Source organism: Arachis hypogaea, chromosome 15 (assembly GCF_003086295.3).
Source record: "Arachis hypogaea cultivar Tifrunner chromosome 15, arahy.Tifrunner.gnm2.J5K5, whole genome shotgun sequence".
Lineage (NCBI taxonomy): Eukaryota > Viridiplantae > Streptophyta > Magnoliopsida > Fabales > Fabaceae > Arachis > Arachis hypogaea.
Genome location: NC_092050.1, coordinates 86,382,166 through 86,454,254, shown reverse-complemented (window position 1 = coordinate 86,454,254; position 72,089 = coordinate 86,382,166). Strand labels below are relative to the sequence as shown.

Genomic DNA, 72,089 nt, shown 5'->3' with positions numbered 1-72,089 from the left:
CCATTGGCAGCATCCTTGAGAATCCGAAAAGTCTAAACCTTGTCTGTGGTATTCCGAGTAGGATTCTTGGATTGGATGACTGTGACGAGCTTCAAACTCGCGAGTACTGGGCGTAGTGACAGACGTAAAAGGATAGTAAATCCTATTCCGGTATGATCGAGAACCTACAGATGATTAGCCGTACAGTGACAGCGCACCTGGACCATTTTCACTGAGAGGAAGGATGGTAGCCATTGACAACGGTGATCCACCTACACACAGCTTGCCATAGGAGGGACGTGCGTGCGTGAAGAAGAAGACAGGGGGAAAGCAGAGATTCAGAAGACAAAGCATCTCCAAAACTCCAACATATTCTCCATCATTGCACAATAAGTATTTATATTTATGCCCTCTCACTTTTTACAATTGAACTTGAAAAACACTGTTGTTGGCATCTTGACTAAGAATAATAAGATAACCATAGCTTGCTTCAAACCAACAATCTCCGTGGGATTTGACCCTTACTCATGTAAGGTATTACTTGGACGACCCAGTGCACTTGCTGGTTAGTGGTACTAGTTGTGAAAAGTGTGATTCACAATTCGTGCACCAAGTTTTTGGCGCCGTTGCTGGGGATTGTTCGAGTTTGAACAACTGACGGTTTATTTTGTTGCTTAGATTAGGAAAAATTTTTCTTTTTGGTTTAGAGTCTTCTAATATTGTTTTTGGTTAAAATTTTCTTTTTAAAATCCTTTTTTTTTTAATTTTTCAAAAATTTTATTCTTAGTTATTAAAAATACTTTTTCAAAACACGTGTTACATTTACTGCCCAATTAGCTAGAGCGTTGGTCTGTGTTCTTGGTAATTGGGTACCATCTTTTTAAAAATTCTTTTTCAAAAATAGTTTTTACATTAAATCTTGTGCCAAACTTTAAGTTTGGTGTTTTCTTGTTGATTTTTCTCTGGTTTTCGAAAATCTTATTTTGGTTTTCTAAAAATTTTAAGTTTGGTGTTCCTTCTTCATGTTCTTGTTGTTCTTGTGAGTCTTCAAGGCGTTCTTAAGTTTTCCTTGTGTCTTGATCTTCAAATTTTTAAGTTTGGTGTTCCTTGGTGTTTTCCCTCCAAAATTTTCGAAAACAAGGAGCATTAGATCTAAAAATTTTAGATCTTGTGTTATTTTATTGTTTTTCTCTTTCCTCATTAAATTCAAAAATATATTTTCCCTCTATTTTAAAGCAATTTTTCGAAAATCAATTTTAAAATTCAGATTTTTTTATTTCAAAATTTAAAACCCTTTTCAAAAAAACAATCATATCTTTTTCAAAACTTCCTAACCACTTTCTCTCTCCTCATTTTTTCGAAAATCTTCACCCATTTTTATTTATTTTATTTTAATTTATTTTATTTTTGAAATAAATAAATAAATAAATAAAATAATTTTTTTATTTTACATCATCTCCCTTTCTCCATCATGGATCTAAGTGGAAATGAACAGTCCAGAAGGACTCTGGGGTCATATTCTAACCCTTCTACTGCTTCATATGGGAGTAGTATCTGCATACCCTCCATCGGAGTCAGTAGCTTTGAGTTGAATCCTCAGCTCATTATCATGGTGCAGCAAAGCTGCCAGTATCCCGGTCTTCCACAGGAAGAATCTACAGAGTTTCTGGCACAGTTTTTACAAATTGCTGACATAGTACATGATAAGGAAGTAGATCAGGATGTTTACAGATTATTACTGTTTCCATTTGCTGTAAAAGACCAAGCCAAAAAGTGGTTAAATAACCAACCTAAGGCTAACATAAGGACATGGAAACAGCTGACAGAAAATTCCTGAATCAATACTTTCCTCCAAAAAGGATGACACAGCTAAGGCTGGACATCCAAGGCTTTAAACAAGGAGATAATGAATCTCTTTATGATGCCTGGGAGAGATACAGAGAGATGCTACGAAAATGCCCCTCTGAAATGTTTTCAGAGTGGGTTCAGTTAGACATCTTCTATTATGGGCTTGCAGAAAGAGCTCAGATGTCTCTAGATTACTCAGCTGGTGGATCTATCCACATGAGAAAGACAATTGAAGAAGCTCAAGATCTCGTTGATACAGTTGCCAGAAATCAGCATCTGTACCTAAACAGTGACCCTTCCATGAAAGAAGAGGCCAAAACAGTGATTGCTGAATTCAGTTCTGTAGAACAAGCTGCTGAATTCAATCAGCAATTGGATTTTCTAACACAGCAGTTAGCCGAATTCAAAAATAGACTACAAGAGACAAGGATGGCTAATATAAATATGGAAGAACAATTGAAGCAAACAAAGCAGCAGCTGTCAAAACAAATAACAGAAGAATGCCAAGCAGTTCAATTAAGAAGTAGAAAAACATTAAATATCCCATCTCAAGGCAGCAGGAAGCCAAGAAATGAGCAAACCACCCAAAATCCATCTGAGGACAGTAAGAGCCCGGGGAAAAATAATTCTGGCGTTAAAACGCCAGAAATTGGGTGGAAGACTGGCGCTGAACGCCCAGACCATGCTCAAGACTGGCCTTCAACGCCAGAAACAAGCAAGGAACTGGCGTTGAACGCCCAAATAAAGCACAGTTCTGGCGTTCAGACGCCAGGAACAAATGAGGAGTTGGCGTCTAACGTCACTCCAGCTTCTAACTCTGGCACTCAAATGCAAGTGAGGGATCAGACACACACAAGTGCTGATGACAACCCCTCTAAAAAGGCTTCTTCAACCATTTCTGTAGGAAATACACCTGCAGCAACCAAGGTTGAGGAATATAAAGCCAAGATACCTTATCCTCAAAAACTTCGCCAAGAGGAGCAGGATAAGCAATTCGCTCGCTTTGCAGATTATCTCAGGACTTTTGAAATAAAGATTCCGTTTGCAGAAGCACTTGAGCAAATACCTTCTTACGCCAAGTTCATGAAAGAGATCTTGAGTCATAAGAAGGATTGGAGAGAAACTGAAAGAGTTCTCCTCACTGAAGAATGCAGTGCAGTCATTCTGAAAAGCTTTCCTGAAAAGCTTAAAGATCCCGGAAGCTTTCTGATACCATGCACATTAGAGGGAAATTGCACTAGGACAGCTTTATGCGATCTTGGGGCAAGCATCAACCTAATACCTGCATCCACTATCAGAAAGCTTGGTTTAACTGAAGAAGTTAAACCAACCCGGATATGTCTCCAACTTGCTGATGGCTCCATTAAATACCCATCAGGCGTGATTGAAGACATGATTGTCAGGGTTGGGCCATTCGCCTTTCCCACTGATGGACGAACTCTCATTGATGTCCAGAAGGGGGAAGTCACCCTGAGAGTCAATGAAGATGAGTTTAAGTTAAATGCTGTCAATGCCATGCAGCACCCAGACACACCAAAAGACTACATGAAAGTTGATCTTATCGACTCTCTGGTGGAGGAGGTCAACATGGCTGAGAGTCTCGAATCAGAGCTGGAAAACATCTTTAAAGATGTTCTGCTTGATCTAGAGGATTCAGAGGAATTGAAAGAGCCTCTGAAATTTCCTCAGGAAGAGGAAAAACCTCCTAAACCAGAGCTCAAACCATTACCACCATCCCTGAAATATGTATTTCTGGGAGAAGGTGATACTTTTCCAGTGATCATAAGCTCTGCTTTAAATCCACAGGAAGAGGAAGCACTAATCCAAGTGCTAAGGACACACAAGACAGCTCTTGGGTGGTCCATAAGTGACCTTAGGGGCATAAGCCCAGCTAGATGCATGCACAAAATCCTATTGGAGGATGATGCTAAGCCAGTGGTTCAACCACAGAGGCGGCTAAATCCAGCCATGAAGGAAGTGGTGCAGAAAGAGGTCACCAAATTACTGGAGGCTGGGATTATTTATCCTATTTCTGATAACCCCTGGGTGAGCCCTGTTCAAGTTGTCCCTAAAAAGGGCGGCATGACAGTGGTTCATAATGAAAAAAATGAACTGGTTCCTACAAGAACAGTTACAGGGTGGCGCATGTGTATTGATTACAGAAGGCTCAATACAACCACCAGAAAGGATCATTTTCCTTTACCATTCATAGACCAGATACTAGAAAGACTGGCAGGTCATAATTATTACTATTTTTTGGATGGCTATTCAGGCTACAAAAAAATTGTAGTAGATCCACAAGATCAAGAGAAAACAGCATTCACATGTCCATCTGGAGTATTTGCTTACAGAAGGATGCCCATCTGGAGTATTTGCTTACAGAAGGATGCCCTTTGGGCTGTGTAATGCGCCTGCAACCTTTCAGAGATGCATGCTCTCTATTTTCTCTAATATGGTGGAAAAATTTATGGAAGTCTTCATGGATGACTTCTCAGTATATGGAGACTCATTCAGCTCCTGTCTTGATCACCTGACACTGGTTTTGAAAAGATGCTAAGAGACCAACCTGGTTTTAAACTGGGAAAAATGTCACTTTATGGTGACTGAAGGGATTGTCCTTGGGCATAAATTTTCAAACAAGGGAATAGAGGTGGATCAAGCTAAAATAGAGGTAATTAAAAAATTACCACCACCTGCCAATGTTAAGGCAATCAAAAGCTTTCTGGGGCATGCAGGATTCTATAGGAGGTTTATAAAGGATTTTTCAAAAATTGCAAAACCTCTAAGTAACCTGCTAGCTGCTGACATGCCATTTGTGTTTGACACAAAGTGCCTGCAAGCGTTTGAAACTCTGAAAGCTAAACTGGTCACAGCACCAGTTATCTCTGCACCAGATTGGACATTACCATTTGAATTAATGTGTGATGCCAGTGATCACGCCATTGGTGCAGTACTGGGGTATAGGCATGACAAGCTTCTACATGTCATTTATTATGCTAGCCGTGTTTTGAATGATGCCCAGAAAAATTACACAACCACAGAAAAAGAATTGCTTGCAGTGGTTTATGCCATTGACAAGTTTAGATCATACTTAGTAGGATCAAAAGTGATTGTGTACACAGATCATGCTGCTCTTAAATATCTACTCACAAAGCAGGATTCAAAACCCAGACTCATAAGATGGGTGTTGCTTCTGCAAGAGTTTGATATAGAAATAAGAGACAGAAAAGGGACAGAGAACCAAGTGGCCGACCATCTGTCCCGGATAGAACCAGTGGAAGGGGCGTCCTCCTCCTCTATTGAGATCTCTGAAACCTTTCCGGATGAGCATTTGTTTGCCATTTAGGAATTACCGTGGTTTGCAGACATTGCAAACTACAAAGCTGCAAAGTTCATTCCCAAGGAGTACAGCAGGCAACAAAAGAAAAAATTAATTACTGATGCAAAGTATTACTTGTGGGATGAACCCTATCTCTTTAAGAGATGTGCAGACGGCATAATCCGTAGGTGTGTGCCTAAGGAAGAAGCACAAAGGATCTTATGGCATTGCCATGGGTCACAATATGGAGGTCATTTCGGAGGTGAGCGAACAGCCACCAAGGTCCTCCAATGTGGTTTCTACTGGCCTACACTTTACAGAGATTCCTAAGAGTTTATACGTAACTGTGACAGTTGCCAGAGAGCTGGTAATTTGCCTCACAGTTACGCCATGCCTCAACAAGGAATCTTGGAGATTGAGTTGTTTGATGTATGGGGTATTGATTTCATGGGCCCTTTTCCACCATCATACTCAAACACTTATATTCTGGTGGCAGTTGACTATGTATCAAAATGGGTAGAGGCCATTGCCACACCCACCAATGATACTAAAACAGTACTAAAGTTCCTCCAGAAACATATATTCAGCAGATTTGGTGTCCTGGTGGACGAAATTATGATTACACCTTGAATATGTAAAATTCATTGCTCTTTCTTTCCCTGGTAATGGCGCCAAAAACATGATGCCAATACCATGGTTCACAACTTTGCACAACTAACCAGCAAGTGCACAGGGTCGTCCAAGTAATACCTTACGTGAGTAAGGGTTGAATCCCACGGAGATTGTTGGTATGAAGCAAGCTATAGTCACCTTGTAAATCTCAGTCAGGCAGATATAAAATAGTAATGGGGTTTTCGAAAATAACTAATAGAATAAGGATAGAAATACTTATGTAAATCATTGGTGAGAATTTCAGATAAGCGTATGGAGACGCATTCGTTCCTCTGAACCTCCGCTTTCCTGCTGTCTTCATCCAATCAATCGTACTCTTATCTATGGCTAGCTTTATGTAAGGATGTCACCGGTGTCAATGGCTACATTCGATCTCTCTCGGGAAAATGATCCAAATGCTCTGTCACAGCATGGCTAATCGTCTGGAGGCATCACCTTTGTCGTCGGTTGCATCCTATTCCTCCTTGTGAAAATGGTCCGATGCGCTGTCACTGCATGGCTAATCATCTGGAGGTTCTCGATCATACTGGAATAGGATTTACTATCCTTTTGCGTCTGTCACTACGCCCAGCACTCGCGAGTTTGAAGCTCGTCACAGTCATTCAATCCCAGAATCCTACTCGGAATACCACAGACAAGGTTTAGACTTTCTGGATTCTCATGAATGTCGCCATCAATCTAGCTTATACCACGAAGATCCCAATATCTCGGACTCGGTCCCCTATATTAGTAATCTAAGAGATATTCGTTCAATCGGAGGTAGAACGGGAGTGGTTGTCAGGTACGCGTTCATAGGGAATGATGATGATTGTCACGTTCATCACATTCAGGTTGAAGTGCGAATGAATATCTTAGAAGTGGAATAAGTTGAATTGAATGGAAAACAGTAGTACTTTGCATTAATCTTTGAGGAACAGCAGAGCTCCACACCTAAATCTATGGAGTGTAGAAGCTCTACCGTTAAAAATACATAAGTGAAAGGTCCAGGCATGGCCGAATGGCCAGCCCCTCTGATCTAAGAACCAGGCGTCCAAAGATTTCTAATACAATAGTAAAAGGTCCTATTTATAATGGACTAGCTACTAGGGTTTATAGAAGTAAGTAATTGATGCATAAATCCATTTCCGGGGCCCACTTGGTGTGTGCTTGGGCTGAGCTTGAGTGTTACACGTGTAGAGGTCATTCCTGGAGTTGAACGCCAGTTTTGGTGCCAGTTTAGGCGTTGAACTCCACTTTGCAACTTGTTTCTGGCGCTGGACGCCAGAATTGGGCAGAGAACTGGCCTTGAACGCCAGTTTGCGTCATCTAAACTTGGGCAAAGTATGAACTATTATACATTCCTGGAAAGCCCTGGATGTCTACTTTCCAATGCAATTGGAAGGGCGCAATGTCGAGTTCTGTAGCTCCAGAAAATCCACTTTGAGTGCAGGGAGGCCAGAATCCAACAGCATCAACAGTCCTTCTTCAACCTCTGAATCTGATTTTTGCTCAAGTCCCTCAATTTCAGCTAGAAATTACCTGAAATCATAGAAAAACACACAAACTCATAGTAAAGTCCAGAAATGTGAATTTAACATAAAAACTAATGAAAACATCCCTAAAAGTAACTAGATTCTACTAAAAACATACTAAAAACAATGCCAAAAAGCGTATAAATTATCCGCTCATCACAACACCAAACTTAAATTGTTGCTTGTCCCCAAGCAACTGAAAATCAAATAGGATAAAAAGAAGAGAATATACTATAAATTCCAAACTATCAATGAAACATAGCTCCAATCAAATGAGCGGGACTTATAGCTTTTTGCCTCTTGAATAGTTTTGGCATCTCACTTTATCCATTGAGGTTCAGAATGATTGGCATCTATAGGAACTCAGAGTTCAGATAGTGTTATTGATTCTCCTAGTTCAGTATGATGATTCTTGAACACAGCTTCTTTATGAGTCTTGGCCGTGGCCCTAAGCACTTTTTTTTCCAGTATTACCACCGGATACATAAATGCCACAGACACATAATTGGGTGAACCTTCTCAGATTGTGACTCAGCTTTGCTAAAGTCCCCAATTAGAGGTGTCCAGGGTTCTTAAGCACACTCTTTTTTTTCTTTGGACCTTGACTTTAACCGCTCAGTCTCAAGTTTTCACTTGACACCCACACGCCACAAGCACATGGTTAGGGACAGCTTGGTTTAGCCGCTTAGACCAGGATTTTATTCCTTTAGGCCCTCCTATCCACTGATGCTCAAAGCCTTGGGATCCTTTTTATTTGCCCTTGCCTTTTGGTTTTAAGGGTTATTGGCTTTTTGCTCTTGCCTCTTGGTTTTAAGAGCTTTTGGCTTTTTCTGCTTGCTTTTTCTTTTTCTTTCTATTTTTTTTCGCCTATTTTTTTTTCTGCAAGCTTTGTTCTTTGCTACTTTTTCTTGCTTCAAGAATCATTTTTATGATTTTTCAGATTATCAAATAACATGTCTCCTTGTCATCATTCTTTCAAGAGCCAACAGTATTTAACTTTCTTAAACAACAACTTCAAAAGACATATGCACTATTCAAGCATTCATTTAGAAAACAAGAAGCATTGTCACCACATCAATATAATTAAGCTATGTTCAAGGATAAATTCAAAACTCATGTACTTCTTGTTCTTTTGAATTAAAACATTTTTCATTTAAGAGAGGTGATGGATTCATAGGACATTCATAACTTTAAGGCAAAGTTACTAACTACTAATGATCATGTAATGAAGACACAAACATGGATAAGCACTTAACATAGAGAAAACGAAAAACAGAAGAAATAAGAACAAAGAATGAATCCACCTTAGTGATGGTGGCGTTTCCTTCTTGAGGAACCAATGATGTCCTTGAGCTCTTCTATGTCTCTTCCTTGTCTTTGTTGCTCCTCCTTCATTGCTTTTTGATCTTCTCTTATTTCATGAAGGATGATGGAGTGCTCTTGATGTTCCACCCTTAGTTGTCCCATGTTGGAGCTTAATTCTCCCAGGGAAGTGTTGATTTGCTCCCAAAAATTCTGTGGAGGAAAGTGCATCCCTTGAGGTATCTCAGGGGTTTCTTGATGATGAGCTTCTTCATGTGACTGTTGAGATCCATGAATGTGCTCTCTTGTTTGCTCCATCCTTTTCTTAGTGATGGGCTTGTGAGAAGAATCTTTCCATCTCCCATGGCTCAGAGGTGGAAGCAATTGTATTTCCTTTCCTCTTCTTGAGGTTTCTCTGGCCTTAGGTGCCATTAATGGTAATGGAAAAACAAAAAGCTTATGCTTTTACCACACCAAACTTAGCATGTTGCTCGCCCTCGAGCAAAAGAAGAAAGAATAGAAGAAGAAGAAGAAGAAGAAGAGATGGAGGAGATGGAGGGATGTGTGTATTCGGCCATATGGGTGGGATTGGGTGGGAAAGAGATGTTGAATTTTGAAGGTAGGGGGTGTATGGATGTGAGTGGTAAATGGAAAACAGAAGGGATGATCATGAATGGAGAGAGAGGGGGTGAGAAGAAGTGAGTGGAGGTAGGTGGGGATCCTGTGGGGTCCACAGATTCTAAGGTGATCCTGTGGGGTCCACAGATCCTGAGGTATTCAAAGAGTTACAACCTTGCACCAAATTAGGCATGCAAAATGCCCTTGCACACAACTCTGGGCGTTCAGCGCCAGATTGGTGCTTGTTCTGGGCGTTGAACGCCCGTTTGTAGCCTATTTCTGGCGTTGAACGCCAGAACCATGCTTGTTCTGGGCGTTCAGTACCAGCTCTTCTCCAGGGTGCATTTCTGGCATTTAAAAGCCCAGATGCTGCCCATTCTAGCGTTCAGCGCCAGAACCATGCTCTGTTCTGGCATTGAACGCCCAAAACATGCTTCTTACTGGCGTTTAAACGCCAGTAAGGTCTTCCTCCAGGGTGTGATTTTTCTTCTGCTGTTTTTGATTCTGTTTTCAATTTTTATATTTATTTTGTGACTCCACATGATCATGAACCTATAAAGACATATAACCAATAAAAATATAATTAGATAAAAATTGGGTTGCCTCCCAACAGGCGCTTCTTTAATGTCAATAGCTTGACAGTGGGCTCTCATGGAGCCTCACAGATGTGCAGAGCATTGTTGAGACTCCCCAACACCAAACTTAGAGTTTGGATATGGGAGTTCAACACCAAACTTAGAGTTTGGTTGTGGCCTCCCAACACCAAACTTAGAGTTTGGCTGTGGGGGCTTTGGTTGACTATGCTTTGAGAGAAGCTTTTTCTGCTTCCTCTCCATGGATGCAGAGAGAGATCCTTGAGTTGTAAACACAAGGTTGTCCTTATTTAATTGAAGGATCAATTCTCCTCTGTCCACATCAATCACAGCTCTTGCTGTGGCTAGGAAAGGTCTTCCTAGGATGATGGTTTCATCCTCTTCCTTTCCAGTATCCAGGACTATGAAATCAGCAGGGATGTAAAGGCGTTCAACCTTTACTAACACGTCCTCTACTTGTCCATAAGCTTGTTTTCTTGAATTGTCTGCCATCTCTAATGAGATTTTAGCAGCTTGCACCCCATAGATTCCCAGTTTCTCTATTACAGAGAGGGGCATGAGGTTTATTCCTGAACCAAGGTCACACAGAGCCTTAAAGATCATGGTGTCTATGGTACAAGGTATTATGAACTTTCCAGGATCCTGTCTCTTCTGAGGCAATGTCAGTTGATCCAGATCACTTAGTTCATTGGTGAACAAGGGAAGCTCATCTTCCCAAGTTTCAATTCCAAATAATTTGGCATTCAGCTTCATGATTGCACCAAGAAACTTGGCAGTTTGCTCTTCAGTAACATCCTCATTTTCTTCAGAAGAGGAATACTCATCAGAGCTCATGAATGGCATAAGGAGGTTCAATGGAATCTCTGTGGTCTCTAGATGAGTCTCAGATTCCTTTGGTTCCTCAGAGAGAAACTCCTTATTGATCACTGGACGTCCCAGGAGGTCTTCCTCCTTGGGATTCACGTCCTCTTCTCCCTCATTGGGTTCGGCCATTTTGGTTATGTCAATGGCCTTGCACTCTCCTTTTGGATTTTCTTCTGTATTGCTTGGGAGAGTGCTAGGAGGGATTTCAGTGATCCTTTTACTCAGCTGGCCCACTTGTGCTTCCAAATTTCTAATGGAAGACCTTGTTTCATTCATGAAACTTACAGTGGCCTTGGATAGATCAGAGACTAAGTTTGCTAAGCTAGATGGATTCTGCTCAGAATTCTCTGTCTGTTGCTGAGTGGATGATGGAAAAGGCTTGCTATTGCTAAACCTGTTTCTTCCACCATTATTAAAGCCTTGTTGAGGCCTTTGATCCTTCCATGAGAGATTTGGATGATTTCTCCATGCTGGATTATAGGTGTTTCCATAAGGTTCACCTAAGTAATTCACCTCTGCTATTGCAGGATTTTCAGGATCATACGCTTCTTCTTCATAGGAAGCCTCTTGAGTACTGTTGGATGCAGCTTGCATTCCATTCAGACTCTGAGAAATTATATTGACTTGCTGAGTCAATATTTTGTCCTGAGCCAATATGGCATTCAGAGTATCAACTTCAAGAACTCCCTTCTTCATAGGCGTCCCATTATTCACAGGATTCCTTTCAGAAGTGTACATGAACTGGTTATTTGCAACCATGTCAATGAGTTCTTGAGCTTCTGCAGGCATTTTCTTTAGGTGAATGGATCCACCTGCAGAAGTATGCAATGACATCTTTGATAGCTCAGATAAACTATCATAGAATATATCCAGGATGGTCCATTCTGAAAGCATGTCAGAAGGACACTTTTTGGTCAGCTGCTTGTATCTTTCCCAAGCTTCATAGAGGGATTCTCCTTCTTTCTGTTTGAAGGTCTGAACATCCACTCTAAGCTTGCTCAGCTTTTGAGGAGGAAAGAACTTGGCTAAGAAAGCCGTGACCAGCTTATCCCAAGAGTTTAGGCTGTCTTTGGGTTGAGAGTCCAACCATATTCTAGCTCTGTCTCTTACAGCAAAAGGGAAAAGCATGAGCCTGTAGACTTCAGGATCTACTCCATTAGTCTTAACAGTATCACATATCTGCAAGAATTCAGTTAAGAACTGAAAAGGATCTTCAGATGGAAGTCCATGAAACTTGCAGTTCTGCTGCATCAGAGAAACTAGCTGAGGTTTCAGCTCAAAGTTGTTTGCTCCAATGGCAGGAATGGAGATGCTTCTTCCATGTAAATTAGAATTTGGTGCAGTAAAGTCACCAAGCATTCTCCTTGCATTATTGTTGTTGGGTTCGGCTGCCATCTCCTTTACTTGTTCGAAATTTTCAATAAGGTTGTCTCTGGATTGTTGTAATTTAGCTTCTCTTAGTTTCCTCTTCAGAGTCCTTTCAGGTTCTGGATCAGCTTCAACAAGAATGCCTTTTTCTTTGTCCCTGCTCATAAGAAAGAGAAGAGAAAAAGAAAAGAAGAGGAATCCTCTATGTCACAGTAAAGAGGTTCCTTATTGTTAGTAGAAGAAGAGAAGAAGAAGAAAAAATTCGAACACAGATAGAAGAGGGGGGTTCGAATTTGGTGAGTGATGTGAGGAAGAGGTGTTAGTAGATGAATAAATAAATAGCATAAGATGAGAGAGGGAGAGGATTTTCGAAAATAATTTTTGAAAAAGAGTTAGTAATTTTCGAAAATAGTTTTTGAAAAATGTTAGTAATTTTCGAAAATTAAGATTTTAAAAATTGAAATAATTAGTTAATTAAAAAGAAATTTTGAAAAAGAGGGAAGATATTTTCGAAAATTAGAGAGAGAGAGTTAGTTAGGTGGTTTTGAAAAAGATAAGAAACAAACAAAAAGTTAGTTAGTTAGTTAAAACAAATTTTGAAAAGATAAGAAGTTAGGAAGTTAGAAAAGATATTTTGAAATCAAATTTTTGAAAAAGATAAGATGAGAAGATATTTTTGAAAAGATATGATTGAAATTAGTTTTGAAAAAGATTTGATTTTTAAAATCACAATTAATGACTTGATTCATAAGAAATCACAAGATATAATTCTAGAACTTAAAGTTTGAATCTTTCTTAACAAGTAAGTAACAAACTTGAAATTTTTGAATCAAAACATTAATTGTTATTGTTATTTTCGAAAATTTGATATAAAAATAAGAAAAATATTTTTGAAAAATATTTTTTTATAATTTTCAAAAATAACTAAGAAAAATGAAAAAGATTTGATTTTTGAAAAAGATTTTGAAAAATATAAGATTTTTAAATTGAAAATTTGATTTGACTCATAAATACAACTAGATTTTAAAAATTTTTGAAAAAGTCAAATCTAATTTTTGAAATTTTGAGAGAGAAAAAAGGGAAAGATATTTTTTTTATTTTTGAATTTTTAATGAAGAGAGAGAAAAATAAGAAAAATGATGCAATGCATGAAAGTTATGGATCAAAACAATGAATGCATGCAAGAATGCTATGAATGTCAAGATGAACACCAAGAACACTACGAAGATCAAGATGAACATCAAGAACTTATTTTTGAAAAATTTTTAATGCAAAGGAAACATACAAGACACCAAACTTAGAATTCTTTAATGCTTAGACACTAAGAATTCAAGAATGCATATGAAAAACAAGAAAAGACACAAAATATGCAAATGCAAAGATCAAACAAGAAGACTTACCAAGAACAACTTAAAGATCATGAAGAACACTATGAATGCATGATTTTTTCGAAAAATGCAAGATGAACATGCAATTGACACCAAACTTATAACATGACACATGACTCAAACAAGAAACACAAAAATATTTTTTTTATTTTTATGATTTTCTAAATTTTTTTGGAATTTTTTTCGAAAATTATTTTGAAAAAGGAAAATAAGGATTCCAAAATTTTTAATATGAATTCCAGGAATCTTATGCTCTTTAGCCTAAAGCTCCAATCAAAGGGTCAGGCATGGCTTAATAGCCAGCCAAGCTTTAGTATGTAACTCAGATATGACACGCCTGTCATGCCCTACACAGAAGAATTAGACATGGCTTTACAGCCAGCCAGGTTTCCACATGCTTCATGAAACACTAGAATTCATTCTTAAAAATTCTGAAGAAAAATATATTTTTGAAAACATTTTTATTTTTTTATTTTTTTATTTTTTTTCGAAAACTGATAAGAAAATTTTTGAAAGATTTTTGAAAAATTTTTGAAAATTAAAACAAAAAGAAAATTACCTAATCTGAGCAACAAGATGAACCGTTAGTTATCCAAACTCGAACAATCCCCGGCAACGGCGCCAAAAACATGGTGGACGAAATTATGATTACACCTTGATTATGTAAAATTCATTGCTCTTTCTTTCCCTGGTAATGGCGCCAAAAACATGATGCCAATACCATGGTTCACAACTTCGCACAACTAACCAGCAAGTGCACAGGGTCGTCCAAGTAATACCTTACGTGAGTAAGGGTCGAATCCCACGGAGATTGTTGGTATGAAGCAAGCTATAGTCACCTTGTAAATCTCAGTCAGGCAGATATAAAATAGTAATGGGGTTTTCAAAAATAACTAATAGAATAAGGATAGAAATACATATGTAAATCATTGGTGAGAATTTCAGATAAGCGTATGGAGATGCATTCGTTCCTCTGAACCTCCGCTTTCCTGCTGTCTTCATCCAATCAATCTTACTCCTTTCTATGGCTAGCTTTATGTAAGGATGTCACCGGTGTCAATGGCTACTTTCGATCTCTCTCGGGAAAATGATCCAAATGCTCTGTCACAGCACGGCTAATCGTCTGGAGGCATCACCTTTGTCGTTGGTTGCATCCTATTCCTCCTTGTGAAAATGGTCCGATGCACTGTCACTGCATGGCTAATCATCTGGAGGTTCTCGATCATACTGGAATAGGATTTACTATCCTTTTGCGTCTGTCACTACGCCCAGCACTCGCGAGTTTGAAGCTCGTCACAGTCATTCAATCCCAGAATCCTACTCAGAATACCATAGACAAGGTTTAGACTTTCCAGATTCTCATGAATGCCGCCATCAATCTAGCTTATACCACAAAGATCCCAATATCTTGGACTCGGTCCCCTGTATTAGTAATCTAAGAGATATTCGTTTAATCAGAGGTAGAACGGGAGTGGTTGTCAGGCACGCGTTCATAGGGAATGATGATGATTGTCACGTTCATCACATTCAGGTTGAAGTGCGAATGAATATCTTAGAAGTGGAATAAGTTGAATTGAATGGAAAACAGTAGTACTTTGCATTAATCTTTGAGGAACAGCAGAGCTCCACACCTTAATCTATGGAGTGTAGAAGCTCTACCGTTAAAAATACATAAGTGAAAGGTCCTGGCATGGCCGAATGGCCAGCCCCTCTGATCTAAGAACCAGGCGTCCAAAGATGTCTAATACAATAGTAAAAGGTCCTATTTTTAATAGACTAGCTACTAGGGTTTATAGAAGTAAGTAATTGATGCATAAATCAATTTCCGGGGCCCACTTGGTGTGTGCTTGAGCTGAGCTTGAGTGTTACACGTGTAGAGGTCATTCCTGGAGTTGAACGCCAGTTTTGGTGCCAGTTTGGGCGTTGAACTCCACTTTGCAACTTGTTTCTGGCGCTGGACGCCAGAATTGGGCAGAGAACTGGCGTTGAACGCCCATTTGCGTCGTCTAAACTTGGGCAAAGTATGGACTATTATACATTGCTGGAAAATCTAATTTGAGTGGAGGGAGGTCAGAATCCAACAGCATCAACAGTCCTTCTTCAACCTCTGAATCTGATTTTTGCTCAAGTCCCTGAATTTCAGCCAAAAATTACCTGAAATCACAGAAAAACACACAAACTCATAGTAAATTCCAGAAATGTGCATTTTACATAAAAACTAATGAAAACATCCCTAAAAGTAACTAGATTCTACTAAAAACATACTAAAAACAATGCCAAAAAGCGTATAAATTATCCGCTCATCATGTCCCTAGGGTACTAATCAGTGATGGGGGCACTCACTTCTGCAACAAACAGCTTTACTCTGCCATGGTCCGGTATGGGATTCGCCATAAGGTGGCAACTCCATATCATCCGCAGACAAATGGACAAGCTGAAGTTTCTAACAGAGAACTAAAAAGAATCCTGGAACGGACTGTAAGTACCCGTAGAAAGGATTGGGCACGAAGCTTGGATGATGCTCTGTGGGCTTACAGAACAGCATTCAAGACTCCTATAGGGACCTCTCCGTACCAACTTCTGTATGGTAAGGCATGCCACCTGCCCGTGGAACTGGAACATAAAGCCTACTGGGCAACCAGATTCCTAAAATTTGATGCCAAATTAGCTGGAGAAAAAAGATTGCTCCAGCTGAATGAGCTAGAGGAATTCAGATTCACTGCTTTCGAAAATGCCAAGCTTTATAAAGAAAAATAAAAAAGGTGGCATGACAGAAAGCTGTCATCTAGAATCTTTGAACTAGGACAAAAGGTTCTGTTGTTTAACTCTAGGCTCAGGCTATTCCCCGGGAAACTGAAGTCCCAGTGGAAGGGACCATATGTGATTACAAGTGTATCACCATATGGTTATGTGGAGCTTCAAGATATTGATTCTGATAAGAAGTTCATTGTTAATGGACAGAGAATCAAGCACTATCTTGAAGGCAATGTTGAGCAAGAGTGCTCAAGGCTGAGGCTAGATTAAAAACTCAGCAAGGTCCAGCTAAAGACAATAAAAAAGCGCTTGCTGGGAGGCAACCCAGCCATGGGGCATCACTTCCTCTAAGTATTTTGCCCTATTCTTGATTTTATTTGTTTATATAAAGTTCATTGATACTAAGGTAAAGAAGCAATTGTATAAGTTCACAGGGTTACAGAAGGATCCTGCACACAAAACAGAGAAAATGAGCTCACTGGCAAGAAAACGCCAGTAAAAGTCTGTTTTGGGCATTCAACGCCCAAAAGAAGCATCCACTGGGCGTTGAACGCCAGTAAGGATAGCCATCTGGGCGTTAAATGCCAGAAAGAAGCATCTTCTGGGCGTTGAACGCTAGAAAGAAGCGCCTTCTGGGCGTTTAACGCCAGATTTACAACGTCCTGGGCGTTCAGAAAAACGCCCAGTGACAAAGGAGTTCCTGGCATTCAACGCTAGAAAGAAGCAACAGCTGGGCGTTGAACGCCTAGGAGAAACAGCAATTGGGCGTTTAACGCCCAAAACATGCAGCGTTTGGGCGTTCAAACAGCAGGATGGTGGGGAGGAGGTAAATTCGTTTTTACTTCATATTTTTCATTTTAATTTTAATTTTCATGTTTCAATTCATGATTTCTTGCATAAACATGTTACAAACCCTAATTTCTAAAATCCCTAATTTCTAAAAACCCTACTTTAAAAATATCAAATGTATCTTAATCCATAAGCACAAATCCCTTTTTTCAATCCAACTCAACTCTTTTTCAAATTTTCAAAACAAATCTATATCTTTTCATTCTAAAATCTTTTCAACAAATCAATATCTTTTTCAAATCTCCACATTATCTTTTTTTCAAAATCCAGATTTATCTTTTTCAAATATCTTTCATATCTTTTCAATTTTAAATTATATCTTTTCATATCATACTTTTTTATCATATCTTTTATCTTATCTTTTCTAATATTTTCGAAAATCCCACCCCCTCCCTTTTAAAAACGCATTCGGCCTCCGCTCCTCTCATCCACCATTCGACACTAGCTCTCCTTCTATCCCTCTCCTTTCTTTTTTTTTTTGCTTGAGGACAAGTGGTGCACGAAATTGTGATGTCACATTCATAATTTGTCACAACTTCGATACAACTAACCAGCAAGTGCACTGGGTCGTCCAAGTAATACCTTACGTGAGTAAGGGTCGAATCCCACAGAGATTGTTGGTATGAAGCAAGCTATGGTCACCTTGTAAATCTCAGTCAGGCAGATATAAAGTGATAATGGTGTTTTCGAATATTATATAATAAAATAGGGATAGAGATACTTATGTAAATCATTGGTAGGAATTTCAGATAAGCGAATGGAGATGCTTTTCGTTCCTCTGAACCTCTGCTTTCCTGCTATCTTCATCCAATTAGTCTCACTCCTTTCCATGGCTGGCTTTATGTGATACATCAACACTGTCAATGGCTACTTTCGGTCATCTCTCGGGAAAATGATCCAATGCCCTGTCACGGCATGGCTAATCGTCTGGAGGCATCACCCTTGCCAATGGCTTCATCTTATCCTCTCAGTGAATAATATGCTCACGCACCCTGTCACGGCACGGCTATTCATCTGTCGGTTCTCGATCATGCTGGAATAGGATTTACTATCCTTTTGCGTCTGTCACTAACGCCCTGCAATTGCGAGTTAGGAGCTCGTCACAGTCATTCAATCATTGAATCCTACTCGGAATACCACAGACAAGGTTTAGACTTTCTGGATTCTCTTGAATGCCGCCATCATTCTAGCTTACGCCACGAAGATTCCGGTTAAGAGATCTAAGAGATATTCATTCTAGCTTATTTCATGTAGAACGGAAGTGTTTGTCAGGCACGTGTTCATAGGGGAGATGGTGATGAGCGTCACACATAATCATCACCTTCATCACGTTCTTGGGTGCGAATGGATATCTTAGAAGCGAAATAAGATGAATTGAATAGAAAACAGTAGTACTTGCATTAATCTTTGAGGAACAGCAGAGCTCCACACCTTAATCTATGGAGTGTAGAAACTCTACCGTTAAAAATACATAAGTGAAGGTCCAGGCATGGCCGAGATGGCCAGCCCCCTAAAACGTGATCAAAGGATCATAAGGTAATCCAAAGATGTCAAATACAATAGTAAGAGGTCCTATTTATAATAAACTAGCTACTAGGGTTTACATGAGTAAGTAATTGATGCATAAATCCACTTCTGGGGCCCGCTTGGTGTGTGCTTGGGCCGAGCCTTAACTTTCCACGTGCAAAGGCCATTTGTGGAGTTGAACGGCAGGTTTTGATCCATTTCTGGCGTTCAACTCTGGTTTTGGATCCTTTTCTGGCGCTGGACGCCAGATTTGGGCAGAGAGCTGGCGTTGAACGCCAGTTTACGTCGTCTATTCTTGGCCAAATTATGGACTATTATATATTTCTGGAAAGCCCTGGATGTCTACATTTCAACGCAATTGGAAGCGCGCCATTTCAAGTTCTGTAGCTCCAGAAAATCCACTTTGAGTGCATGGAGGTCAGAATCCAACAGCATCAGCAGTCCTTCTTCAACCTCTGAATCTGATTTTTGCTCAAGTCCCTCAATTTCAGTCAGAAAATACCTGAAATCACAGACAAACACACAAACTCATAGTAAAGTCCAGAAATGTGAATTTAACATAAAATCTATTAAAAACATCCCTAAAAGTAACTAGATTCTACTAAAAATATACTAAAAACAATGCCAAAAAGCGTATAAATTATCCGCTCATCACAACACCAAACTTAAATTGTTGCTTGTCCCCAAGCAACTGAAAATCAAATAGGATAAAAAGAAGAGAATATACTATAAATTCCAAACTATCAATGAAACATAGCTTCAATCAAATGAGCGGGACTTATAGCTTTTTGCCTCTTGAATAGTTTTGGCATCTCACTTTATCCATTGAGGTTTAGAATGATTGGCATCTATAGGAACTCAGAGTTCAGATAGTGTTATTGATTCTCCTAGTTCAGTATGATGATTCTTGAACACAGCTTCTTTATGAGTCTTGGCCGTGGCCCTAAGCACTTTGTTTTCCAGTATTACCACCGGATACATAAATGCCACAGACACATAATTGGGTGAACCTTTTCAGATTGTGACTCAGCTTTGCTAAAGTCCCCAATTAGAGGTGTCCAGGGTTCTTAAGCACACTCTTCTTTTGCTTTGGACCTTGACTTTAACCGCTCAGTCTCAAGTTTTCACTTGACACCTACACGCCACAAGCACATGGTTAGGGACAGCTTGGTTTAGCCGCTTAGACCAGGATTTTATTCCTTTTAGGCCCTCCTATCCACTGATGCTCAAAGCCTTGGGATCCTTTTTATTTGCCCTTGCCTTTTGGTTTTAAGGGTTATTGGCTTTTTCTGCTTGCTTTTTCTTTTTCTTTCTATTTTTTTTTTCTATTTTTTTTGCCCCTTTTTTTTCTGCAAGTTTTGTTCTTTGCTGCTTTTTCTTGCTTCAAGAATCATTTTTATGATTTTTCAGATTATCAAATAACATGTCTCCTAGTCATCATTCTTTCAAGAGCCAACATATTTAACATTCTTAAACAACAACTTCAAAAGACATATGCACTGTTCAAGCATACATTCAGAAAACAAGAAGCATTGTCACCACATCAATATAATTAAGCTAAGTTCAAGGATAAATTCGAAACTCATGTACTTCTTGTTCTTTTGAATTAAAACATTTTTTTATTTAAGAGAGGTGATGGATTCATAGGACATTCATAACTTTAAGACATAGTTACTACTACTAATGATCATGTAATGAAGACACAAACATAGATAAGCACATAACATAGAAAATGAAAAACAGAAGAAAGAAGAACAAGGAATGAATCCACCTTAGTGATGGTGGCGTTTCCTTCTTGAGGAACCAATGATGTCCTTGAGCTCTTCTATGTCTCTTCCTTGTCTTTGTTGCTCCTCCCTCATTGCTTTTTGATCTTCTCTTATTTCATGAAGGATGATGGAGTGCTCTTGATGTTCCACCCTTAGTTGCTTCCAATAATTGTGTGGAAGAAAATGAATCCCCTGAGGTATCTCAGGGATCTCTTGATTTGCAGTCAAATGTTCTACCACTGAGCTATAGACCCTTGATGGAAGCTTTTGTCTTCCCTTTCCTCTTTCTAGAGGTTTCTCTGGCCTTAGGTGCCTTCCAATAATTGTGTGGAAGAAAATGTATCCCCTGAGGTATCTCAGGGATCTCTTGATTTGCAGTCAAATGTTCTACCACTGAGCTATAGACCCTTGATGGAAGCTTTTGTCTTCCCTTTCCTCTTTCTAGAGGTTTCTCTGGCCTTAGGTGCCATCAATGGTTATGGAAAAACAAAAAAGCTATGCTTTTACCACACCAAACTTAGAATGTTGCTCGCCCTCGAGCAAAAGAAGAAAGAATAGAAGAATAAGAGGATATGGAGGAGATGGAGGGATCTGTGTATGGATGTGAGTGGTGAATGGAGAACAGAAGGGATGGTCATGAATGGAGAGAGAGAGGGTGAGGTGGGTGAGGGATTCACAGATCCTGAGATGATCCTGTGGTGTCCACAGATCTTGAGGTGATCCTGTGGTGTCCACAGATCCTGAGGTGTCAAGGCATTTACATCCCTGCACCAATTTAGGCATGCAAAATGCCCTTGCACACAACTCTAGGCGTTCAGTGCCAGGTTGGTGCCCATTTTTGGGCGTTCAACACCCATTTGCTGCCATTTCTGGTGTTGAACGCCAGAACCATGCTTGTTCTGGGCGTTCAGCGCCAGGATGCTGCCCATTCTGGGCGTTCAGCGCCAGAACCATGCTCTGTTCTGGCGTTTGAACGCCAGACAGATGCTCCTCCAGGGTGTGATTTTTCTTCTGCTGTTTTTGATTCCGTTTTTGATTTTTTTGTTTATTTTGTGACTCCACATGATTATGAACCTATAAAGACATATAACTAAGAAAAATATAGTTAGATAAATAAACATTGGGTTGCCTCCCAACAAGCGCTTCTTTAATGTCAATAGCTTGACAGTGGGCTCTCATGGAGCCTCACAGATGTTCAGAGCATTGTTGAGACTCTCCAACACCAAACTTAGAGTTTGGATATGGGAGTTCAACACCAAACTTAGAGTTTGGTTGTGGCCTCCCAACACCAAACTTAGAGTTTGACTGTGGGGGATCTGGTTGACTCTGCTTTGAGAGAAGCTTTTTCTGCTTCCTCTCCATGGTTGCGGAGGGAGATCCTTGAGTTTTAAACACAAGGGAGTCCTCATTCCATTGAAGGACTATTTCACCTCTGTCAACATCAATCACAGCTCTTGCTGTGGCCAGGAAAGGTCTTCCTAGGATGATGGATTCATCCTTTTCCTTTCCAGTATCCAGGACTATGAAATCAGCAGGGATGTAAAGGCCTTCAACCTTTACTAACATGTCCTCTACTTGTCCATAAGCCTGTTTTCTTGAACTGTCTGCCATCTCTAATGAGATTTTAGCAGCTTGCACCCCATAGATTCCCAGTTTCTCTATTACAGAGAGAGGCATGAGGTTTATTCCTAAACCAAGGTCACATAGAGCCTTAAAGATCATGGTGCCTATGGTACAGGGTATTATGAACTTTCCAGGATCCTGTCTCTTCTGAGGCAACGTCAGTTGATCCAGATCACTTAGTTCATTGATGAACAAGGGAGGTTCAACTTCCCAAGTATCAATGCCAAATAATTTGGCGTTCAGCTTCATGATTGCACCAAGAAACTTGGCAGTTTGCTCTTCAGTAACATCCTCATTCTCTTCAAAAGAGGAATACTCATCAGAGCTCATGAAGGGCATAAGGAGGTTCAATGGAATCTCTATGGTCTCTAGATGAGTCTCAGATTCCTTTGGTTCCTCAGAGGGAAGCTCCTTATTGACCACTGGACGTCCCAGGAGGTCTTCCTCCTTGGGATTCACGTCCTCTCCTCTCCTCACAGGTTCGGCCATGATGCTTATGTCAATGGCCTTGCACTCTCCTTTTGGATTCTCTTCTGTATTGCTTGGGAGAGTACTGGGAGGGATTTCAGTGATCCTTTTACTCAGCTGGCCCACTTGTGCTTCCAAATTTCTAATGGAAGATCTTGTTTCATTCATGAAACTTACAGTGGCCTTGGATAGATCAGAGACTAAATTTGCTAAATTAGAAGCATTTTGTTCAGTGTTCTCTGTTTGTTGCTGAGTGGATGATGGAAAAGGTTTATTATTGTTAAACCTGTTTCTTCCACCATTATTAAAGCATTGTTGAGGCTTCTGATCCTTCCAGGAGAAATTTGGATGATTTCTCCATGTTGAGTTATAGGTGTTTCCATAAGGTTCACCTAAGTAATTTACCTCTGCTATTGCAGGGTTCTCAGGATCATAGGCTTCTTCTTCAGAAGATGCCTCTTGAGTACTGTTGGATGCAGCTTGCATTCCATGCAGACTCTGAGAAATCATATTGACTTGCTGAGTCAATATTTTGTTCTGAGCCAATATGGCATTCAGAGTATCAACCTCAAGAACTCCCTTCTTCATAGGCGTCCCATTACTTACAGGATTCCTTTCAGAAGTGTACATGAACTGGTTATTAGCAACCATGTCAATGAGTTCTTGAGCTTCTGCAGGCGTTTTCTTTAGGTGAATGGATCCACCTGCAGAAGTGTCCAGTGACATCTTTGATAGCTCAGATAAACCATCATAGAATATATCCAGGATGGTCCATTCTGAAAGCATGTCAGAAGGACACTTTTTGGTCAACTGTTTGTATCTTTCCCAAGCTTCATAGAGAGATTCACCTTCTTTCTGTCTGAAGGTTTGAACATCAGCTCTAACCTTGCTCAGCTTTTGAGGAGGAAAGTACTTGGCTAAGAAAGCCGTGACCAGCTTATCCCAAGAGTTCAGGCTGTCTTTAGGTTGAGAATCCAACCATAATCTAGCTCTGTCTCTTACAGCAAAAGGGAAAAGCATGAGCCTGTAGACTTCAGGATCTATTCCGTTAGTCTTAACAGTATCACATATCTGCAAGAATTCAGTTAAGAACTGAAAGGGATCTTCAGATGGAAGTCCATGAAACTTGCAGTTTTGCTGCATCAGAGAAACTAATTGAGGTTTCAGCTCAAAGTTGTTTGCTCCAATGGTAGGAATGGAGATGCTTCTTCCATGTAAATTGGAATTAGGTGCAGTAAAGTCACCAAGCATCTTCCTTATATTATTATTATTTTCGGCTGCCATCTCCTCTTCCTGTTCAAAAATTTCTGAAAGGTTTTCTCTGGATTGTTGTATTTTAGCTTCTCTTTAATTTTCTCTTCAGAGTCCTTTCAGGTTCTGGATCTGCTTCCACAAGAATGTTCTTATCCTTGCTCCTACGCATAATACAAGGAAGAATGGACAGAAAAATGATAATAATAATAATAGAGATCCTTTATACCACAGTATAGGGATCCCTTTGTAAGTAGAAGAAGAGGGGGAGATAAAGGATGTGATGTAAAGGAAGAAACACAACTGTGAGGATTGGAATGTGAGATGAGATGTTAGGATATGAATGAATAAATAGAATGAGATGGGAGAGAAGGAGGGAATTTTCGAAATTTATTTTTGAAAAGGAGTTAGTGATTTTTGAAAATAGTTTTTGAAAAAGTTTAGTATTTTTTTCGAATTTTTTTTAAATTAAAATAATTAATAAATTAAAAAGAAATTTTGAAAAAGGGGAGAGATATTTTCGAAAAAATGAGAGAGAGAGAGTTAGTTAGGTGGTTTTGAAAAAGATAAGAAACAAACAAAAAGTTAGTTAGTTAGTTGAAACAAATTTTGAAAAGATAAGAAGTTAGGAGGTTAGAGAAGATATTTTGAAATCAAATTTTGAAAAAGATAAGATAAGAAGATATATTTTTTTTTTTTTTGAAAAAGATATGATAGAAATTAGTTTTTGAAAAAGATTTGATTTTTAAAATCACAATTAATGACTTGATTCATAAGAAATCACAAGATATGATTCTAGAACTTAAAGTTTGAATCTTTCTTAACAAGCAAGTAACAAACTTCAAATTTTTGAATCAAAACATTAATTGTTTATGTTATTTTCGAAAATTTAATACAAAAATAAGAAAAAGATTTTTGAAAAATATTTTTGGAATTTTCGAAAATAACTTAAGAATTTTGAAAAAGATTTGATTTTTGAAAAAGATTTTGAAAAAGATAAGATTTTCAAATTGAAAATTTGATTTGACTCATAAGAAACAATTTGATTTTAAAAATTTTTGAAAAAGTCAATCCAAATTTTCGAATTTGAGGAGAGAAAAAGGGAAAGATATTTTTTTGATTTTTTGAATTTTTATGAAAAACATGAAAAATATGCAATGCATGAAATTTTTAGATCAAAACAATGAATGCATGCAATAATGCTATGAATGTCAAGATGAACACCAAGAACACTTTGAATGTCATGATGAACATCAAGAACATAATTTTGAAAAATCTTTAATGCAAAGAAAACATGCAAGACACCAAACTTAGAATTCTTTAATGCTTACGCACTAAGAATTCAAGAATGCATATGATAAACATGAAAAGACACAAAACAAAAAATCATCAAGATCAAACAAGAAGACTTACCAAGAACAACTTGAAGATCATGAAGAACACTATGAATGCATGATATTTTCGAAAAAAATGCAAGGTGCATATGCAAGTGACACCAAACTTATAATGTGACTCAAGACTCAAACAAGAAACACAAAATATTTTTGATTTTTATGATTTTCTAATTTTTTTGGATTTTTATGTTATATTTTTCGAAAATTATATGAAAAAAGAAAAAAATAAGGATTCCAAAATTTTTAATATGAATTCCAGGAATCTTGCCATGTTAGTCTAAAGCTTCAGTCCAGGAATTAGACATGGCTCACTAGCCAGCCAGGATGCAACATATAATTACATGGGCGGGAGTGATTAGTTGAATACCAATCCCAAAGTAGTTTGGGTATGGCTTTACAGCCAGATATGATTCAACATATTTCATGAAACACTAGAATTCATTCTTAAAAATTCTGAAGCCATAGAATAATTTATTTTTGAAAACATTTTTATTTATTTTTTTTTTTCGAAAATAGATGAGAAAATTTTAGAAATATTTTTTTGAAAAATTTTTGAAAATAAAATAAAAAGAAAATTACCTAATCTGAGCAACAAGATGAACCGTTAGTTGTCCAAACACGAACAATCCCCGGCAACGGCGCCAAAAACTTGGTGCACGAAATTGTGATGTCACATTCATAATTTGTCACAACTTCGATACAACTAACCAGCAAGTGCACTGGGTCGTCCAAGTAATACCTTACGTGAGTAAGGGTCGAATCCCACAGAGATTGTTGGTATGAAGCAAGCTATGGTCACCTTGTAAATCTCAGTCAGGCAGATATAAAGTGATAATGGTGTTTTCGAATATTATATAATAAAATAGGGATAGAGATACTTATGTAAATCATTGGTAGGAATTTCAGATAAGCGAATGGAGATGCTTTTCGTTCCTCTGAACCTCTGCTTTCCTGCTATCTTCATCCAATCAGTCTCACTCCTTTCCATGGCTGGCTTTATGTGATACATCAACACTGTCAATGGCTACTTTCGGTCATCTCTCGGGAAAATGATCCAATGACCTGTCACGGCATGGCTAATCGTCTGGAGGCATCACCCTTGCCAATGGCTTCATCTTATCCTCTCAGTGAATAATATGCTCACGCACCCTGTCACGGCACGGCTATTCATCTGTCGGTTCTCGATCATGCTGGAATAGGATTTACTATCCTTTTGCGTCTGTCACTAACGCCCTGCAATTGCGAGTTAGGAGCTCGTCACAGTCATTCAATCATTGAATCCTACTCGGAATACCACAGATAAGGTTTAGACTTTCCGGATTCTCTTGAATGCCACCATCATTCTAGCTTACGCCACGAAGATTCCGGTTAAGAGATCTAAGAGATATTCATTCTAGCTTATTTCATGTAGAACGGAAGTGTTTGTCAGGCACGTGTTCATAGGGGAGATGGTGATGAGCGTCACACATAATCATCACCTTCATCACGTTCTTGGGTGCGAATGGATATCTTAGAAGTGAAATAAGATGAATTGAATAGAAAACAGTAGTACTTGCATTAATCTTTGAGGAACAGCAGAGCTCCACACCTTAATCTATGGAGTGTAGAAACTCTACCGTTAAAAATACATAAGTGAAGGTCCAGGCATGGCCGAGATGGCCAGCCCCCTAAAACGTGATCAAAGGATCATAAGGTAATCCAAAGATGTCAAATACAATAGTAAGAGGTCCTATTTATAATAAACTAGCTACTAGGGTTTACATGAGTAAGTAATTGATGCATAAATCCACTTCTGGGGCCCGCTTGGTGTGTGCTTGGGCCGAGCCTTAACTTTCCACGTGCAGAGGCCATTTGTGGAGTTGAACGCCAGGTTTTGATCCATTTCTGGCGTTCAACTCTGGTTTTGGATCCTTTTCTGGCGCTGGACGCCAGATTTGGGCAGAGAGCTGGCGTTGAACGCCAGTTTACGTCATCTATTCTTGGCCAAAGTATGGACTATTATATATTGCTGGAAAGCCCTGGATGTCTACATTTCAACGCAATTGGAAGCGCGCCATTTTAAGTTCTGTAGCTCCAGAAAATCCACTTTGAGTGCAGGGAGGTCAGAATCCAACAGCATCAGCAGTCCTTCTTCAACCTCTGAATCTGATTTTTGCTCAAGTCCCTCAATTTCAGTCAGAAAATACCTGAAATCACAGAAAACACACACAAACTCATAGTAAAGTCCAGAAATGTGAATTTAACATAAATCTATTAAAAACATCCCTAAAAGTAACTAGATTCTACTAAAAATATACCAAAAACAATGCCAAAAAGCGTATAAATTATCCGCTCATCAACAAGTGATGGTATTTTTGTGGAAAAAATAATTTTCCAAACCACCAAAAACTAACCGGCAAGTGTACCGGGTCGTATCAAGTAGTAAAACTCACTTAGAGTGAGGTCGATCCCACAAGGATTGATGGATCAAGCAACTTTAGTGGGTGATTAGTTTAGTCAAGCTAACATTGAGTGATTGGAGTGACAATTGAAGCAACAGAAAGTAAATGACAAGAGAAATTGAAGTTGCAGAAAATAAATTGCATTGAAACTTAAAGAGCAAGAAATGTAAATTGCAAGAATCTTAAATAACAAGAAATGTAAATTGCATAAAATGTAAAGGGCTGGGTGCTGGAAGCAATGTAAACAGAGAAGCAAAATTTCAGTGAATAAGAACTTAGAGCAATTGCAAGAGTTGTAAATTGCAGGAAATGTAAATTAGAAGCAATGCAACAAAAAGTAAAACTGCTTGAAGAATGAAAACAGAAAGACTATGCTTAATTTGCAGCAATTTAAAAGAAGGTTGAAGATCTCAGGAGTGGAAGAGACTAGAAAACAAGTCTAGATCTCAAATCCTTCCTTGATCCAACAAGAAAACAATATTGCAGAAGAAAAAGAAGATGAAAGCAATAAAGAAAACTCGGATTTTATGCAGAAGAGGAACAAAGAGATTTCAGATCAAGTGAAACAGAATTCCTTCAATTCTTGATCCAAAATTTAAAACAGAAATGAAAACTAAGAGAGAGCTCTCAAATTCTAATGCTCCTCAGTGGAGCCAGCCTCCTCCTCTCTCTAATGGAGCTCTCCTTTTGAAAATGAGAGTGATGCCTTTCTATAGGCTTTTTACAAAATAAAATGAAATTGAAATGAAAAACAAATTAAATGAAAATCCTAATTCTAGCTTGTTCTTGTGCCTTTGAGTGATGATGTGGGCTTTGCTTGCTTTGGATTTGAAGAGAGATGGGTTTGGTTGGCCTCAATTCAATCTGGTGAAGAATTGAATTTAATTGGAATTTTGGTTGAATTTTGGCCCATGGTCCACCTCCCAGGGGAAAGCTCGGCTCCTGGCAAGAGCTTTGGCCAAGAGCTTTGGTTCCCTTCCTTGCCAAAGTGTGCGCACGTTCCTTCCTTGTGACAAGAGAACAAAGCTCTTTGCAAGAGCTTGAAAGCTCTTGGCAAGGGCTTTACTTGTCCTTGAGGTCCTTGGTTCAAGTCTTGGGTGGAGCACTTTGTGGAGCAAATTTCCTTGCCACAAGAGTAGCGCCTAGTGTCTTCCCTTGGTATCCCTCTTCGAATCCTGGTGGAAGCACTTTGATTCATTTTCGCTTGTTTTTGGCCCTTAAATATGCCTTTCACCCGTGCCTCAATTTCATGCCAAATATGGATTGCCATACATCGTTGGAAAGCTCTAAATGTCAGCTTTCGAACGCAACTAGAAGCACATCAATCGAACTTCTGTAGCTCAAGTTATGGCCCTTTGAAGGAGGCATGGTCATGCTGTAAGTGCCCAAGTTTAACTTAGCGAAAATTTTTGCCTCCAAGCTCATTTTCCTTGAGGCAAGCCCGAAAAAGCTCTTTGCCAAGAGCTTGGCTCTTAGTTCCTTCTTCATGTGTTCTTGATAAAGCTCTTGGCAAGAGCTTTTAAGGTCTTGGCAAGAGCTTTGTGTTCTTGCTCCTTGTTTTGAGCCACGCTTTTCTTCCTTTGGGCCACACTTCTCTTCCTTGATTTGGTCATGGGCCATGCTTTTAAAAGCGTGGCCTAAGCCTCCAAAGTGTGCTCCAACTTTAAAGTGTGCCCAAAATTCCTCTTTTCTTCTTTTTAGCTTATTTTGTGCTCTTTTTGCTTCTTTTTCTTCTTATTTCCTACAAAGTTTATCAAATCAAAAGATCAAAGAAATATACCATTTAAGCACCAAAGAATGCAATATTTAAGCACTAATTATAAATTTCTTGTATGAAAAAGCATAGAAATATATGACATGGTGACATGTCATCACAATACCAAACTTAAACCTTGCTTGTCCCCAAGCAAGAAAAGAATCATGCAATTAAGATTAACAATCCAAGGTAAGAAGAATAGCAACTCAATGTTCATGGTAGGCTAGTTTGCTAAGCATGCTACAATCACAAAAGAGATGTAAATGATTGATGCTTCTATCTAGCTCATTTTATGAAATCTTTCTCTTATATTTTCTTCCTTGAAACAAGCTTTTGATTTTCTTATTAGCTTCTCCTTTTGGGTGCTTTGCCCCATGAGTTGATAACAAAGCTACGATTCTAAATGCTTTGTTTTCAAGTATTACCACTTGATACATAAGCACCACAAGCATTTGATTTAGAGGACTACATTAAGCTTATTTTTCTTTTCTTTTCTTGACTCTCTAATCATTGATGCTCAGAACCTTGAGCTTTGAGGGAGTGCTTTTGCACTTGAGCGTAGCCTTAACTTCTAAGTGTTTTATTTTCAAGCATTTGGCTTGATACATAAACACCACAAGTACTTATCAAATAAATTGCCATTGGTACTCAGAGCCTTCAGCTTTCTCATTCTTTCCCTTTTTCTTTTTTTTTTTTTTGCCTTAATTTGTATTTGCTTCTTCAAGGTTTTTATGATTTTCAAAAGATTTCACAAAATGTACTAGATAAAAACTTCAATTAAATAAAATCCAATGCAATTAAGCAACAATTAATCATACTAGCTTTCCAAAACTTATATGCACATGCTAAACTCTTCTTTAATTCCTTGTTTGTTTATGATCATGATACTTTACTGCTTTAAGCTTTACAAAACTCAAGTTGGTAGTCATAATGGCATGGCAATATGTTACAAATCAGTATTCAAGCTATGCTTATTCATACCACACATGCACACAGAGAATATAAAGACAATCATGCATTTTAAGTGCTGGAAACAAATGAGGAGAAAAGGAACTCTACAACCTTGTAGTTCATCTTCATTATTGTTGTCCTTTTTCCTCTATTCTTCCTCCTTCCCTTGCCAAACTCAGAATACTTTTTCATCCTCAAGCAACAATTAGAACAATGGCTATGGGGCTAAGATGGATCATGAATGTCTTACATAATGAAAAGTTAGTAGTACATGTGTTCTAAGCAAGCAAAATTAAAGATAATAATCAAGGCACAAGAGACAGAGACATTGTGATTGCACACTTAAGAAGGTGAGCATAATACTTTGCATAAAGAATAAGTGGCACACCAAACTTATTGTGACACTTTCACTTGGAATTGATGCAAGTATCTTGTAAGGATTAGAACCAATTTTGTTTCATAGCAACACCAAACTTAGAATGCAACCACATGTCAATTTATTTGAATTAAAACTAAGTAAGTAAAACTGTTATTTGTTAAGTACAATCACCAAGCCAAGAATCTGTCATGTATAAAGCTCTCTTGGTAATGTATTAACAAACACAGTAAATAAGCAAACTAAAATGAAAGCATTTAAAAAAACAGAAAAATGACTAATGAAAAAGTGTCAAATTAAAAGAGAAAAATAAAACTGCTGAGGCATTATGATTATGCAGACAAGTAGTGTTGCTTGAATAAATTGCATAGAAAATAAGTGGCACACCAAACTTAGAATCTTGGTGTGTCACTTTCATTTTTTAATTTGATGCAATCATCCAAAAAGATTGAAAACAATTTGTTGCAAGGCAACACCAAACTTAGAATGTAACCATATGCCAATTTATTGAATTTAAACAAAACAAAGAACGAAAACAAAGCAGAGAAGAGAAATTATACCTACGGTTGACATGTTGTTCACTTTCTTCCTCTTCTTCGAGTTTGTTAAGAGGAATGACTTCAAGGGAGGAGAAGATTCAGCTATTGCCCCCTGTCTTGGTTTCCTCTCAGCAAGCTTTCTTTTATACATGGCTTGATTGAGCTTGCTTGCCATTGGTCCAGGGGTTGGATTGCTTGTGGTTGACCTCCTCTTGAATGTTGTCCTTGGTAGCTTGGTCACAATCCTCTTCTTGGTGCTTTTGTTAATTGCCTTCACTTCCTTGAATCCAAGTCTTGGTGGTTGTGTGATTGTTGGAGTCTTCTTTTCATCAAGAGCCTCTTGTATTGGTGATTTCCTGAGCTCTTCCTCTGTGCACTTCTCTACTTCACTTGAGTGTGAATTCTTTTGAGTATCTTCCTCCATTTCTTCTTCATGATTTCCCATTAATTCCTTTGGGAGGGAAGTTTCATGTTCCTCTATCACCTCAAGTGCAGTTTCATTTTCAACCACCTCATTCTTCATAGAAAGTTCACTTGATGCAGTAGCCTCCTCATCTTGCTCTTCCACTTTATCCTTCACATCCATCAATTGGTCTTCATTTTCCTTGATTCGTAGTTCTAAGTGTTTCTCCGTGTCCTCCAATTGCTCATCCGTCTCCTGAGAAATGATTTCTAGTTCTCTCCAGAATTTTTGTTATTTCTCCACAAGTCTGTTGAACCTGGACTCAAACATTGAGAATCTTTGGCTCGTGGAAGTTTGTGTTGGTTGTGAGTCTTGGGATGGTTTTTGTGTTGAGGCATAGTCAAGTGATGAAGAATTTTCAGATGAAAAACTGGAAGGTGAGGTTGGACAATTTTGTATAAGTGAATTGAAGGCACGTTCAAGTGAAGATGGCTCTTGATAAGTGGAATATGGGCTCTCAAATGTTTTCTGGTTTTGCTCCTCCCAGCCACCATTAGAATAGCAGCTTGCATCATTTTGTGGTGGAGGAAGATATCCTATATGATTCTCTTGCTCATCTTGTGTTTCTGAAATAAATCTCCATGGATTGGAGTGCTCAGACTTTGTATTTTCTTGGTGATATTCCCAGCCACCATTAGAGATTGGTGGTGGTGGGTAATATCCCATAAAATTTGTTTGATCATAAGATGAGTTAAACTCCATTTGAATTTTGGAACACACAACACCAAGGAAAATTGAAATTACTCATATCAGAGATGAGAATTTCTTAGTGAGGCAAAAACTCAAACACCTTGGTTTCAATCTAAAATAGAAAACAAAAATAAAGAAAATGCTTGATCTAGACTTCTCACCCACTTAATCATTGTTGATCTAAATCAATCCCCGGCAACGGCGCCAAAAACATGACGGTATTTTTGTGGAAAAACGAATTTTCCAAAACACCTAAAACTAACCGGCAAGTGTACCGGGTCGTATCAAGTAGTAAAACTCACTTAGAGTGAGGTTGATCCCACGAGGATTGATGGATCAAGCAACTTTAGTGGGTGATTAGTTTAGTCAAGCTAACATTGAGTGATTCGAGTGACAATTGAAGCAACAGAAAGTAAATGACAAGAGAAATTGAAGTTGTAGAAAATAAATTGCATTGAAACTTAAAGAGCAAGAAATGTAAATTGCAAGAATCTTAAATGACAAGAAATGTAAATTGCATAAAATGTAAAGGGCTGGGTGCTGGAAGCAATGTAAACAGAGAAGCAAAATTTCAGTGAATAAGAACTTAGAGCAATTGCAAGAGTTGTAAATTGCAGGAAATGTAAATTGGAAGCAATGCAACAGAAAGTAAAACTGCTTGAAGAATGAAAACAGAAAGACTATGCTTAATTTGCAGCAATTTAAAAGAAGGTTGAAGATCTCATGAGTGGAAGAGACTAGAAAACAAGTCTAGATCTCAAATCCTTCCTTGATCCAACAAGAAAATAATATTGCAGAAGAAAAAGAAGATGAAAGCAATAAAGGAAACTCAGATTTTATGCAGAAGAGGAACAAAGAGATTTCAGATCAAGTGAAACAGAATTCCTTCAATTCTTGATCCAAAATTTAAAACAGAAATGAAAACTAAGAGAGAGCTCTCAAATTCTAATGCTCCTCAGTGGAGCCAGCCTCCTCCTCTCTCTAATGGAGCTCTCCTTTTGAAAATGAGAGTGATGCCTTTATATAGGCTTTTTACAAAATAAAATGAAATTGAAATGAAAAACAAATTAAATGAAAATCCTAATTCTAGCTTGTTCTTGTGCCTTTGAGTGATGATGTGGGCTTTGCTTGCTTTGGATTTGAAGAGAGATGGGTTTGGTTGGCCTCAATTCAATTTGGTGAAGAATTGAATTTAATTGGAATTTTGGTTAAATTTTGGCCCATGGTCCACCTCCCAGGGGAAAGCTCGGCTCTTGGCAAGAGCTTTGGCCAAGAGCTTTGGTTCCCTTCCTTGCCAAAGTGTGCGCACGTTCCTTCCTTGTGACAAGAGAACAAAGCTCTTTGCAAGAGCTTGAAAGCTCTTGGCAAGGGCTTTACTTGTCCTTGAGGTCCTTGGTTCAAGTCTTGGGTGGAGCACTTTGTGGAGCAAATTTCCTTGGCACAAGAGTAGTGCCTAGTGTCTTCCCTTGGTATCCCTCTTCGAATCCTGGTGGAAGCACTTTGATTCATTTTCGCTTGTTTTTGGCCCTTAAAGATGCCTTTCACCCGTGCCTCAATTTCATGCCAAATATGGATTTCCATACATCGTTGGAAAGCTCTGAATGTCAGCTTTCCAACGCAACTGGAAGCACATCAATCGGATTTCTGTAGCTCAAGTTATGGCCCTTTGAAGGAGGCATGGTCATGCTGTAAGTGCCCAAGTTTAACTTAGCGAAAATTTTTGCCTCCAAGCTCATTTTCCTTGAGGCAAGCCCGAAAAAGCTCTTTGGCAAGAGCTTCAAAGCTCTTTGCCAAGAGCTTGGCTCTTGGTTCCTTCTTCATGTGTTCTTGATAAAGCTCTTGGCAAGAGCTTTTAAGCTCTTGGCAAGAGCTTTGTGTTCTTGCTCCTTGTTTTGAGCCACGCTTTTCTTCCTTTGGGCCACACTTCTCTTCCTTGATTTGGTCATGGGCCATGCTTTTAAAAGCGTGGCCTAAGCCTCCAAAGTGTGCTCCAACTTTAAAGTGTGCCCAAAATTCCTCTTTTCTTCTTTTTAGCTTATTTTGTGCTCTTTTTGCTTCTTTTTCTTTCTATTTCCTACAAAGTTTATCAAATCAAAAGATCAAAGAAATATACCATTTAAGCACCAAAGAATGCAATATTTAAGCACTAATTATAAATTTCTTGTATGAAAAAGCATAGAAAAACATGACATGGTGACATGTCATCAACAAGCAAACCTCTAAGTTTGGTGTGTTTATCCGTGATCATTAAACCATACCCACCAAGATCATGGCTCCTAAAGGAAAACAACCCACTCCTAAAGGAAAACCACTTTGGAATCAAGGGAGGTTCTTAACCAAAGAACATTCAGACCATTACTACAAAATAATGGGTCTAAGATCAGTGATCCCGGAAGTCAAGTTCGATCTGGAAGAAGATGAATATCCGGAGATCCAAGAGCAGATTCGAAATAGGAACTGGGAAGTCCTAGCTAATCCTGAAATGAAAGTGGGAAGGAATATGGTTCAGGAATTCTATGCTAATCTGTGGCAAACAGACAGGCAAAGAATATATGGAACTTCCCTCTATGACTATAGGACTGTGGTCAGAGGAAAGATTGTTCACATCCACCCTGACAAAATCAGGGAGATCTTTAAGCTACCTCAGCTAAAAGATGACCCAGACTCCTTCAATAGGAGAATGATGAGAGCAAACAAGGGCCTGGATAAGATTCTAGAGGATATATGCATCCCTGGAGCCAGGTGGACCACCAGCACGAAGGGTGCCCCAAATCAACTCAACAGAGAAGATCTCAAACAAGTCGCCAGAGGATGGCTGGACTTCATTGGGCATTCTATATTGCCCACCAACAACCGTTCTGAAGTCAATATTAGAAGAGCAGTGATGATCCATTGCATTATGTTGGGAAAAGAAGTAGAAGTTCATCAACTGATCCCCTCTGAATTCTACATACTTGCCAACAAGCTAAAATCACAATGGAAAAACAACAAGTGCAGGATGACCCCATCAAGAGGAGGGCGGAAGAATTCCTACTAGAACTCCCTCAATTTGAATACTGGGAACATCTTGAAGCATCTGTTACTAAGTTGTAAGAAACTATGGACCAAATGAAGGAAGAACAGCAAAATCAAAACAGCATGCTCTGCAAACTGCTCAGAGAACAAGAAGTGCAAGGGCGTGAATTGAAGGAATTAAAGCGTCAGAAATTATCTCTTGAAGGGCCAAGCACTCCACAGACTAAAGAGGCATCCACTTCCCAACTTCAAGGTTGTTGAGTTCTGATCTTAACCTTAACCCTGTGATAACTATTTTTATTTGGGTTTTACCTTAGGAGTCATATAGTAGTAATTAGTATCTATATTTTTAATTTTTTTCTCCAATTAAGCTATAATTTATTTTTCTCATCATCATTAAACATGAATAAAATAGAAGAATTTCTTTAGAATAAGAGGCAATATTTTTTGAGTTTTTAATAAGAAAAATTCTAATTATTTACATGTGGGGGCAATGCTTTCTGTCTTCTGAATGAATGCTTGAACAGTGCATATGTCTTTTGAATTTGATGTTTAAGACTGTTAAATATGTTGGATCTTGAAAGAATGATGAACATGAGATATGTTATTGATCATCTGAAAAATCATAAAAATGATTCTTGAAGCAAGAAAAAGCAGTGAATACAAAAGCTTGCAAGAAAAAAAAATGGCGAAAAAAAAAATAATAGAGAAAGAAAAAGAAAAAGCAAGCAGAAAAAGCCAAAGCTCTTAAAACCAAAAGGCAAGAGCAAAAAAGCCAATAGCCCTTAAAACCAAAAGGCAAGGGTAACAAAAAGGATCCAAGGCTTTGAGCATCAGCGGATAGGAGGGTCTGAGGAAACCAAATCCTGGTCTAAGCGGCTAAACCAAGCTGTCCCTAACCATGTGCTTGTGGCGTGAAGGTGTCAAGTGAAAACTTGAGACTGAGCGGTTAAAGTGAAGGTCCAAAGCAAAAAGAAGAGTGTGCTTAAGAACTCTGGACACCTCTAATTGGGGACTTTAGCAAAGCTGAGTGACAATCTGAAAATGTTCACCCAATTATGTGTCTGTGGCATGTATGTATCCAGTGGTAATACTGGAAAACAAAGTGCTTAGGGCCACGGCCAAGACTCATAAAGTAGCTGCGTTCAAGAATCATCACACTGAAATAGGAGGATCAATAACACTATCTGAATTCTAAGTTCCTATAGATGCCAATCACTCTGAGCTTCAATGGATAAAGTGAGATGCCAAAACTGTTCGGAAGCAAAAAGCTACTAGTCCCGCTCATCTAATTAGAATTTGAGCTTCACTCAAAAATTCTGAGATATTATTGCTTCTTGACTTATCTATATTCTATTTTATTTATCTAGTTGCTTGGGGACAAGCAACAGTTTAAGTTTGGTGTTGTGATGAGCGGATATTTTATACGCTTTTTGGGGTTAATTTCATATAGTTTTAGTATGCTTTAGTTATTTTTTTGTTTATTTTCATTAGTTTCTAGGCAAAATTCATATTTCTGGACTTTACTATGAGTTTGTGTGTTTTTCTATAATTTTAGGTATTTTCTGGCTGAAATTTAGGGAGCTGAGCAAAAATCTAATTCAGGCTGAAAAAGGACTGCTCATGTTGTTGGATCCAGACCTCTCTGCACTCGGAATGGAATTTCTGGAGCTACAGGAGTCCAATTGACGCGCTTCGAATTGCGTTGGAAAGTAGACATCCAGGGCTTTCCAGCAATATATAATAGTCCATACTTTGCTCAAGGATAGATGACGTAAACTGGCGTTCAACGCCAGTTCCATGTTGCAGTCTGGCGTCCAGCGCCAGAAACACATTACAAGTTGGAGTTCAACGCCAGAAACAGGTTACAGCCTGGCGTTGAACGCCCAAAATAGCCCAGGCACGTGAGAAGCTTTAGTCTCAGCCCCAGCACACACCAAGTGGGCCCCAGAAGTAGATTTCTGCACTATCTATCATAGTTTACTCATTTTCTGTAAACCTAGGTTACTAGTTTAGTATTTAAACAACTTTTAGAGACTTAATTTTGAGCTGATGACATTTTTAGATCTGAACTTTGTACTCTTTGATGGCATGAGTCTCTAAACTCCATTGTTGGGGGTGAGGAGCTCTGCTGTGTTTCGATGAATTAATGCAATTACTTCTGTTTTCTATTCAAACATGCTTGTTCCTATCTAAGATGTTCATTCGTGCTTCATTATGATGAATGTGATGATCCGTGACACTCATCACCATTCTCAACCTATGAACATGTGCCTGACGACCACTTCCGTTCTACATTAGATTGAATGAGTATCTCTTAGATTCCTTAATCAGAATCTCCGTGGTATTAACTAGAATCCATTGGCAGCATCCTTGAGAATCCAGAAAGTCTAAACCTTGTATGTGGTATTCCGAGTAGGATTCTGGGATTGGATGACTGTGATGAGCTTCAAACTCGCGAGTACTGGGTGTAGTGACAGACGCAAAAGGGTAGTAAATCCTATTCCGGTATGATCGAGAACCTACAGATGATTAGCCGTGCGGTGACAGCGCACCTGGACCATTTTCTCTGAGAGGAAGGATGGTAGCCATTGACAACGGTGATCCACCTACACACAGCTTGCCATAAAAGGGACGTGCGTGCGTGAAGAAGAAGATAGGGGGAAAGCAGAGATTCAGAAGACAAAGCATCTCCAAAACTCCAACATATTCTCCATCATTGCACAATAAGTATTTATATTTATGCCCTCTCACTTTTTACAATTGAACTTGAAAAACACTGTTGTTGGCATCCTGACTAAGAATAATAAGATAACCATAGCTTGCTTCAAACCAACAATCTCCGTGGGATTCGACCTTACTCACGTAAGGTATTACTTGGACGACCCAGTGCACTTGCTGGTTAGTGGTACTAGTTGTGAAAAGTGTGATTCACAATTCGTGCACCACAACGTTAATGAGAAAAGTGATCACCAATAATGCTTTCGAAAGCAATCATAGCCCACGTTAGTTGCCACGTTAACTATATTAACGTGGAGGAGAATTAAAGCTCCAACGTTAGTGGTAAAAGTGAATACCACTAACGTTGGAAAAAGGGGCACACTTAGCCATGTTAAGAGTCACGTTAATTACATTAACGTGAACTCTAACGTGGAAGGAACAAAGAAGTGCCAACGTTAGTGACACTCACCTTTGTCACTAACATTGGACCAAGCCACTATTAGCCACGTTAGTTTCCACGTTAATTACATTAACGTGGAAGCTAACGTGGAGGAAAGAAATGATGAGCCAACGTTAGTGACACTCACCTTTGTCACTAACGTTGGAGATGGCAATCACCACCACGTTAGTGGCCACGTTAACACAATTAACGTGAGGCACTAATGTGAGAAGGGGCGTTTGCAGCGTTAGTGACAAAGGTAAGTGTCACTAACGCTCTCGAAGCTGAGGCATGCCCACGTTAAGGGTCACGTTAGCTACACTAACGTGGACTCTAACGTAGGGAGGAAGGGCAACAAGCAAACGTTATTGGAAAAGGTGAATGCCAATAACGTTTGTGAAGGACCAAGAGGCAACGTTAGTGGTCACGTTAGTGCCACTAACGTTGAAGTTAACGTGGACCATCTTGGGTTAGGAACATTAGTGAAAAAGGTGATCGTCACTAACGTCCTCGAACCCACATTTTCACTTAACGTTAATACCACTAAGGTCCTAACTAATGTCCATGCCTAACTCACACTTTCTCTGCAAGCTAAGCTGAGCCCACTGAAGACTGCAACTGCTTCAACTAAAGATCCAAGGGCCCATATCCAAGACTTAAAGAGCCAACTAGAAGATAATAAGAGTAGTATATATATGAGTAGTTTTGAACTAGTAAGGGAGCTTTTGGCATTGGGAGAACTACTCTCTGTATAATTTTACTTTCTCTACAACTTCTAGTTTTACTTTTAGAATGTATTTTCCATGTTTGCTTTCCATTCCCAGAGCTATGAACAACTAAACCCTTTTCATTGGGTTAGGGAGCTCTGTTGTAATTTGATGGATCAATAATAGTTTTCATTATTCTTCTTCTTTTTTTTCTCTTGATTTTACTAGAAAGCTTTCAATCTTCATCCAATTGGGTAGTTGTCTTGGAAAAGAAGCTATTCATACTTGGATCTCTTCGAAACCTTGGAAGAGGAATGAAGAGATCCTGCTAGAAATGCTTTCTCATGTTGGACCAAATTGGGGTTTGGACGGATATAGTGACATATAATTCTCCCAATGCTTTGATTTGGAAATACATGTGGTATAATCAGTGACCATACTTCATCTCTTCTTATGAGCAATTAGACCAAGGAATTGGCTATTGATCAAGAATTGAGAGATTGAATTACCAAGGAATTAGAATTCAATCACTTAAGATTGCCAAGGAGATCAATGAATGCATTGATTGAGGAAGAGATGAAAATGAACTTGATCCGGAGAATACAACATCTCCTGAGCCCAATGAACTCCCCATTTCTGATCTTACCCATTCTCTTTACTTTCTGCCTTTTACTTTTATGTTCATCCTTCCCATTCCCCATTTAAGATTCTGCAATTTACTTTCCGTCATTTATATTCAGTTCTTTATTTCCAGCAATTACATTTTCTGCCATTTACTTTTCCACAATTTAATTTCCTGTAATTCTCAAATCAAATTCTGCTTAGCTCAACTAGAACATTCTTCTGATTAAAGTTGCTTGACCAATCAATCCCTGTGGGATTTGACCTCACTCTATTGTAATTTTTTACTTGACGACAATTTGGTATACTTGCCGAGGGAAAATTGTTGAGAGACAAGTTTCCGTGCATCAAGTTTATGGCGCTGTTGCCGGGGATTGATTTTGTATCAACAATGATTAAATCGGTGGATAACTAGATTGAGCATTTTTCTTTTGTTTGATTTAATTTCTGTTTGATTGATTTACTTTCAGTTTCAGTTATTTTCTTCCCTTTACCCCTACCCGTTTGTGGTGTTCTCTTATTTGTTACAATTCGATTCACTAACCCACTAACTGTTTAATAAACTGCATCACTCACACTAACAGTATTTTTAACAAGAATACTCTCTATCTCCCTTTTGCTTTGGCCTTGTTGGTTGTATGACAGGTAGAAGAAGTGGGGCTTCAACCTCTTTTAATTCTGAACCTGAGAGGACCTTCCTTAGATTAAGGAGGGAAGCAAGAGGAAATAGAGTTGTTTGTGCTGAGAAAGAGGAAGAGTACTTTGAACTAGGCATGGATGAGAATATGGAGAATCATCATGAAGAAGAAGCTCACAACCATGGCAGAGAAGGTCCAGTGCATCATGCTGAGCAAGAGAGAAGAGTTCTAGGATCTTACATAAATCCAAACCCAGGAAACTGTAGAAGTAGCATCCAAAAGCAAACCATACATGCCAATAACTTTGAACTAAAGCCACAGCTCATCACCCTTGTTCAGAACAACTGTTCATTCGGAGGAAGTGTCCAAGAAGACCCCAATCAACATCTAACCACATTCCTAAGGATATGTGATATTGTGAAGTCTAATGGTGTTCATCCCGACACCTATAGATTGTTTTTGTTCCTCTTCTCACTCAAGGACAAAGCATCTAAATGGCTGGAATCCTTCCCGAAGGAGAGTTTAAAAACCTGGGAGGATGTGGTGAACAAATTCTTGGCGAGATTCTATCCTCCTCAAAAGATCAACAGGTTGAGAGCTGAGGTACAAACCTTCAGGCAATAAGATGGTAAAACTCTATATGAAGCATGGGAGAGGTTTAAGGACTTGACAAGAAGGTGCCCACCAGATATGTTCAATGAATGGGTGTAGTTACACATTTTCTATGAAGTTCTTTCTTACGAATCAAAGAAGGAAGTAGACCACTCATCTGGGGGATCTCTGAACAAGAAGAAGACCATCGAAGAAGCCATAGATGTCATTGAGACTGTAGCTGAGAATGACTACTTCTATGCTTCTAAAAGAGGCAACACTAGAGGAGTGATGGAGCTAAACAACGTGGATGCATTGCTGGCTCAAAATAAGATGATTACCAAGCAGTTGGCTGACCTTACCAAGAAGATGGAGAGGAACCAAGTAGCAGCAATCACCACCTCATCAGCAGCTCAAGAAGGAGTGAATGCAGAGACAGAGGGTGATCACGAACACGCCAACTACATTGGAAATTCACCTTGGCAGACTCATGATCCATACTCCAAAACTTATAATCCTGGTTGGAGGAACCACCCAAACTTTGGGTGGGAAAATCAACAAGATCAAGGCCAAGATCAGAGACGTCACAACCCCAACAACAGTACAGCTCACCAACATTCCACACAGAGATCATATCAGCACCCATCTAACAACATATCTCAACACCCATACCAAAGCCAAAATGGCCCTACTCATCCCTCCAACCTTAACTCACCATCATCCGAAGATAGACTCTCAAGGATTGAGACCCTACTTGAGGGTATATGTAAGGAAATTCAAGATAATAAGGTGTTCAAGGAGGAGGTGCGAGCCAATATTAAGAACCAGGGAGACACCATCAAGAGGCTGGAGTTTCAAGTGGGATACATCTCTGAGAAGATTCTGAAACCTACTGATAGCTTCCCAAGTGACACAGAGAAAAACCCGAGAGGTGAAGCAAAGAAAGTAAGATGGGAAGATTGCAAGATGGTTACTATAAGTGATAAGGGGATTGAGGAAGAGCTGAACAAACCATTGGAACAACCTGGAGATACCTCAGCAGAGAAACAAGAAGAGGGTCACCAAGAAACCAAAACTACACAGAAGGAGATTCTGAACTTCTATGCACCCTTTCCACAAAGACTCAAGGGTGGTGTAAAAAAGAGAATATGCTCAAAATTCCTCGACATGTTTGCATCCCTTCATCTGAACATACCATTCATCAAGGCTCTCCAACAAATGCCCTCATACATTAAGTACATGAAGGAGCTGCTGACCAGGAAAAGCTCACTCAAGGGAGGGCAAACAATAGTGATGAATAAGGAGTGCAGTGCTCTTATACAACCAGAGTTGCCTACAAAATGGAAGGAACCAGGGAGTTTTCACATTCCCTGTGCCATAGGAGACACACTGATTGATAAGGGACTCTGTGATCTAAGAGCAAGCATTAATTTAATGCCTCTATCTCTCATGAAGAAGCTGCAGATCAATGAGCTAATGCCCACAGATGTAGTCATCAGGCTGGCTGACAAAACTCAAAAACAAGCAGTAGGAGTGGTTGAAAATGTGTTGGTGAAGGTTGGGAATTACTTCCTTCCCACAGACTTTGTCATATTGGAAATGGAAGAGAGTCACCTTCACCCAATCATATTGGGAAGACCATTCCTAGCTACAGCCAGAGCGCTCATAGATGTGGAGCGAGGAGAGCTAATACTGAGGATACATGATGAACAACTCGCATTCAATGTCTTCAAACCCTCATAAGAAGCAGATCAGGAAAACAAGGAACCAAGAGGAGAGCAGGACAAGGCACTGGTGGAAGAAACAAGTATTGAAACACAAGCTGTACACGTGGGAATCCCTTTGGTTGATGAGCAAGACAGTCAGTAGTTGTCACAGCTAAAGGAAAACCAGGATGAACCTAAACCACCAGAGTCATATGAGACCAGCAATAAAATTTCATGGGAAAAAGAGGCCACAAAGAGCATGGCAACATCAAAAGAAACAAAGAAGAAGGCACCAAGGAGATGGAGGAACAAGAAGATCCCCACAGAGAATTTCTCTCCAGGGGATAAAGTGATCTCAGCTTATTTCCCAATTATCCCACCTCATCTCCCCACCATCCCATCTCAGCTACCTAAAGTTTTCACCATCAACAGAATTCTCTCCTTAGAACATGTGGAGATTCTTGATGAAGCCAATGGAGATAGATTTACTGCGAGGGGGAAGATTTGAAGCATTACCAACCACCCTGACAAAGTCAAAACGTCAAGCTAGTGACGCTAAAGAAGCGCTTCATGGGAGGCAACTCATGTTTTATATGCTTTTAAAGTAGTTAATAATGCAAGGTTCATAAATTCCAAATCAACTTTGACACATACTTGAATGAATCTTTTTATGCAGCACATAGTGAAGAACAAGTTTGGTGTTCAAGGCATACTAAGAGAGCATAAATGCAATTCATATCATGTCACTCTTAGAGCCTTGAACAAAACTTTGTACACCACATGGCCACAAACTAAGTTTGGTGTCACCAATGTTGCATACATGGACAATCAAATAGTCAGTTGGTTTGCATTCATGAATGGCATTTAGTTAGTTAAAAAAAAACTTTAAAAAGTAGTTATCCCATTTTTTTAATTTTGCTGCCGCTATCCACAAATTCATTAATCACATTCCTTTTGTAGGAGAATTGATGGGACAATTGAAGGAGGAAGGGTTCGGCCACTTCAAAAGAAGAGGACTATACACGTGTCTTCAAGGGGAATGCATTGGGAAATGTTGCCATGCAACATTGAAATAATGACACGCTTGGAAATCGAACCAACCCCATCATAAAGTTGATGATCCTTGTGCTCATCCCATGCTAAACCCCATCCGCTCATCATACACCCACTCCATCAATCCACACCTTTCATTCACTCACCACCTCCCTATATAAGTGGTTCTTATTCCGTACCCCCTTCACATTCTAATCCCATTCTCTGTACTTCCCATTTTCGGCACCCAACTCCTTTTACCCCATCAAAAGCACTCTCACCCACTCCCTTAACTACACCCCATCTTAATCGGCCGAAGTCCATCATTAACCAATAATTCTCAACACCTTCCCATCTCAAAAATCACTTATGGCATCATCAAGCTCTAAAAGAAGAAAGGGGAAGGAGCCTATGGAGCAGCGCCCTTTTGATTAAAAGAAGTTTAGAACCTTTCACCATGCATTTCAATATGGGTGGATGGCTGATAAGGAGATCATATACGAGCTAGGCTTTCAAGTCAGAAAAATGGAGTGCCCTGAAATCACAGAGAATGTGGAAAAGAGAGGATGGGAGCTCCTCACTGATCCGGTCACAAAAGTAAACGCAACTCTTGTAAGAGAGTTTTACGCAAATGCAGTCAGGTATGATAAGGTAGATGAGTCCTATACAAGCTTTGTAAGAGGGGTGACCATGGATTTTAGTCCCATGAGCATCATGAGGGCATTAAAACTACGAACCATACCATTTGCAGAAGAAAGCTATCACTCCAGAATAGATAGTAGTCCCAATTGTAACCAAATAGTGCAAGATATTTGCATGCAAGGAGCTGATTGGGTACGAGATCCTCAGGGGAAGCCCAAGTTCATCAAGAGAGGGGACCTCACTCCTGAAGCAAAGGGGTGGTTCGAAATTGTAAGGAGATCCATCCTCCCCGCCGGGAATAACTCAGAGGTGAATCTTAAGAGAGCAACAATGGTGCAATGTATACTTAAGGAGGGAGAGATCAAGGTTCATGAACTCATAGCCCAAGGCATTAGGAAGATGGCTGAGAAAAGCGATTCTGGAGGAAGGTTAGGCTACCCCAGCACTATTTTCCGTCTGTGTGACAGGACTGGGGTGGTGTTCGAGGATGAGAACCCCGGGTGGATAAAAGTGGGCATCCCAATTACTGTTCGACGGATGCATGCTGTTGCATCTCCCCTACCTCAACGAAAGCCAAGAAAGAGGCCAGCCCATCAAGTGGTAGAAGGATAAAACCTAGAGGAGAAAGCCCCTTTGGACATGCACCAACTACAGGAAACTATTGATGACTTATCTAGACAATACTTGGAAAATCAAGGGGCACAGAAAGAGCTTCAACTACAGTTGATGGACCGTCAAGAAGAATCACTCTCTAGATGGATGAATCAACAGGGGGAGTGGCAAAAGCAAATGATGGAGTAGCAACTGGAACAAGGGAAACAATGGGGTGAATCCTTCCACAGGTTGGAACAAAGGCAGGATCAACAACAAGAAGCCATCCAAAAGCTAATCAACATCCAAGCACATCAAGGTGCACACATACATGAAATGCATCGGAAACAATTAGAACAGGCAGAACTCTTCGATGAATACAGGGCGTTCTCAGAAGGAGTTTACATGAACGAGACTGGACATCATGTGAACACTCAAGCCAGGCTCGGATATTTAGTTGGACAACTGCCTATACTGCATCTGGAAATCACAAGATATGAAGAAGTGAAGGATGAATTAGCACGAGAAGAAAGAAAGAGGGTAGAAAAGAGTCATGAATCAGTAAGGAAGGCACTTGAGGATTGGGAAAAAGCCAGACTGGCACGGATACAAGAAAACACAAGTGGACACAAAGAGGACAAATAAGAGGGAGAGCATGAGCACCCCCATGAGTAAAAAGTGGTGGAGTTCCCTCATTGTCCTATCTTTTTCAAGTTTTAAATAAGGAAAATCATGTATGAAATAGAACATGTTTCCATGGTAGTTTAGGATTTTCAATTCTGCCTTTAAGTTTGCATTGCTTAGGTCTATGCTTGCTAGTCTAATGTCACTGCTGCATTTTCACCTTGCTCACTTGTATGCTTGTCCTTTAAGTCAAATAAAAAAAGAGAATGTTATGAGAAAAACTAGAGTGATGTTCAATTTGTGGAGTAAGTTCTTGATCTTGTGGTGTAGTAATTACTTAGCTAAGTTGGTTCACCAACAAGGTAGGAAGGCAACTATCTGTCTTGAATTATATGCTTGAAACAAACCCCATGAGACTAGCTAAATAACAAGATCCTAATAAGAAAAAGGGAAAGAAAAATGAAAGTTGAGAAATAAAGAAAAAGAGTAAGAAATAAGGCTAGGCATCAAGGGTTGAATCTTGAGGCATGTGTCTGTGGTGCTCCTATGTAAAGGATATGCTTGGATGAATAAGCTCTCAGGGGTGCCTTATCACTTGGTAACTTGGGTTAACTAACTCGGGATTATCAGCTGAAAGTCCACTATCAAGAGTAACCTTTGCTATAGAACACTTAGTAACCCAAAGAGGTGCTGGATACCAAGGTCTCAAGTAAGAAAATAACAAACCATGTGCCTGTGGTGTGTATGTATGGGGGAAAGAGACTTGAGGGAGTAAGTCCTTAGGGGTGTCTTAACACCCAGCACCTTGGACCAACTGGTTCGGGAGTGCTGGCTGAAAGCTTATCTTAAAGAGTCGCCCTCTCACAAAGCACCTAGTCTAGGAACACAATTAAACCTTGAAAAGACAAAGGGATCAATGAATAAAAGTCTCATAGGGTGCAATCAAGTTGCTATGCATGAAACCCCATAAAACCAAGGATATGACTTCCACAATAATGACTCATTTCTCTTGTCATTTCATTCATCATTCTCATGTTCCAGTACTTGCTTAGGGACAAGCAAGCTTTAAGTTTGGTGTTGTGATGCCAGGGCATTTTGGCCAGTTTTACTGACCTTTTCTTTACTGTTTTAGGATAGTTTCATGCATTTTCTTAGTTAATAAGTAAGTTTTGGGTAGATAATCACTTACATCTTGATTCAAGCAAACATTGTAAATTTTATATGATTTTATGAGAATTATGCATGAATTGACTGATAAAATGGATGATGCATGATCTCATGAGTTAGAACCTAGCTTTGATGCACTTTACTTGCTTGATTTCAAGACAAAGGAAGCAAGGAAGATGCACGTTAATAGTCACGTTAGTTAGACTAACGTGACCATTATAGTGGAATGGGAGCCAGCTTGGAACGTTAATGAGAAAAGTGATCGCCAATAATGCTTTCGAAAGCCATCATAGCCCATGTTAGTTGCCACGTTAACTACATTAACATGGAAGCTAACGTGGAGGAGAAGTAACGCTCCAACGTTAATGGTAAAAGTGAATACCACTAACGTTGGAAAAAGGGGCACACTTAGCCACATTAAGAGTCACGTTAATTACATTAACGTGAACTCTAACGTGGAAGGAACAAAGAAGTGCCAACGTTAGTGACACTCACCTTTGTCACTAACGTTGGACCAAGCCACTATTAGCCATGTTAGTTGCCACGTTAATTACATTAACGTGGAAGCTAACGTGGAGGAAAGAAATGATGAGCCAACGTTAGTGACACTCACCTTTGTCACTAACGTTGGAGATGGCAATCACCACCACGTTAGTGGCCACGTTAACACAATTAACGTGAGGCACTAATGTGAGAAGGGGCGTTTGCAGCGTTAGTGACAAAGGTAAGTGTCACTAACGCTCTCGAAGCTGAGGCATGCCCACGTTAAGGGTCACGTTAGCTACACTAACGTGGACTCTAATGTAGGGAGGAAGGGCAACAAGAAAACGTTATTGGAAAAGGTGAATGCCAATAACGTTTGTGAAGGACCAAGAGGCAACGTTAGTGGTCACGTTAGTGCCACTAACGTTGAAGTTAAAGTGGACCATCTTGGGTTAGGAACATTAGTGAAAAAGGTGATCGTCACTAATGTCCTCAAACCCACATTTTCACTCAACGTTAACACCACTAACGTCCTAACTAACATCCATGCCTAACTCACACTTTCTCTGCAAGCTAAGCTGAGCCCACTGAAGACTGCAACTGCTTCAACTAAAGATCCAAGGGCCCATATCCAAGACTTAAAGAGCCAACTAGAAGATCAGAAGAGTAGTATATATATGAGTAGTTTTGAACTAGTAAGGGAGCTTTTGGCATTGGGAGAACTACTCTCTGTATAATTTTACTTTCTCTACAACTTCTAGTTTTACTTTTAGAATGTATTTTCCATCTTTTCTTTCCATTCCCATAGCTATGAACAACTAAACCCCTTTCATTGGGTTAGGAAGCTCTGTTGTAATTTGATGGATCAATAATAGTTTTCATTATTCTTCTACTTTTTTTTCTCTTGATTTTACTAGAAAGCTTTCAATCTTTATCCAATTGGGTAGTTGTCTTGGAAAAGAAGCTATTCATACTTGGATCTCTTCGGAACCTTGGAAGAGGAATGAAAAGATCATGCTAGAAATGCTTTCTCATGTTAGACCAAATTGGGGTTTGGACGGATATAGTGACATATAATTCTCCCAATGGTTTGATTTGGAAATACATGTGGTATAATCAGTGACCATACTTCATCTCTTCTCATGAGCAATTAGACCAAGGAATTGGCTATTGATCAAGAATTGAGAGATTGAATTACCAAGGAATTGGAATTTAATCACTTAAGATTGCCAAGGAGATCAATGAATGCATTGATTGAGGAAGAGATGAAAATGAACTTGATCCGGAGAATACAACATCTCCTGAGCCCAATGAACTCCCCATTTCTGATCTTACCCACTCTCTTTACTTTCTGCCATTTACTTTTATGTTCATCCTTCCCATTCCCCATTTAAGATTCTGCAATTTACTTTCTGTCATTTATATTCAGTTCTTTATTTCCAACAATTACATTTTCTGCCATTTACTTTTCCGCAATTTAATTTCTTGCAATTCTCAAATCAAATTCTGCTTAGCTCAACTAGAACATTCCTCTAATTAAAGTTGCTTGACCAATCAATCCCTATGGGATTCGACCTTACTCTATTGTGAGTTTTTACTTGACGACAATTCGGTATACTTGCCGAGGGAAAATTGTTGAGAGACAAGTTTCCGTGCATCAGTCAACCGATGCTGCATGTTCTTCTCCCACTTTCGTTTTTGCTTGTGATGATTCATCCTGAACATAGAAAACAGGAGATAATAAGACAAGTAAATGCACAAGCAAGGAAGCATGGATTGTTGGAATGAGGTAAATCACTAGAATTGGGTGAGTGAATTGGTGTGACAATAATGAAAAATAAGTATGTGGGTCCTAACTTGCATGCAGTTTAGAACTCACACCCTAGTATTTAAAAATCATGTCACAATTATACAAAAGAAAACATGCACTTCACTCATTCTAGTGTGCTTGAGATACTTTAAAAGACTTGTAGGCTAAAACAACCCAACGAGTAGTGAATAAGTATAAAAGCATTCAGGCAGAAATCAAGCAATTGTGAAATTGGATAATGCATGGACATTGATTGATGTGTAGGTAGACTTAGTGAACAGAATGGTATATGAAACTCACACAACAATCAATGATACATATTGAAGTTGTTGCAACACCTAAGTGACATAGAGGTGAAACACATGGATGCTATGGAACTTAGGAAAAAAGGATATAGAAGTCAAAAATCAATCACATAGCAAGCATGGTCCACAAAGCTTGAAAAGCTCCAAAATATGTCACTAGGTAAGCTTTCGATCCAATTTCACACCCACACTCTCAATGCATGAAATAGGTGATATGAACAAAGGGTCAACCATAAACAAGCATCACCTAAAAAAATGCAATGATAATATACAATTGCCTAACAATAGATGATGAATGCATGGTGGCCAAAACATGCAATTCAAAGAGTTAAGATGCATGAAGGCAATGTGACATTCACTTGGTGCTCACAAATGTTAAACATGTAAACACAAAACCAAGTGATAAAATGTAACGACCCAATTTTTAATATGTCTAGATCATATCGGAAACTGAGCACTACCAATTTGTCTTCCTAATTATTATCTATTATTTATCATATGAGCCTAATTCGTTGTTAAAAGCGTAGTTAATTTGTGAGGTGTATTTTTTTTTGAAAATGTTTGGATTAATAGACAGAATCATTTATAATCAATTCACAAATAATAACAGATAAAACAGTTATAAACAACTACACATAAATACATCACAAGTAGTTGACAACATTCGGTGATTCAGCCTTTATTAGAATATAGACTGTTAGTTAGAACACCCCTAGATATAGCTAAACAATATCTATATACATGTATATACATACAACATGACAGGTCCTGACCTGTTCAAGAGGTCCCTAAGCTGGCACCTAGGCTAGCCTAGACTCTATACTTACCTAGTCCCTCTAAACTACTAAAGCGAGGGAAAGTACGTTCTAGGTCTTCAAAACTCAAGTCAGGTGGAACGTTATCAAAAGATAGAACATCATCTGCTACTCCTCTGCACGATCAGACTTTTCCATAGGGCGTCTCTCTAGTACCTCATGAAGTAGCCACACAATAGGAATCTCGTACACAGGATTTAGGTTAAAGTGCGCATACGAATGGGGTACAGATGTTGGCTGGTCTCACAGTATATACATATAATCAGAGAACGATATTCACCCTAGACTCAGAAGACTATCTAGAGCAGAATCCTCTTCTTGCGAACGGCCATTAGCGAACTATGGTAAGGTACTCTTACTTCCATCTGAAGGGGGAAGGAAGAGAGAAGGGGTAAGAACTAGGGAGTTCTTAGTAAGGTCGGGGTTATTAGTTACGTTCATTAATTCTATATTGTTTAGCAGGCTATTTGCAGAATACAAAGAAGCAGTAATTAGAAAACACAGATAAGTAGAGATGATAGAAAAAACAGATAGCAGAATACAAACAGAAGAATACAAGAAAATAACACAAGCGCAGAGAATGGATTACAAACAAGGAAAGCATACATTCATACCACAATCATAACAAAGGAAATGCGCATCCAAGTATGATGCATGTCTAGCCCTAGCGCAGGTAATGAACTCATTTGTCGGTTTCTACCCACTCCCGACGTAACCCGAAGCAGCTGAAACGGGTATGATTTTCCAGTCAGCATAGGTATAGTTCTCACTAACCGACGTATGCATCATATCCTCTGTAAGCAAACTCTGCCTTACAGGTGGCGGCATTCCAACCGTGTATGAAATCATATTCTCTGTAAGCAAACTCTGCCTTACAGGTGGCGGCATTCCAACCGTGTATGAAATCATATTCTCTGTAAGTAATCCTTGCCTTACAGGTGCGGCATTCTAGCCGTGTATGAATTAATATCCTCTGCAAGTGATCCCAGGTTATCAGTTGCAGGTACAGCTCTCAATAGCTGTGTAACACTGGAAAACGTTCTGTGGTCGTACCACTATCTATCTGACTGCCTTCACGCAGTAGATCATTACATAATCATTCTCATTATCATCATTCATCATCATTCTCATTATTCATCATCATTTTCACATTCTAATGCAGTAACTCTTTCTTTCTCTGTTCAATCATACTGTACAAACTTTACATCTTTCACTTTTACAATATCCTGGCTCAAACCATTTCTCTTTATCATGTTATTCTTTTCTCTTTGTATCTCTTTACTTTACTCTGGTTACTCTGTGCTCTGTGTTACTTTATTCTGCTCTGATTTCTCTGTTTAACATGTGTATTTAAAGCTTATGTAAATTTCGGTATGAATAGTTAGCCTGTCCCAGGTATAGGTTCATTAAGTCTATACTGAAACAGTTTAACTTTTCATATAAAACCTAACCCTAGTCGCAACTCAAGTACTAACTAAGTTGCCCTAGTTCGTTCACTAGTCTCTGTCTGTTTTTCTGTCATTAAAATTTTACAGACTTTTTCTTTGGTTTTTATCTTTTCTTTAACTTTTTATTTTTTCTTTATCTTTGCCTCACTATCATGTTATTACCACTCCCTAAGTGTTTTATGAAGGTAATTATGAGATTCTGGACTTAAAGTTGTCTTTCTAAAGCTTTTACAGAAAACTGCCTTTTTCGTATTATTTTATTATTTTTACTAAAATATTATTTTTAATTAAATATTATTATTTAATATTCTATTATTATTTTAATACTAAATTTTCGAAAATTACCTTGCCTTTACCTTTTAACCTTTAAAATTAACTTTTTACCCCAGTAACTTTTAATATTTCTACTTTAACAACCCTAACTTTCAGAAATTACAAAATAACCCCTCAAACACCAAAATATTTACTTCCTTGCCCTTTTATGGATCAAAAAGGTATTCTTTATTGTTCTTCACCACACTCAAAGTGTTCTTCATGTTCTTCGTATATTCTTCAAATTCTTTCTCTGTTTTTACCCGTTTTTCAGTCTTTTCAGCAACCGATTTTTACCAAAATTCAAAATAAATTCCCATCCACTAAAACCCCATCTTTTCTACATGATTTTAACACAAATTGAAACCTAATTTAGGGCCTAGGGTTTCATTTACCAGCTGCTCCAAGAACACACATTCATAGCTTGAATTTCATCAAATTTCATCAAAATTTCACCAAAATTTCAACAAGAATTACTCATACAAACAATCAATTTCAAGCACAGCCAAACCATATCATAATCACACAACTCAAACACAATCAATCAAGATTAAATTCGTCAATCCCTACCTGGTTTTGCTGCTCCTAATTCGGTTAAACTTTCAAGTGGTCCTTAAGCACTTTTTCCTCCTAAATCACATCAAGAACAACTTTAAATCCAAAAACTCTCAACTGACCAAATCTCACTCAGTATGTTATGAAGAGATATCTCACCTTAGACTTGCTGGAAATTCACGTTTCTTGGCCCTCAAGTCAAGTTAAGCATGATTCCAAAGGAAGAACATCAAGAAAACACATGTTTTGCATGGTTTTCCTTGAAAACGGAATTGAAATGGGAGGGAGACAGCCATCTCACCTTATTTTCATCCTTGATAAGTTACATGTATATGTAGAGGAAGAAGAGAGGATCATTTTGGTGATATCGGAGTTTTGATTTGAGTTTTAGTTCAGAAGAAATCAAGCTTTGAAGATTAAGTGTTCATGAAAGTTTCTCTCTTTTCTCTCTTGTTATTTTTGGCCAAAATGATGAAATGAGACAGACTTGGAGGTCTTGGGGGTGTAAGGTGAGTTGTGATTGGTTGGCTTGGAGGTGGATTAAAATAATATTAAAATATCTCTGGTGTACAACTACTAAAACTAGGTGTATCGGAACACTCGTAAAAACATCTCTAAAAATTATTTTCTGAACTACTATTATAAATGACACTAGTAACATGTTTATTATGAGAATAGAACATGTATAATGATGCCTTAGCATTGCTAAATTCCTCAGAGAGTGCTGGTGCTAAGCTGCACCAGTAAATTATAAACCCGGTTAAACCGATTTTCTGTTTTTAACAAAAACAAACCAGGTAACCTTATAATGTCATTCAAGAATTTTCTAATACTAATACAATGATAATATTATACTATTATCTCTCTTCTCTCATGAATCGAGTCCGGTTCGTCAAACAGACACTATTTACAAAAATCAGAATCAAAACTGCCAACCGATACGGTTCAAAAACAAGGTTCTTCACGATTGCATTATCGAGCTTGCCTCAGAGGAGGTTCTAACTTAAGGATGACATAATGATAATGAGGATTGAGATGCTTGATGATATAACAGAGGTGTTCCATATGCCAGGGCATTTTGGCCAGTTTTACTGACCTTTTCTTTACTATTTTAGGGTAGTTTCATGCATTTTCTTAGGAAATAAGCAAGTTTTGGGTAGAATTTCACTTCACTTACATCTTGATTGAAGCAAACATTGTGAACTTTGCATGATTTCATGAGAATTATGCATGAATTAAATGACAAATTGGATGATGCATGTCTCATAACTTGGATTAGAACTTTGATGCACTCTACTGCTTGATTTCAGGACAAAAGAAGCAAGGAAGAACCACGTTAACAGCCACGTTAGTCTAACTAACGTGACCACTAACGTGGAAAGGGAGCTAGCTTGCAACGTTAATGAGAAAAGTAATCGCCAATAACGTCCTCGAAGCCGTCATAGCCCACGTTAAGAGTCACGTTAACTAAGTTAACGTGAACTCTAACGTGGAAGAAGAAAATGAAGCCAACATTAGTGACACTCACCTTTGTCACTAACATTGGACCAAGCTTATATTGGCCACGTTAAGAGCAACGTTAACTCAATTAACGTGGACTCTAATGTGGGGAAGCAAAAGAATGGCCAACGTTAGTGACACTCACCTTTGTCACTAACGTTGGACTAAGCCACTTTGAGCCACGTTAGTTGCCACGTTAACTTAGTTAACGTGGACTCTAACGTGGAGGGAGCAAAGAATCGCCAACGTTAGTGACACCCACTTTTGTCACTAACGTTGGAATGAGCCACTATGAGCAACGTTAACTCCCACGTTAACTTAGTTAACGTGGAAGCTAACGTGGAGGAAAGAATGATGAGCCAACGTTAGTGACACTCACCTTTGTCACTAACGTTGGAGATGGCTATCACTACCACGTTAACCTAGTTAACGTGAACTCTAACGTGGGAAGTAGGGGCGTTTTAGAACGTTAGTGACAAAGGTAACTGTCACTAACGTTCTCGAAGATTTGGCAAGCCTACGTTAAAGGTCACGTTAGCCACACTAACGTGAACTCTAACGTAGGGGGAAGGGAGGACTCTCAACGTTATTGGAAAAGGTAAGTCCCAATAACGTGTGCAAAGGACCAATAGGCAACGTTAGTGGTCACGTTGGTGCCACTAACTTTGAAGTTAACATAGATCATCCCTGGGTTAGGAACGTTAGTGAAAAAGGTGATTGTCACTAACGTTCTCGAACCCACACTTTCACTTAACGTTAACGCCACTAACGTCCTAAGCTAAAGTCCCTGCCTGCTTCACACTTTCTCTCTGCAAGTAAAGCTAAGCCCACTGAAGAGGATAACTGCTTCAAACTCAAGATCCGAAGGCCCATATCCAAGACCTAAAGAACCAACTAGAAGATCAGAAGAGTAGTATATATAGGGGTAGTTTTGAATTAGAAAGGGAGCTTTTGGCATTATTAGAACTACTCTCTGTATTTTACTTTCTCTGCAACTTTTAGTTAACTTCTCAGAATGTACTCTCCATCTATGCTTTTCATTCCCAGAGCTATGAACAACTAAACCCCTTTCATTGGGTTAGGGAGCTCTGTTATAATTTGATGGATCAATAATAGTTTTCATTATCCTTCTTCTCTCTTTTCTCTTGATTTTACTAGAAAGCTTTCAATCTTCATCCAATTGAGTAGTTATCTTGGAAAAGAAGCTATTCATACTTGGATCTCTTCTGAACCTTGGAAGAGGAATGAAGAGATCATGCTAGAATTGCTTTCTCATGTTGGACCAAATTGGGGTTTGGGAGGATATGGTGACATATAATTCTCCCAATACTTTGATTTGGAAATACATGTGGTATAATCAGTGACCACACTTCATCTCTTCTCATGAGTAATTAGACCAAGGAATTGGCTATTGATCTGATTTGAGAGATTGAATTACCAAGGAATTGGAATTCAATCACTTAAGATTGCCAAGGAGATTAATGAATGCATTGATTGAGGAAGAGATGAAAATAAACTTGATCCGGAGAATGCAACATCTCCTAAGCCCAATGAACTCCCCATTTCTGATCTTACCCATTCTCTTTACTTTCTGCTATTTACTTTCATGCTAAACTCCCCTTCCCCATTTAAGATTCTGCAATTTACCTTCCGTCATTTATTTTCTACAATTTACTTTCCCGCCATTTAATTTCCTGCAATTCTCAACCCAATTTCTGCTTAGCTCAACTAGAACATTCTTTCAATTAAAGTTACTTGACCATTCAATCCCTGTGGGATTCGACTTCACTCTATTATGAGTTTTTACTTGACGACAATTCGGTATACTTACCGAGGGAGATTTGTTAAAGGACAAGTTTCCGTGCATCAGTTCCCTTTACTGATCTTTCGGAGAAATCCGTACTTTCAGAAAAGATCTCATGTACTCGAAAATCAGGGTTGTTACATTCTACCCTCCTAAAAGAAAATTTTGCCCTCAAAATTTCAGTTACCTGAGAACAGATGCGAGTAATCATCTCTCATCTTATCTTCCAATTCCCAAGTGTGCTCTTCTTTTCCTCTTGGTTCCCATGCTACTTTGACTAAGCGAACAGTCTTACCTCTTAGCTGCTTATCACTTCTTTCTATGATCTGAACTGGTGATGCTTGATATGTCAAATCATTTCATAACTGTACTGTCTCTGGTTGTAAAACGTGACTCTTGTCGGGAATATATTTCTTAAGTTGCGAGATATGAAGAATATCATGAATGTTTGATAAATAAGGAGGAAGGACTATTTGATAAGCTACTAGACCGACTCTTTTAAGTATTTGGAAAGGTTCTATGTATCGTGGGTTAAGCTTTTTAGTCTTAAGGGCTCTACCTATTCCAGTAATCGAAGTTACTTCTAGAAAGACACGGTTTCCGTCACTAAACTCTAAGGGTCTACGTCTATAATAGGCATAGCTCTTTTGATAGCTTTGTGCTGTCTGGATCTTCCAACGAATCTCCTTTATATTCTCAGTAGTTTCTTACACTAAGTTTGGACCTAAGACACTAGTGTAACAACCCTGATTTTCGAGTACATGAGATATTTTCTGAAAGTACGGATTTCTCCGGAAGATCAGTAAAGGGAACACCTCTGCTATATCATCAAGCATCTCAATCCTCATTATCATTATGTCATCCTTAAGCTAGAACCTCCTTTGAGGCAAGCTCGATAATGCAATCGCGAAGAACCTAGTTTTTGAACCGTATCGGTTGGCAGTTTTGATTCTGATTTTCGTAAATAGTCTCTGTTTGACGAACCGGACTCGATTCATGAGAGGAGAGAGATAATAGTATAATATTATCATTATATTAGTATTATAAAATGCTTGAATGATATTATAAGGTTACCTGGTCTATTTTTGTTAAAAACAGAAAATCGGTTTAACTGGGTTTACGGTTTACTGGTGTAGCTTAGCACCAGCACTCTCTGATGAATTTAGAAATGCTAAGGCCTCATTATACATGTTCTATTCTCATAATAAATATGTTACTAGTGTCATTTATGCTAGTAGCTCAAAAAATAATTTTTAGAGATATTTTTACGAGTGTTCCGGTACACCTAGTTTTAGTAGTTGTACACCAGAGATATTTTAATATTATTTTAATCCACCTCCAAGCCAACCAATCACAACTTACCTTACACCCCCAAGACCTCCAAGGCTCTCTCATTTCATCATTTTGGCCAAAAATAACAAGAGAGAAAAGAGAGAAACTTTCATGAACACTTAATCTTCAAAGCTTGATTTCTTCTGAAATAAAACTCAAATCAAAACTCCGATTTCACCAAAATGATCCTCTCTTCTTCCTCTACATAACCATGTAACTTATCAAGGATGGAAATAAGGTGAGATGGCTGTCTCCCTTACATTTCAATTCGGTTTTCAAGGAAAACCATGCAAAACATGTGTTTTCTTGATGTTCTTCCTTAGGAATCATGCTTAACTTGACTTGAGGGCCAAGAAACATGAATTTCCAGCAAGTCTAAGGTGAGATATCTCTTCCTAACATACTGAGTAAGATTTGGTCAGTTGAGAGTTTTTGGATTTAAAGTTGTTCTTGATGTGATTTAGGAGGAAAAAGTGCTTAAGGACCACCTGAAAGTTTAACCGAATTAGGAGCAGCAAAACCAGGTAGGGATTGACGAATTTAATCTTGATTGATTGTGTTTGAGTTGTGTGATTATGATATGGTTTGGCTGTGCATGAAATTGATTGTTTGTATGAGTAATTCTTGTTGAAATTTTGGTGAAAATTTGATGAAATTTGATGAAATTCAAGCTATGAATGTGTGTTCTTGGGGCAGCTGGAAAAAAGAAATCCTAAGCTTAAATTGAGGTTCAATTTTTGTTGAAATCATGTAGAAAAGATGGGTTTTTAGTGACTGCTAATTTATTTTGAATTTTGGTAAAAATCGGTTGTTGAAAAGACTGAAAAACGGGTAAAAACAAAGAAAGAATCTGAAGAATTTACGAAGAACACGAAGAACACTTTGAGTGTGGTGAAGAACAATGAAGAACACCTTTTTGATCCATAAAAGGGCAAGGAAGTAAATATTTTGGTGTTTGGGGGGTTATTTTGTAATTTCCAAAAGTTAGGGTGGTAAAAGTAGAAATATTAAAAGTTACGGGTGGTAAAAAGTGAATTTTAAAGGTTAAAGGTTAAAGTAAAGTTAATTTTCGAAAATTTAATAATAAAATAATGCGGAAAAGGCAGTTTTCTGTAAAAGCTTTAGAAAGACAACTTTAAGCGTAGAATCTCATAATTACATTCATAAAACACTTAGGGAGTGGTAAGAACATATTAGTGAGGCAAAGATAAAAGAAAGATAAAAAGTTGAAGAAAAGATAAAAACTAAAAAAAAGTCTGTAAGGTTTTAATAACAGAAAAACAGACAGAAATTAGTGAACGAACTAGGGCAACATAGTTAGTCCTTGAGTTGCGACTAGGGTTAGGTATTATATGAAAAGTTAAACTGTTTCAGTATAGACTTAATGAACCTATACTTGGGACAGGCGAACTATTCATACCGAAATTTACATAAACTTTAAATACATACATTAAGCAGAGAAATCAGAGCAGAGTAGAGAAACACAAAAAACAGAGTAACCAGAGTAAAGTAAAGAGATAAAGAGAAAAAGAGTAATATAGATACAGATGAAAAGATTAATCAGAGAAGAGAAAAGAGATACAGAGAACAGAGTAATTAAAACAGAGTAAAGAGATACAGAGAAAAGAGAAACCAGAACAGAGTTAAGAGATATAAAGAGAAGAGTAATATAATAAAGAGCTATATATATATATATATATATATATATATATATATATATATATATATATATATATATATATATATATATATATATATATATATATATATATTAGTTGCTTAATGCAACCCAGAGCCTCTGTAGGGAAACTAAGTTACCTACAGCTATTTTCTGCTTCCCCAGAGCAGAGCAGAGTATATATATATTTTCCTGCAGTAAGCAGAGGCTGTCTTAAATGAGCGGCTATTATTATATGCGCATTTATTTAGGAACGAAAAATCGTATTCGGGAAATCGGGATTACTCGTGACCGGATAAATGTCGGGATAGCGGGCAGCCAACCGACACATGAGCTCATGGCCTGCGCTAGGGCTAGACATGCATCATTCTTGTCTGCGCATCATTCTCTGTTGGATTCCTTTCTGTGTGTGATCTACTTCTTTATGTTTGTCTTCTCGTATGCTATTTCTGTGCTTTATTTTCTTGTATTCTTTTGTTTGTGTTCTGCTTTCTGTTGTCTCTACTTTCTCTTTCTATCTTTATCTTCTGTTTACAGCTTTGCTATATTATGTTATTCGTCTACTAATCGACCCCAAATAAATGAATGTAACTAATAACCCCGGCCCTACTAAGAACTCCCCAGTTCTTACCCCTTCTCTCTCCCTTTCCCCTTCAGATGGAAGTAAGAGTTCCTTTCCGTAGTTCGCTGACGATTGAACGCAAAAAGGGATTCCACTCTAGGAAGTCTTCTGAGTCTAGGGTGAATATCGTTTTCTGATTATATGTATATACTGTGAGACTAGCCAACGTCTGCACCCCGTTCGTATGAGCACTTTAACCTAAATCCGGTGTACGAGATTCCTATTGTGTGGCTACTTCATGAGGTTCCAGAGAGACGTCCTGTGGAAAAGTCTGATAGTGCAGAGGAGTAGCAGATGATGTTCTATCTTTTGATGACGTTCCACTTGACTTGAGTTTTGAAGACCTTGAACGTACTTTCCCTCGCATTAGTAGTTTAGAGGGACTAGGTGAGTATAGAGTCTAGGCTAGCCTAGGTGCCAGCTTAGGGACCTCTTGAACAGGTCAGGACCTGGGATGTTGTATGTATATATATGTATATAGATATTATTTAGCTATATCTAGGGGTGTTCTAACTAACAATCTATATGCTAATAAAGGCTGAATCACCGAATGTTGTCAACTACTTGTGATGTATTTTTGTGTGGTTGTTTATAACTGTTTTATCTGTTATTACTTGTGAATTGATTATAAATGATTCTGTCTATTAATCCAAACGTTTTCAAAAAAAAAAATACACCACGCAAATTAACTATGCGTTTAACAATGAATCAGGCTCATATGATAAATAATAGATAATAATTAAGAAGACAAATTGGTAGCACTCAGTTTCTGGTATGATCTAGACATATTGAAAATTGGGTCGTTACAATTTGGTATCAGAGCAGTTCGTTCCCAGTAGAGCCTGGGGAGTGGACTGACTATGCTTCATTGCATACTCTATTGTGTGTCTCATGCGTATAGGATATCCCAGTGATATATGTTGCATGATTGTCTCTGTGTTTTCATTTTGGGAATGTTCACACTTCACTTGAAGTGTTAAGACTAATCACCTTAACAATGATTGTTTGGTGAGAACAGGACCACAATGGGTTCATGGAGACGAGGTGTACGGGTTAGAATTCCTAATGTTAACTACGAGAGGGAACAGGAAACATTTATGGCTACCATGAACAACGTGGCTGAGGTAGTGCGTGAAGCTGCTGTAGCAGCGGCTAGGGCTGTTGAACGTCTGGGTGTGAGAAATGGGAACGAGAATGAATACGGAGAAGATAATGGGAATGATGTGAACAACTTAGCGCATCCTGAAAGACCTATGACCCTTGCGACATTTCTGAAGGTTAATCCGCTTAAGTTCAAGGGTACACTCGTTGCGACTGACACTGATAATTGGTTACGAGGTATTGAACGATCACTGAAAATGCAACATGTTCCGGAAGGACAAAACGTGGATTTTGCTACTTATATGCTCGAGGGAGAAGCTGAGTACTGGTGGCAGGGGATACAGCGACTGCTACAATAGAATGAAAATGACATTCCTTAGGATATCTTTAGGGACGAATTTTATAAAAAGTATTTTCTGGGGGCAGGACGAGATGCTAAGGAGATGGAGCTTATGCAGTTGAAACAAGGGGATATGACTATTGCTGAGTATGCCCATAAGTTCGATGACTTGTGCCGTTTCTCCAAGATTTGTCAAGGGAACCCAGAAGACTTTGAGGAATGGAAGTATTTAAAGTTTGAAGGAGGACTCCGAGAAGAACTGATGAATTCTGTTGTTTCGCTAGAGATATGAAATTTTGCTGAACTGGTGAATAAAAGTAAACTAGTGGAAGAATGTTCAAAGAAGGTGGCGATTGCCCGAGCAAGACGTAGGGAGGATTCACAAAGAGACTTTGTTCAAAATTTAGCCCCTCAAGATCACAACTTTAAAGCCATTGGTCAATTCCAGTGTTGGAATGGAAATCACTGAGATGTCAGCCTTTTAACTCGCAATAATGGTAGTGACAATAACCGTGACATTGAACAAGGACATGAGAGTCAACCTCACCAAGCTCAAAGTGGTGTAGTATGCCCAACTTGTGGAAAGCATCATGGTAGTAGGCTTTGCCGGTTCAGAACAGGTTTATGTTACTACTGTAATAAGGAAGGACATCGGGCAAGAGACTGTCGAAAAAGAATGGTAGATGAGTCCGCTGGCAATACTATAAAGTTTGGATTTATCGCTCGAGGTAAAGTAAGGCAAGGCAATGGTAAACGAGCCCGTCAGGCTTACATAAACCCTACATGTAAGCAATACGGAAAAGAGCATAGTAACAGGTCTTGCCAGTTTGGATCACCTAACTGCTATGCTTGTGGAGAACTTGGACACGTTGCCAAGGATTGTCCGAAGGGATTTACTCGAAATCCAGTCAGAACCCAACAACAAGGACGAGTGTTTGTTATCACTATTGACGATGTTGTGCAATCGGATGCCCTCATTCAAGGTCAGGTTATGTCAAGAATCGATTTCTAACTGTACTGTATGATTCGGGTGCATCGCATTCTTTATTTCTCTAACTATTGTTCACGAGTTAGGATTATATTTCTTTAAATTGAATTTTTACTTGATTGTCCATACACCTGCATCCCAAAATGCTTTGACCAGTTTAGTGTGCCTGCAAGTACCATTCGCTATTAGGAACAGGACTTTTATACACTATCTAATCTGTTTGCCTCTATATGGTTTAGAAGTTATTTTAGGATTAGATTGGTTATCTAAGTATCATGTTTTCCTTGATTATTTTAAAAGAACTGTTGTTATTCCGTCTGATAGTCTATGTACTAAACCATTTCTGTCCCACACCTTATATCTGAATTCTGTAAGAGTTACCTTAGGCGGGAGTGATTGTGAGGGGTACGTTCTGTTAGTGGCTAGCTCGAATGACAGTGAACTAAGCTTAGAACGAATCTGAATGATGAAAGAATTTCTTGATGTTTTCTTGCACGACATACCTGAGTCTCCTCTTCAGCGAGAGATAGAATTCAGCATTGATCTAGTACCTGGAGCCGGACCGATTTCCATAGTACTGTACTGGATGTCACCATTGCTTGCAGAGTTGAAGAAGTTGTGAAATAGGATCGTAGTGGCCTATGGAGGTACAAGAAAAGAATTTGTGTGCCTAACTCTGGAGAATTGCGACAAAAGATTCTTGCTGAAGCTCACCAAAGTAGATTTTCTATGCATCCTAGAGTGACAAAGATGTATCGAGATTTGAAACAAATGTTCTGGTGGCCGGGTTTAAAGAAAGAAGTAGCTGATTATGTCTCAAAATGTTTAACCTGCCAGAAGATGAAGGTGGAACATCAGAAGCTGTCAGGAACCCTGCAACCCTTAGAAATACCACAATGGAAATGGGAGCAGATCACTATGGATTTTATCACGAGATTGCCAAGAACCTCAACAGGACGTAATGCCATTTGGGTGATTGTGGACAGGTTGCCAAAATCGACATGCTTCTTTCCGATTCGAGTTGACTATACTTTAGAAAGGCTGGAACAAATATATATATTCAAGAAATCGTACGACTACATGGGATACCTTCATAAATTGTCTCAGATCGAGTTTCGAGGTTTACTACTAGATTTTGGGGAGCTTTTCAGAAAGCGTTGGAAACAGAATTGCACATGAGTATAGCATACCATCCTCAGATAGATGGACAATTAGAGCAGACAATCCAGACATTAGAAGATATGTTATGATCATGTATGATAGACAACCAAAGCAGCTGGGATAAGTATTTGCTTTTGGTCAAATTCGTCTACAACAACAGTTTCCAATAAAGTATCGGGATGGCACCATATGAAGCTCTCTATGGAAGAAGATATCGGACACCATTGTGTTGGATGAAGATGGAGAAGCTAGTGTCTTAGGTCCAGACTTAGTGTAAGAAACTACTGAGAAGATAAAGGAGATTCGTCGGAAGATCCAGACAGCACAAAGCCGCCAAAAGAGCTATGCCGATAATAGACATAGACCCTTAGAGTTTAGTGACGGAAACCGTGTCTTTCTAGAAGTAACCTCAATTACTGGAATAGGTAGAGCCCTTAAGACTAAAAAGCTTAACCCACGATACATAGAACCTTTCCAAATACTTAAAAGAATCGGTCAAGTAGTTTATCAAATAGTCCTTCCTCCTTATTTATCAAACCTTCATGATGTTTTTCATGTCTTGCAACTTAAGAAATATATTCTCGACAAGAGTCACGTTTTACAACCAGAGACAGTACAGTTATGAAATGATTTGACATATCAAGCATCACCGGTTCAGATCGTAGAAAGAAGTGACAAGCAGCTAAAAGGTAAGACTGTTCACTTTGTCAAAGTAGCATGGGAACCAAGAGGAGAGGAAGAGCACACTTGGGAACTGGAAGATAAGATGGAAGCTGATTACCTACATTTATTCCTAGGTAACTGAAATTTTGAGGGCAAAATTTTCTTTTAGAAGGGTAGAATGTAACAAGCCTGATTTTCGAGTAGATGAGATATTTTCTGAAAGTACGGATTTCTCCGGAAGATCAGTAAAGGGAACACCTCTGCTATATCATCAAGCATCTCAATCCTCATTATCATTATGTCATCCTTAAGCTAGAACCTCCTTTGAGGCAAGCTCGATAATGCAATCGCGAAGAACCTAGTTTTTGAACCGTATCGGTTGGCAGTTTTGATTTTGATTTTCGTAAATAGTCTCTGTTTGACAAACCGGACTCGATTCATGAGAGGAGAGAGATAATAGTATAATATTATCATTATCTTAGTATTAGAAAATGCTTGAATGATATTATAAGGTTACCTGGTCTATTTTTGTTAAAAACAGAAAATCGGTTTAACCGGGTTTACGGTTTACTGGTGCAGCTTAGCACCAGCACTCTCTGATGAATTTAGCAATGCTAAGGCCTCATTATACATGTTCTATTCTCATAATAAATATGTTACTAGTGTCATTTATGCTAGTATCTCAGAAAATAATTTTTAGAGATGTTTTTACGAGTGTTCCGGTACACCTAGTTTTAGTAGTTGTACACCAGAGATATTTTAATATTATTTTAATCCACCTCCAAGCCAACCAATCACAACTCACCTTACACCCCCAAGACCTCCAAGGCTGTCTCGTTTCATCATTTTGGCCGAAAATAACAAGAGAGAAAAGAGAGAAACTTTCATGAACACTTAATCTTCAAAGCTTGATTTCTTCTGAACTAAAACTCAAATCAAAACTCCGATTTCACCAAAATGATCCTCTCTTCTTCCTCTACATAACCCTGTAACTTATCAAGGATGGAAATAAGATGAGATGGCTGTCTCCCTCACATTTCAGTTCGGTTTTCAAGGAAAACCATGCAAAACATGTGTTTTCTTGAAGTTCTTCCTTAGGAATCATGCTTAACTTGACTTGAGGGCCAAGAAACATGAATTTCCAGCAAGTCTAAGGTGAGATATCTCTTCCTAACATACTGAGTAAGATTTGGTCAGTTGAGAGTTTTTGGATTTAAAGTTGTTCTTGATGTGATTTAGGAGGAAAAATTGCTTAAGGACCACCTGAAAGTTTAACCGAATTAGGAGCAGCAAAACCAGGTAGGGATTGACGAATTTAATCTTGATTGATTTTGTTTGAGTTGTGTGATTATGATATGGTTTGGCTGTGCTTGAAATTGATTGTTTGTATGAGTAATTCTTGTTGAAATTTTGGTGAAAATTTGATGAAATTTAAAGAAATTCAAGCTATGAATGTGTGTTCTTGGGGCAGCTGGAAAAACGAAATCCTAAGCTTAAATTGAGGTTCAATTTTTGTTGAAATCATGTAGAAAAGATGGGTTTTTAGTGACTGCTAATTTATTTTGAATTTTGGTAAAAATCGGTTGCTGAAAAGACTAAAAAACGGGTAAAAACAAAGAAAGAATCTGAAGAATTTACGAAGAACACGAAGAACACTTTGAGTGTGGTGAAGAACAATGAAGAACACCTTTTTGATCCATAAAAGGGCAAGGAAGTAAATATTTTGGTGTTTGGCGGGTTATTTTGTAATTTCCAAAAGTTAGGGTGGTAAAAGTAGAAATATTAAAAGTTACGGGTGGTAAAAAGTGAATTTTAAAGGTTAAAGGTTAAAGTAAAGTTAATTTTCGAAAATTTAATAATAAAATAATAAATAATAATAAAATATTAAATAATAATATTTAATTAAAAATAATATTTTAATAAAAATAATAAAATAATACGGAAAAGGTAGTTTTCTGTAAAAGCTTTAGAAAGACAACTTTAAGCGCAGAATCTAATAATTACCTTCATAAAACACTTAGGGAGTGGTAAGAACATATTAGTGAGGCAAAGATAAAAGAAAGATAAAAAGTTGAAGAAAAGATAAAAACTAAAGAAAAGTCTGTAAGGTTTTAATAACAAAAAACAGACAGAAATTAGTGAACGAACTAGGGCAACATAGTTAGTCCTTGAGTTGCGACTAGACTTAATGAACCTATACTTGGGACAGGAGAACTATTCATACCGAAATTTACATAAACTTTAAATACATACGTTAAGCAGAGAAATCAGAGCAGAGTAGAGAAACACAAAAAACAGAGTAACCAGAGTAAAGTAAAGAGATATAAAGAGAAGAGTAATATAATAAATAGCTATATATATATATATATATATATATATATATATATATTAGTTGCTTGATGCAACCCAGAGCTATATTTATATATATATTAGTTGCTTCATGCAACCCAGAGCTATATTCAATATATATTAGTTGCTTAATGCAACCCAGAGCCTCTGTAGGGAAACTAAGTTACCTACAGCTATTTTCTGCTTCCCCAGAGCAGAGCAGAGTATATATATATTTTCCTGCAGTAAGCAGAGGCTGTCTCAAATGAGCGGCTATTATTATATGCGCATTTATTTAGGAACGGAAAATCGTATTCGGGAAATCGGGATTACTCGTGACCGGATAAATGTCGGGATTGCGGGCAGCCAACCGACACATGAGCTCATGGCCTGCGCTAGGGCTAGACATGCATCATTCTTGTCTGCGCATCATTCTCTGTTGCATTCCTTTCTGTGTGTGATCTACTTCTTTATGTTTGTCTGCTCGTATGCTATTTCTGTGCTTTATTTTCTTGTATTCTTTTGTTTGTGTTCGGCTTTCTGTTGTCTCTACTTTCTCTTTCTATCTTTATCTTCTGTTTACAGCTTTGCTATATTATGTTATTCGTCTACTAATCGACCCCAAATAAATGAACGTAACTAATAACCCCGGCCCTACTAAGAACTCCACAGTTCTTACCCCTTCTCTCTCCCTTTCCCCTTCAGATGGAAGTAAGAGTTCCTTTCCGTAGTTCGCTGACGATTGTACGCAAAAAGGTATTCCACTCTAGGAAGTCTTCTGAGTCTAGGGTGAATATTGTTCTCTGATTATATGTATATACTGTGAGACTAGCCAACGTCTGCACCCCGTTTGTATGCACACTTTAACGTAAATCCGGTGTACGAGATTCCTATTGTGTGGCTACTTCATGAGGTACCAGAGAGACGTCCTGTGGAAAAGTCTAATAGTGCAGAGGAGTAGCAGATGATGTTCTATCTTTTGATGACGTTACACTTGACTTGAGTTTTGAAGACCTAGAACGTACTTTCCCTCGCATTAGTAGTTTAGAGGGACTAGGTAAGTATAGAGTCTAGGCTAGCCTAGGTGCCAGCTTAGGGACCTCTTGAACAGGTCAGGACCTGGGATGTTGTATGTATATATATGTATATAGATATTATTTAGCTATATCTAGGGGTGTTCTAACTAACAATCTATATGCTAATAAAGGCTGAATCACCGAATGTTGTCAACTACTTGTGATGTATTTTTGTGTGGTTGTTTATAACTGTTTTATCTATTATAACTTGTGAATTGATTATAAATGATTCTGTCTATTAATCCAAACGTTTTCAAAAAAAAATACACCACGCAAAGACCTATGACCCTTGTGACATTTCTGAAGGTTAATCCGCTTAAGTTCAAGGGTACACTCGTTGCGACTGACACTGATAATTGGTTTCTCACTCCAAGACGTTCAACAGCCCTAGCCGCTGTTACCGCAGCTTCACGCACTACTTCAGTCGCGTTGTTCATGGTAGCCATAAACATTTCCTGTTCCCTCTCTTAGTTAACATTAGGAATTCCTTCCCGTACGCCTCGTCTCCGTGAACCCATTGTAGTCCTGTTCACACCAAACAATCATTGTTAAGGTGATCAGTCTTAACACTTCAAGTCAAGTGTGAACATTCCCAAAATGAAAACATAGAAACAATCATGCAACATATATCACTGGGATATCCTATACGCATGAGAGACACAACAGAGTATACAATCAAGCTTAGTCAGTCCACTCCTCAGGCTCTACTGGGAACGAACTGCTCTGATACCAAATTGTAACGACCCAATTTTCAATATGTCTAGATCATACCGGAAACTGAGCGCTACCAATTTGTCTTCCAGATTATTATCTATTATTTATCATATGAGCCTGATTCGTTGTTAAAAGCGTAGTTAATTTGCGAGGTGTATTTTTTTTTTTGAAAATATTTGGATTAATAGACAGAATCATTTATAATCAATTCACAAATAATAACAGATAAAATAGTTATAAACAACCACACATAAATACATCACAAGTAGTTGACAACATTCTGTGATTCAGCCTTTATTAGAATATAGACTGTTAGTTAGAACACCCCTAGATATAGCTAAATAATATCTATATACATGTATATACATACAACATCCCAGGTCCTGACCTGTTCAAGAGGTCCCTAAGCTAGCACCTAGGCTAGCCTAGACTCTATACTCACCTAGTCCCTCTAAACTACTAAAGCGAAGGAAAGTACGTTCTAGCTCTTCAAAACTCAAGTTAGGTAGAACGTCATCAAAAGATAGAACATCATCTGCTACTCCTCTACAGGATCAGACTCTTCCACAGGACGTCTCTCTGGTACCTCATGAAGTAGCCACACAATAGGAATCTCGTACACAGGATTTAGGTTAAAGTGCGCATATGAATGGGGTGCAGACGTTGGCTGGTCTCACAGTATATACATATAATCAGAGAACGATATTCACCCTAGACTCGGAAGACTATCTAGAGCAGAATCCTCTTCTTATGAACGGTCATCAGCGAACTATGGTAAGGTACTCTTACTTCCATCTGAAGGGGAAGGGAGAGAGAAGGGGTAAGAACTGGGGAGTTCTTAGTAGGGTCGGGGTTATTAGTTACGTTCATTAATTCTATGTTGTTTAGCAGACTATTAGCAGAATACAAAGAAGCAGTAATTAGAAAACACAGATAAGTAGAGAAGATAGAGAAAACAGATAGCAGAAAACAAACAGAAGAATACAAGAAAATAACACAAGCGCAGAGAATGGATTACAAACAAGGAAAGCATACATTCATACCACAATCATAACAAAGGAAATGCGCAACCAAGTATGATGCATGTCTAGCCCCAGCGCAGGTAATGAGCTCATCTGTCGATTTCTACCCGCTCCCGACGTAACCCGAAGCAGCTGAAATGGGTATGGTTTTCCAGTCAGCATAGGTACAGCTCTCACTAACTGACGTATGCGTCATATCCTTTGTAAGCAAACTCTGCCTTACAGGTGGCGGCATTCCAGCCGTGTATGAAATCATATTCTCTGTAAGCAATCCTTGCCTTACAGGTTTGGCATTCTAGCCGTGTATGAATTAATATCCTCTGCAAGTGATCCCAGGTTATCAGTTGCAGGTACAGCTCTCAATAGCTGTGTAACACTGGAAAACGTTTTGTGGTCTTACCACTATCTATCTGACTGCCTTCACGCAGTATATCATTACATAATCATTCTCATTATCATCATTCATCATCATTCTCATTATTCATCATCATTTTCACATTCTTATGCAGTAACTCTTTCTTTCTCTGTTCAATCATACTGTACAAACTTTACATCTTTCACTTTTACAATATCCTGGCTCAAACCATTTCTTTTTATCATGTTATTCTTTTCTCTTTGTATCTCTTTACTTTACTCTGGTTACTCTGTGCTCTGTGTTACTTTATTCTGCTCTGATTTCTCTGTTTAACATGTGTATTTAAAGCTTATGTAAATTTCGGTATGAATAGTTAGCCTGTCCCAGGTATAGGTTCATTAAGTCTATACTGAAACAGTTTAACTTTTCATATAAAACCTAACCCTAGTCGCAACTCAAGTACTAACTAAGTTGCCCTAGTTCGTTCACTAGTCTCTGTCTGTTTTTCTGTCATTAAAATTTTACAGACTTTTTCTTTGGTTTTTATCTTTTCTTTAACTTTTTATCTTTTCTTTATCTTTGCCTCACTATCATGTTATTACCACTCCCTAAGTGTTTTATGAAGGTAATTATGAGATTCTGCACTTAAAGTTGTCTTTCTAAAACTTTTATAGAAAACTGCATTTTTCGCATTATTTTATTATTTTATTAAAATATTATTTTTAATTAAATATTATTATTTAATATTTTATTATTATTTATTATTTTAATACTAAATTTTCGAAAATTACCTTGCCTTTACCTTTTAACCTTTAAAATTAACTTTTTACCCCGATAACTTTTAATATTTCTACTTTAACCACCCTAACTTTCAGAAATTACAAAATAACCCCTCAAACACCAAAATATTTACTTTCTTGCCCTTTTATGGATCAAAAAGGTGTTCTTCATTGTTCTTCACCACACTCAAAGTGTTCTTCATGTTCTTCGTATATTCTTCAAATTCTTTCTCTGTTTTACCCGTTTTTTAGTCTTTTCAGCAACCGATTTTTACCAAAATTCAAAATAAATTCCCAGCCACTAAAATCCCATCTTTTCTACATGATTTTAACACAAATTGAACCCCAATTTAGGGCCTAGGGTTTCGTTTACCAGCTGCTCCAAGAACACACATTCATAGCTTGAATTTCATCAAATTTCATCAAAATTTCACCAAAATTTCAACAAGAATTACTCATACAAACAATCAATTTCAAGCACAGCCAAACCATATCATAATCACACAACTCAAACACAATCAATCAAGATTAAATTCGTCAATCCCTACCTGGTTTTGCTGCTCCTAATTCGGTTAAACTTTCAGGTGGTCCTTAAGCACTTTTTCCTCCTAAATCACATCAAGAACAACTTTAAATCCAAAAACTTTCAACTGACCAAATCTCACTCAGTATGTTAGGAAGAGATATATCACCTTAGACTTGCTAGAAATTCACGTTTCTTGGCCCTCAAGTCAAGTTAAGCATGATTCCTAAGGAAGAACATCAAGAAAACACATGTTTTGCATGGTTTTCCTTGAAAACCGAATTGAAATGGGAGGGAGACAGACATCTCACCTTATTTCCATCCTTGATAAGTTACATGGTTATGTAGAGGAAAAAGAGAGGATCATTTTGGTAAAATCGGAGTTTTGATTTGAGTTTTAGTTCAGAAGAAATCAAGCTTTGAAGATTAAGTGTTCATGAAAGTTTCTCTCTTTTCTCTCTTGTTATTTTCGGCCAAAATGATGAAATGAGACAGCCTTGGAGGTCTTGGGGGTGCAAGGTGAGTTTTGATTGGTTGGCTTGGAGGTGGATTAAAATAATATTAAAATATCTCTGGTGTACAACTACTAAAACTAGGTGTATCGGAACACTCGTAAAAACATCTCTAAAAATTATTTTCTGAGCTACTAGCATAAATGACACTAGTAACATATTTATTATGAGAATAGAACATGTATAATGAGGCCTTAGCATTGCTAAATTCATCAGAGAGTGCTGGTGCTAAGCTACACCAATAAACCGTAAACCCGGTTAAACCGATTTTCTGTTTTTAACAAAAACAGACCAGGTAACCTTATAATGTAATTCAAGAATTTTCTAATACTAATATAATGATAATATTATACTATTATCTCTCTCCTCTCATGAATCAAGTCCGGTTCGTCAAATAGACACTATTTACCAAAATCAGAATCAAAACTGCCAACCGATACGGTTCAAAAACAAGGTTCTTCGCGATTACATTATTGAGCTTGCCTCAGAGGAGGTTCTAACTTAAGGATGACATAATAATAATGAGGATTGAGATGCTTGATGATATAACAGAGGTGTTCCCTTTACTGATCATCCGGAGAAATCCGTACTTTCAGAAAAGATCTCATCTACTCGAAAATCAGGGTTGTTACATAAAATATAACCTCAACAATTAAATCCAACAATAAAAATTAAAAATAATGATGTTAAAATAACATCTCATCAATAATCAGCATCAAAAAATAGTAAACAATATTAATAATTCAACACTTATAAAGAAAAATAGAAAACAAAATAAAAATGTACTAATTAAACAATTAACTAACTAACTAAAAGAAGTGGTTATGGATGGTGTTTGGTAGTGTTGGGTGATGATTGAGGGGTGGAAAGAGAAGAGAAGAAGGAAAGAAATGGAAAGAAGAGAAGAAAAGAAGGTGAATGAAACAGAGCAATCCACGCGTGCGCGTCATGTGCGCGTCATGTGCGCGTGTGCGTGCCTTGGGGCACAAAGTTGGCACACATCATGCACAACTCTCGGGTGAATGTATGGAAGGTGGAAAAATTCAATCCACGCGT

The 72,089-nt window shown here is 38.4% G+C and overlaps 2 non-coding genes across 2 annotated transcripts; one reads left to right on the top strand and one right to left on the bottom strand.

The window, feature by feature from the left end:
* Positions 1 to 23,231: 23,231 nt before the first annotated feature.
* On the top strand, positions 23,232 to 23,340 carry LOC112753568 (small nucleolar RNA R71). The gene has a single exon (XR_003177951.1). It is a non-coding gene; the product is annotated as a small nucleolar RNA R71 (small nucleolar RNA).
* A 17,702-nt stretch (positions 23,341 to 41,042) lies between these two features.
* Positions 41,043 to 41,149, bottom strand: LOC112752322 (small nucleolar RNA R71). The gene has a single exon (XR_003176765.1). It is a non-coding gene; the product is annotated as a small nucleolar RNA R71 (small nucleolar RNA).
* Between the last annotated feature and the right edge of the window lie 30,940 nt (positions 41,150 to 72,089).